The sequence below is a fragment of the Phocoena sinus genome, chromosome 6 (assembly GCF_008692025.1).
Source record: "Phocoena sinus isolate mPhoSin1 chromosome 6, mPhoSin1.pri, whole genome shotgun sequence".
In the NCBI taxonomy this organism is placed as follows: Eukaryota; Metazoa; Chordata; class Mammalia; order Artiodactyla; family Phocoenidae; genus Phocoena; species Phocoena sinus.
The window spans coordinates 112479670-112551758 of NC_045768.1; the positions used below are offsets into that span (position 1 = coordinate 112479670).

Consider the following 72089-nt stretch of genomic DNA (forward strand, 5'->3'; position numbering starts at 1 on the left):
TACTTTGCATTGATAAAGGATCCTTCTAAATAGTTACTATAAACAGCGAAACGGAAATTCCAATGGGGATATTTAAGGCTTTACCTCAGAGACTGAAAATGTTTATAGCTTTAAAATGACATCTTTTCCCAACAACTACCAGTTCTATAGAAATTCACAAAAATATCTGAACTTTTTACATATAAAACCATACATATAAATCCAACGTCTTTAAAGTACCAAACGTACAAATTTTCAGTCTGTAAATCTGTACACGTAAACTACCTATGGAATCCCCTCTGTGACTCACCTTTATGATATCACCTCCTAAATCTTCCAGGAATGTGCAAAGTACTCTTTGTAGCAGAGTTTCAAAGCGACTCCATTCCAAATCCAATTATTCCACTTCTAAAGAAATTATTTACACTTAATAACCTTATGTATTAGAAAATCCCTGCTCTTATTTAGGCATATATGTTTACTGCTGCTCTCTGGATACACAAAAAAAGTCTGATCCTCCAAATACCTAACAACATTTACAATTTTGTCTCTTCATGCTAAATAGGCCCTTTTCATTCAACCATTTCTCATATTATATGATGTGGGATATTTTAAACAGCATTTTCCTTGGTTAGCAAGGAAATATAGATTTTTCCACTCTCTGCTACATCCCTAAGTTTAATTTTTCACATCTTTAATATGGAGCTATGGAGAGACTAGCATCTACTTCCATTGGCAATTCTGAAGTTACATAGAGATTATGCATTTAAATCAAATAGCACACTACTTGGCACATAATATTAGCTCTTGTGCACTTTTGTCTGCATAATACTCAGTTCCTATCTTTATTAAAATAAAGTATTTGAATTTGAGCAAAGCAGCAGGTGATTTGGCAGGCACTCTTTTCCTTATAACACCACTGAAATGCACATGCCTTGTCAATAGTCGCAGATCATGGTCATATTCAGGTGAACGTTTCCTCTCCAGAGAGCGCACTTCGGTCCCTTCTTTAAATCACAATCATTGTGTGGTGTGGACCAGTGATCAACAAGTCCATGTGCAAGGCAGGAAGCACAACCACGAGGAGGTGAAGAGCCAACCCCTGACCTCCGATGCCCACCAGGCAGGAAGGTGTACAGACATGTAGATCAACAGTTGTAAGGATCACACATGGAATATGTGTGAAAAGAGCTATGAAGGAAAGGTGTAAGACGTGTTACCCAAACAGAGATAATTACCAAATAGTTTTCTCAGGAGGATGTCCTATTGAAGAGGCCTTCCACGGGAGTTCCAACATATTCATTCAATCATCTATCCATCTATTCACTTACTCACTAAATCTTTAACGATTTCTGTGTTCTAGGGACTGTGCTTTCTCTAGTACTGGTTGCAGACAATACAGTGATAAAGATACGACCCTTGTCCCCAAAGAGAAAACTATCTAGTAGAAGAGAAAAACATATTAACAACTACTTCAATATATGGTGGTTAGAACCATGAACTCTAGGATGTTAAGAGAACATATGATTTGGTTCTAAGAGAAGGCTTCATTGTGCTCTAAGTAGGATTGCTAGATTTAGCAAATAAAAATACACACGATGCCCATTTATATTTGACTTTCAGATGAACAACAAATATTTTGTAGTATAAACATGTCCCATGAACTATTTGGGACAGACTTATGCAACAAGTTATTTGCTATTTAGATGAAGTTAAAATTTCAGTGGGTGTCCTGGTTTTTTTATCTGACAACTCTAAATCTGAGGGATGAACTGAATAAAAGTTTTCCCACACCTGGGATGTGCGGAGAAAACTGGGAGACCATGTGAAACAGAGGAAACAGCATCTAAGAGGGCTGGAGACTCGGCACATTGTGAGTCAGACGAACAAAGATGAAGAAAATATTACAAACTCTCTCTCAAGGAGATGGAATTCTATTCCTGAGAGTCACTCGCAGCTATTTAAGGGATTTAAGCAGGGAGTTGACATGTTCAATTTCTATTTGCCAAACATCAATCTGGCTGCAGTGGGAAGAATGGATTCAGGAAGCAGGTCTGGAGGCAGAAAGGAGGGGCCAATGTAGAAGAGAAAGAATATAAAGTAGGGTGTTCTTGTCAGAGGGAATAGTTTGAATGAAGCCTTAAGACAAAGACGTGAAAATCATGGTGTGTCCAGAGAACAGTAAACAGCCTGGATTGCAAGGGGCAGAGTAGGAGGAAATGCAACTCCCAAGTGAGGTTAAGGCCAATTTTTTTTAGGAAGCTTAAACGGTAAAGTCTTAGACTTAATCCCTAGAAAGTGGTTGAAAGATTTTAAAGGGATTATCGTTATTATCCTATTTCTCACCTTGAGAAATGGGAGAGGTTAGCGTGACTTCTCAAAAATGCCCGATGCAATAATGTCAGTAATAATTCTCTGGTGAAGTTGATAATGAGATCAAGTTAGGGAAGAAATCATTCAAGTATGCTCCTTCTAATCAAATGCCTTAACTTAGAAAAAATAAACACGGGTTAAAACTGATCTTCTAACGCGTTCAGTAGAAACTTAGATCTTAAAGTACCAAGATTAGCATTCGGAGTGAATGTAAAACCCAAGACAAAGAAACGTAAGGAAAGGGTTATGCTACAACTTGTCCTTGTAAACATTTTCCTCTTCCAGCCCACCTTCCCAGATCCATCTTCATCACCATGACTATCACCAACGTCCTCACCATCATGAACTACATTTATACGGTACTTACTGTGTTCCAGCCAGGAACACTCACAGCAACCTCACGCGGTTGGGGCTGTCTTTATCCCCATGTTACCAATAAGGAACTGAAAGCACAGATAAATCTATAAGTTGTCCAAGGGCACACAGCTAGAAAGTGGCAGGTTGATCCAAAGATAGGAAATACGCTTCCACATTGATATATTCCGATATGTGAGTCTTATTATCTTAAATCTACTAACACTTAAATAATGAAAAGAACTGCCCCAAAAAGAATAGTTAAAATGAAAGATAAAATCGTCACTGGAGAAAAAAAAAAATAAGGTGAGGAAAATAAGTATTCTCAAAGTGTATCACTACCATCAATTTGGATCGGTTGTCAAAGACAATTTTAGATTCTCCATAGCCAGGCTGCTATTCAACAGAGATGTTGGTAAAAGCAATGTCTATTTCACCTATCATACGCTTCATCTATTATACACAGGTCTTGTCAACATTTCAAAAGAAAGAAACAAGCACATCTAGCTCTGTGAATTCATCAGTACCTCAAAAGTAGCTCTGTATTTGAGAGGCAGACCTGTAACCAACTTGACCAAAGTGGTGCGCAGATTAGAATTCCAGCCCACAGTCACTGCTACTACTCCTTTTCTCAACATTATAATCAAGAGTAAACCCCCTAATTAAACTGGTAGATAAAATGCAAATACATCTTTATAAATGTGTCTAGAGTTGTCATAAAAGAAATACTCTGGCTAAGATGTAAGCAAAGGTAGGGTGCAGGTAGGTAAAAAATGTGCTATGGGGCTTCCCTGGTGGCGCAGTGGTTGAGAGTCCGCCTGCCGATGCAGGGGACACGGGTTCGTGCCCCGGTCCGGGAAGATCCCACATGCCTCGGAGCGGCTAGGTCCGTGAGCCATGGCCGCTGAGCCTGCGCGTCCGGAGCCTGTGCTCCGCAACGGGAGAGGCCACAACAGTGAGAGGCCCGCGTACCGCAAAATAAATAAATAAATAAATAAAAAGACAAGAGCTTGAAAGAAGCCAGAGGAAAATAAAAACACCTAACCTACAGAGGAACATTGATATAGAAGTAGTAAATAGAACTTCTCATCAGAAACCAGGCAAGGAAGAGAGAATGGACAGATTTAAAGTGTTAAAGAAAACAAAAAACCTATAATTCTCTATTCAATGAAATTGTCCTTCAAAATGAGGGGAAAATAGACTTGCGCAGAAAACCAAAAATTGCCCAAATTCATTGCCAACTGACTTATCCTTCAAGGAATTTTAAAAGAAAATCTTTAAAGAGAAGAAAAATGATACCGATCAGAAACTAGTATACACATAGAGAAAGGAAGAATGGCAGATAAGAAATAAATGAAGGTTGAATGAAGCCTTTATTTTTCTTATTCTTAATTGATCTAAAAGATAGCTGTTTTTTAGAGTAATAGTAGTAAGAATAAGTGATTATAGCAAATGGATAAGTGATATTAGTGACAGCAACATCATAAAAGACAGGAAACCTACAAACCTCAGTACTGGTTATTTGAAGATGGATTCAGAATAGTTGTAATTTCATACTGCAAACTCCAGGGCAACCACGAAAAAAGTTTAAAAAAATATAACTGCTATGCTAACAGATGAGATAACATGGAATCATACGCAATGCTCAATTAAACCTAGAGAAAGAGAAGAAAGGTGAAAATCGAAAAAAACTTGTTGTACAAGTGCAACATATAGAAAACTGTTACAAACATGGTAGATATTAATCCAATGATATAATTGATTTAAATGTTAATGGTCTAAACACACCAATTAAAAGTCAGAGCTTAGGAAAGTTGATAAAAACAAGAACCAACTATACCTTGTCTATAAAAAAACCCACTTTAAATATGAAGACTCAGCTTAAAAGTAAAGGGATGGAAAAAAATATACCCTGCTAACTCTGATCAGAAGAAAGTAGGGTAGTTGTATTAATTTCAGACTAAGCAGGATGTACAGAACAAGAAAATTATCAGGGATAAAGAGGGATATTATATAGTGATAATGGGGCCAGTTCTCCAGGAAGACATAACAACCCTTAATACACACACACACACACACACACACACACACACACACACACACACACACACGGATAATGGAGCATCGAAACAGGGGTCGCTAAAATTATTATCCCATGGCAAGCAAAGACATCCTTCTGACTGGAGCTAGTTTGTTGAAAGTGCAGTGCACTCAAGATACGGGGGGTAAGGCAGCTTTATTTTTCCCCTTTTGTTCCTACAAGCCTGCTCTGGGCCACTAGATCTCCTTCCCCTGTCCTCTGTCACTTTAGACAGCCCCAACGAGTCAGTAATTGCTATGTCCATCCCAGGGAAATAATTAAAGCTCTGGAATTTAAAGGTGCTTCTCCTCCTCCAGCCCTGACCTTCTGCAGTGGGAAAAGGACTCCTCCGGTTTTCCTCCCTGCTAGCGGTGTGGTTTCTGGCATCTCCACATTTGGAGCAGATGAAGGAACAAGTAATGGGACAGAAAAGCTCTCTCCTGACTGGCGCTGAATATAGTTTGACAGTCGACATTTCTACGGCTGTAAAAAGGGTTTACAGCAAATTGTGGATGTGATGGTTAACTGTATGTGTCAACTTGGCTTGGTCACAGTATCCAGGTATTTGGTCAGACAGCAGTATGGATGTTGCTGTGAAGGTATTTTTTTTACATGAGCTCAACGTTTAAGTCAGTGGACTTTGAGCAAAGCAGATGACCCTCCATGATGTGGGTGGGCCTCGTCCAATCAGTTGAAGGCCTTAAGAGAAAAAAGACTGACCTTCCCTGAGAAAAAGGGAACTGTGCCTCCAGACTGTGTTCAGACTTGAGTTGCAGCATCATCTCTTCCCTGGGTCTCCAGCCTGCCAGCCCACCCTAAAGATTTTGGACTTACCAGTTCCGACAAACACATAAGCCAATTCCTTAAAATACACACACATACACACACACACAGACACACACAGACACACACACACAGCCTATTTGTTCTGTTTCTCCAGAGAACCCTGACTAATACAGTGGGGTTTGCTGAGACAGGCCCTTTATGAGGACCCCCACCTCTGGTTCCCTGGCATGGCTGATAAACTCTTTAGAGCCACTTTAAACCCATCCCATCGGTCCTTGCTTCTCAGCGGTCCATCCAGGCATCATCCCAGCTAAAGTACCTCTTCTAAAAATAACTGCAAGTGTGTCTGACCGTTTGATCTCCCGCCCGACCACATCAGGTCACTAGGAAAAGCACAGGCGGACTTGTTACTACCCTAACCACACCACAGCTTACACTTTGCTGGTACAGGTGCTGCAGCCAGTGTCTCATCTTTGGTCGTTCTCAGCCCTGTATCCCCCAAGCTGTGGGGGACAAATATGACGGCATCCGAAAGAGCCATTGGGAACCCCACCTCCCTCTCAAGGGGAGACGTGACGCATCTCATAGCACAGTGAACTTCCCACATCCAACGTCTCTCCAGTATCACCTCTGTATCTCAGCATCTCCACCCTCTTGTATAGTCTGGAGGCTGATGTCAGTGACATTCATCACATCCCTCATCTGAGACCCCCTTTGCAAATCTTCCTCAGGCCGTCTACCCCTCACAGTGTTCGGCACTTAGAGTCTTGAGGCTTCGCCAAAAACACAGACAGAAAATTACCATTTTAATATCTGCATTTACATAAAGCAATTATGATCATGTTAGTCCCCTGCTCTGAATGTTTTAATAGCTCCCTGTGGGCGCTGGTGTGCAGTTTCCTTTCTTAGGACAACATACCAGGCTCCTTGCCTTTCTCTCCCGCCTCAACGTCACGTCTCCGGTCCTCAAACCTGAGCTCTAGGCATTGATTTCTTCTCAGTCCCTGAACTGGTCTTTGCTCTTTTCTCTCTTTCAAACCTCAATCCCACTGTTGCCTCTTCCATGCTGTTGCCTCCACTGCACCAGATAAGTCCTGCTCGTCCATTAGGACTGAGCTAATCTATTATTATCCCTGAACCTTCACCCGGCCTCCCTAGCAATACCAACTTAGATGCCCCTGCTAAGTGCTCGTAAGCACCCTTCTCCATGGTGGCTAGTAATTGCATGGTTAATTGCTTATCATCTCAATTAACGTGTTGTAAGGGCACGTGCACGGCGTAAGGGCAAGCATCGTGTGTATCTAGCTCGAGGCTGCGCACCCAGAACCTAGCATAGTGACTAATAATGCATAGCACCCAATAAATATGTATTAGATGAATCAACTAACCGTTTGGTTTGGGCTTGGCACTCATTATTGGGAAAAAATAAATCACATCCATTTCAGTCACATGAAAAATAGGATTCTGCCTGTTGTCTAACTTGGCATTTGACTGGATTTCCAAGGTACAGTTACAAAATTATTAAAAAGACCTCTGGTACTTCTGTTACAGAATACAGTATCAGGATTTAAAATAAATGGGGACCCCAGAGATTATTTTAAACATCTTTGGTGTTTCAAAGAGGAAGTCAAAAGAAACTTTCTTTGGGGGACTCTGAGAATACAATTCTTGTATGTTGTAAAGTTACAGCACTGAAATCCTTTTTACAACAAGACCTTGTACCAAATAGGTCAACAGTTAATCATTTCCTTACTTAACATTTTCTGTCCTTTAAGGGTCTTAAAACTTCAATGAGAGAAAGTACTCTTTGCATTCCCAAGTAACATGAACTGGAAATTAAATAAGGATGCCTCTTTTTAGTCTAGTTGAAGATGACAGAAGATATATGTCAACTCCCAGGATTCTGTAATTTAAATGGTAACTGAGTTGATATATCACTGTAAAATACTGACAAAGGAAATCACATTGTTTCTCCTTTAAAAGTAAAATTCTTGTCAAAACACTCTCAGCTATTTCCCCTCATTTATTCTATTTGTCATCCTATCATGAAATCAGATTAGTTAGACTTTACTAAGTCTTCACAAAACCGTGTTGGTCATTACCTTGGCTACTTGTGAGAATTTTATATGGTAGTTAATGATTTGTTTTAGTCACCATCAAAGGAAGGAAGTGAAACTGTCACTCCTGTAGTTCCCAAGGTGCTGTGTTTAAAAGGTAAACATTGCTATGACCCGGTTTGAAATGCACTCAAGTTCACAAGTCACTCATACCTACACATCTGAGGAGAACCTATGCCTTTTTTTCTCTCTTCTCATCTTAGTTGTGTCATCATCCAGCCCATGTCACTTCCACAGATTTTTAGTAACAACTGAATCTGCTTCTATAGACTGAAGTTAAAGAAAATGGAGATAATTAACTCTACATCACTTTAGACCCATTAATTTTGCTTCAGTAGCTCTAACTTTCTATCCCTAGCTACTGAATGGACAGATTTTGTCATAACCACAATACATTTAAATTTCTTTTTATTGCTCTTGCTAGATATATATGTTTCTAGAGAGAGCCAAAGTAAGCTTATACCCAAGACAAATACAATATATATATAGTTTAAATAAAAGAGAAAAAATACCAAGCTATAAAAAAAAATGCTGTTGAGAAAATCTTCTGATCATAATATCCAACTCCAAAACTGCCTCTCATTGCCAAAACACTGCACTTAACATTTAAAATTTAGTAATAGAATGCTTAGTTTTATTTTTATTTGTAATTAATCATCTTATTATTAAGAATAAAGACAAAACTTGTAATAAAACATGGAAGGCAATGCTGGAGTTACTTTTATAGCTTGTGATAGCATCATAGACAAAAAAAGAATCAAGTTTTGTTTCATGACTCAAACAACTGGTCAAATGCATTGCCTTTGGAAATGTCTAAACTGTGTCTTTTCTATCTCTTTGCTGGTTAATCTTTAAACCCATGGGCATTTCATGGTAAACCTAATCAGTATGCTTCTGATTCATTGCCACTAAAGTTATTGAAAAGTTGTTCCTAAAATGTTAGCTCACGACAAATGAGCTTTTTGAACCATTTTAAAATACTCTCAGGACCTTGTAGTTAGAGACAAAAAACCTCATGAGTTTTTCCCAATGTCACTGGACTGAAATCCAAGTGAGGAGAGCTCTAACTATAGAATTCTAAAAGTCAGAATAGATTTTCAACCTGAAAAAGCACATCTTCTGCTGCTATTCTCCAGTGTTGTCCAATCTTCTCTCCCTTTCCATGGATTTGTTATTTAAGAAATTGAACTGTGACTTCAATTTAAAGGCTATCCAAGCGCTTCTCTTTGATTGCATGACTTTTTCACCATTTACCTGTTAAAATGACACCTAAATAACTTTTTAACTCATTGATCAGATTCATCTTTTTTACACTTGTGCATTTCATATTTGCAATTACATTTATATTAACAGTCATAAAAGCATGTTAATTACTTGAAATTAAATATTTTCAACTGTTCTTATATCAACAGTAACAGAAGTATGATGATAAAAAAATAATCCTAGCAAGTCCTTACAGTGTGTGTTAAGGACATTATACACATTATCTAATTTAACATTCTCTACAGTCCTTTGTATTAGATATTATTGGTACTGTTTTAAAGATAAGGAAACTAAAGTTCTGAGAATTTAAGATATTTGACTAATTTTGTATAGTTAGAAAATTTCAGATTGTGAGCCCAGATCTGAGTCCAAAGCTTGTGCTTTTATATACATACATACACACACACACACACACGAACTACAATTTATGAATGTCTTAGATGGAACTATGTCTGTGTTTAAGTAGTTTCAGTTAAAACTGCCGATTTTCAGTTTCTATGTCGGGGTAGATCAACTTTTGATTTTTTAATCTCTAGGCAAAGGGGCTCACACACTGAAAGCTATTTAAGGAATCGAGCTGCTGGAGTGAAGTTGGTACAGTAAGAGACAAAGAATCAAAGAGAAGCTGAGGAGAATGCCCAGTAAAGCCAAGACACTCGTTAAGATTCCTCTCTATTTCTCTCATACACACACTTTTCCCTCCACATACACTTTTAACCTTTGTGCTTTAACCTTTCTTCCCTTGGTCTCTCTCTCTCATATCATAAACTTAAGCCTTTAAAAATGATGTATTATGATATTTGGTTTTATGCTCTTACTTTAAAATCACTAAAGCATTTAATGTTATCAAATTTCTTATTTATCGAAGAAAAATAATTTTAAAAACATGAAGCTGGGGTCTTCCCTGGTGGTGCAGTGGTTGAGAGTCCGCCTGCCGATGCAGGGGACACGGGTTCGTGCCCCGGTCCGAGGGGGATCCCGCATGCCGCAGAGCGGCTGGGCCCGTGAGCCATGGCCGCTGAGCCTGCGCGTCCGGAGCCTGTGCTCCACAACGGGAGAGGCCACAGCAGTGAGAGGCCCGCGTACCGCAAAAAAACAAAAACAAAAACAAAAAACCTGAAGCTGCTCGTTTCTTTACCAGGTCTCCTTACTGTGGTTTCCTGCCATGTGATGGGTCCCCACATTAATACTCCAGGGGATCTTCCATGGGAAAGGACCTGTGAAGGGCAAAACGCTGAGGAGGAGGGTTTGGAGAGCACACAATGCCCCCAGGTCCTCCCTTCTTTCTATTAAAGACTGCCACAGCTCCAGGAATCCCTAGCCCAGATCCCTCCACCTAAGCTAAGCTACGGTTTCCAGAGGCTTCTGTTTAAAGATATACCACACCTAAGGTTGATCATCAGTTAACTTCAATTTAAAAACCAGGTGTATGTGCTGACATGACGACAAAACTGACGTTTAAGTTTTGATGTGGAATTGGAAAAAATATTATTTTAACAGTAATAATCCTGATGATGCTTTGGGTTAAGAATTCTGGGAGGCAGACCTGAGTGAGCCCCTCTGAGGATGCTTCCTCGGTAGGGAAAGAGGAGAGTCATTAACGGGAGAGAAAAACAAAACAAAACAACAAAAACAAAAAGACACTAAAACAAACTTCAACAGCTCACACTTTTATCGAGGTACTCAAGACAAGACCTGAACACAGAATCAGCCCGTTAAACACGAAGTATTTAGTACAGATGTGATGGATCTTGTTCTGTGATAAATTAGCCTACAGAACTCTAATGCCACAGATGGCATGTTGTTACAAATTTCAATAAGCTTAAAACATGTCAAAAAGAATAAACTCACTTATTCAGGAAGTCATTTGAGCAGAGAAAGTAATGCTGCTTTTAAGAGTGACTGGTGTTCATTCAGAGGCACAACAGGCACATGAAAAGAGTCTCCAGATCATTAATTATTAGAGAAATGCAAATGAAAACTACAGTGAGATATCTCCTCACACTGGTCAGAATGGCCGTCATCCAAAAGTCTACACATAGGGCTTCCCTGGTGGCGCAGTAGTTGAGAGTCCGCCTGCTGATGCCGGGGACGTGGGTTCCTGCCCCGGTCCGGGAAGATCCCACATGCCGCGGAGCGGCTGGGCCCGTGAGCCATGGCCGCTGAGCCCGTGAGTCCAGAGCCTGTGCTCCGCACCGGGAGAGGCCACAGCAGTGAAAGGCCCACGTACCGAAAAAAAAAAAAAAAAAAAAAAAAAAAGTCTACAAACAACAAATGCTGGAGAGAGTGTGGAGAAAAGGGAACCCTGTTGCACTGTTGGTGGGAAGGTAAATTGATACAGCCACTATGGAGAACAGTGTGGAGGTTCCTTAAAAAACTCAAAACAGAAATGCCATATGAACCATCAATCAGACTCCTGGGCAAATATTTGGAGAAAACCATAATTCGAAAAGATGCATGCAACCCAATGTTCACTGCAGCATAATTTACGATAGCCAAGACATGGAAGCAACCTAAATGTCCATCGACAGAGGATAAAGAAGATGTGGTACATATATACAATGGAATACTACTCAGCCATAAGAAGGAATGAAGTTGTGCCATTTGCAGAGACGTGATGGACCTAGAGATTATCCTACTAAGTGAGTCAGACAGAGACAGACAATTATCATATGATATCACTTATATGTGGAATCTAAAGGAATGATACAAATGAACTTATTTATAAAACAACTAGACTCACAGACAGAGAAAACAAACTTACGGTTACCAAAGCAGGAGGGGTGGGGAGGGATAAATTAGGAGTTTGGGAATAACATACACACTGCTATACATAAAATAGGTAAACAACAAGGACCTACCGTATAGCACAGGGGACTATACTCAATCTCTTGTAATAACCTACAATGGAAAAGAATCTGAAAATGTATACACATATACGTATACCTGAATCACTTTGCATACGCCTGAAACTAACACAACATTGTAAATCAACGATATCTCAATAAAAATTTTTAAAAAGAGTAACTCATGTACTACAAGTGCTGCTGGTGCCCAACACTGGGTGAGGTCCTCATCTGCCCACTCAGCCAATGTCCCCTGACCACCTGCTATGCGTTAGGTGCCATGTAAACAAGACGGGGAAGCAGTTGGTGCTGTGCTGGTCGTGGCCCACACCAAGGGACAAGAACTGATAGTCAGATTTCAGCAATTTTGAGCTAACTGTTAAATAGAGACCCTTCACTTGATCATATCTGCAAGCTCTCTTTGGCCACAAAAGGTTACATATTCACAGGTTCCAGGAATTAGGACTTAGTCACCTTTGGGAAGACATTACTCTGTCCACCACTCACAGCTCAGATTTGATTCCTGATCGTGGCCCACGCCCACTGAGAAGGCAGAGCCGGTGTAGTCCATCAGCTAACCAAGCCTCAGAGCAGCTGCTACCTTGAGCAATGCCAGCCATGACACAGGGGAAAGGGAGCTCTCAGAAGCAATTAGGTGCTGGGTCTTGAAGTGACACAAATCACTCTTGCTTCCAGTTCATTGGTCAGAAACAATCACACAGTCTCGCTCAATTTCAAAGTGTTATCCTTCCATGAGAAAGGATGGCAGAACCTGAATATTGGGTGCAGGGTATTCCTATCATAGCCCCATCACTCAGGTCACCCCCAATTCCCCACCAAGATGTGGTTGCTGTTAACGCTTTTCACCAAATATTGCCAATTTTTCACCATCCAAATATCATTTAGGTGCCTCTCATGATCAGACTAACTCAGAACCACATGGAGAAGGGAATTTTGGAAACTGTACTTCTAGGCCTATGTTAAATGATACAGAAAACCCCCAAAGGGGTGAGCAGTGGTAGACAATTAACAAAGTAAGACTAAGGTGTTCCAGTAAAACTGCCCTTATCGCATGCTTACATATAAACTGTCTTCTTGCAATTGTGACATTTAATCTCAAAACAATCTTGAAATAGTGTGATGTTATCGCTCTGACGTAGAGTTGAGTAGTCTGCCTAAGTAAGCAGTGAATGTTGGCATTGAGAGCCAACCTTAAGTCTTCTTTTATTCCCAAGTCCATAGATTTTCAGTCCTTTTTTCTTCCACTGTATACTTACAAGCTCGTGAGAGAACCAATCTGCTCTGCTCTGAACCATGACTGCTATGCCAGTAGCACAGTCAGAACTCATGATGAAGAGATGGTATCAAAGTTATAATCCGTGAGGGGTGACCATCAACGCCCACTGGCAAAGCACACCATACGGTAAGAACATGGAGGCATAAAACGTGGACTGTATTCCCAACGTGGCCAAACAATCACTTTGAGGTGAATCACCTTCTGTCTCCAAGACGTCTTTTCATATACAGAAGTGGGCAGTATCACCGTAAGCCTCTGTTGCAATACTGAAAAGATCATTTGCAGTGACAGACAGGAAGCTACAAATTAATGCATTTACACAAACATTAATTCATGTACTCATTTAACAAACAACTATTCCTTAACTATTCCCTAATGGACACTCAAAATATGTGATCACGGAAGTGTTTCAAAGTAGGGAGATTTGCACACTGATGGATCTGATTACTCATTACAAAAGTTTTATTAAGAAAATACTTTCTGCCAAGTTTACGTTAGATTCTCTCCATATTAAAACCAGAAAACATATAATTCCTAGTGTCAGAGAAGGGTCAGGCCCCATTTCATAGGTAAGTGATAACTCGCACAAAGACAGACTTTTAGTACCATTCTGAAACAAATATTTATTCCCCCAGTTTTATTTCTCTTATTAAATTACTACAGTCACGTTTTGTCACATTTTCACAGAATTATATTAATTTATGCACATTAGAATGTTTCTTTCTAAATTCAAACTCACAGACATTGAATAACATCCACAACCATCTCTACAGAGTCACGAGTCCTATGTTGACAGGATTTAAACATTTAAACATTTCAAACAAAAAAGCACATTAATGCATGTAGCAATAGATTCCAATCGAAAAGGATTGTGCCAGCTTCTGTTGTGCCAGCTGACTTTGTGAAATACGCCCATGTGCTTTATTCACTGTATTTTCCCCTTTTCCTCATTCTAAGCAGGTCACCGAGTGCCCTGTCTTCTTAGCTGTGACTTTTTGTTCGCGGAGAACTAAAACTGATTGTATCTTTTTAAAATCCTAAATTCACTGACAACATAATGCCAGGCATCGCAGAGCAAGAAGGGACTGATTGACAAGGAAGCCAGCCCATCATAGAGGAAAGGGGAGTGGGGACTGGGAACCCAAGCCCTGGCCAGAGTTTGTTACCTGAGGGCGTGGCTGGAACTCAGAACCAGTGACCACCTGATACCTCAGGCTTTGGCTGCAATGACTCGCAGCATGGAACACCTGGTGGATGGAACACCAGGGATTATGTATGAAACGCTAACACTTTTTAATGCAATCTCATTAACTTTGTGTTCAAAAGAACCTGATATTTAAATCATTTACGTATCAGTAATGAAATCCGTAATGTAGCTTCTTGATATGTGCAGAAAAGACAAAACAAAGGGCTGTCTATAAGCCCAGGCAAATCTGAACCTACACATTATCTTCTATTTTTTTTTTTTTACTATTCTACTATTTTAAGCATAATTATTGCCAATTACAAAGACCTTTTGAACAAGTGAAATATTAGCATCGTAGTATTAAACTGATACGTTGCATTGATTGTATTGTGGGATGGTGCTGAAAAAATGTCTTCTATGTTATCAATAGAACCTGTGATTATTTAAAGATAAGGGACTCAGGGGAAAATATCTGAAGTTTGTTCATAAAGGTCTACTAAACATTCTCCTGCTGGGGAAGACCCAGCAAGGGCCTTGCCATCAGTTGGAAATCTTTTTACAAAAATACACTCAGCTCAATAATAATCCTGTCAATGCAATTTCTTAGAGGATCTCTTTTACAAAGAAATTGAACTGCATAATATCATTTTAATGATTCATGCATAATTAAGCGTTCAATTTAGGTAGTGCTGGCTTTTGGATGATATTAATTCTTCTAATTTTATCAGTCTATGATAATATAGGTTTAATATTTACATTTTGTTACTGATATTTAATATTTCTAATATATTTATACATTTAATGTATCGCATACTGAATTTTACTGATTTTTTATATTTTATGAAGTCTTAACACATTATTATTAACATTATTACCATTATTAATTAACAAGCAATAAAAATATTAGTATAACTATTACGCTCTCCTATTGGAATCATTTTCCCGGCCTCGCCAATCTCACCTGTGCCTCAAGAACAGCAGAAAAAACATTAGGACTGACTGTAGTGATTACATCCTAAAACAAGGGTGTGTCCGCAGCCGTGACCCCAGCGGTCTTCCTTAGATTTTAATGGGAAGACATGACTGAAGGGAAAAGTCCAGTGAGGACTGAGATTAAAGTCCTTGTTAGCAGAAAGACAGAAGGGGGAATGATAGGTGGATTTTTTCATATCGTAATTCTTGCACACCAGCAACTGAGACTGCAAGTTCATGTCTTTTCTGACTTGGTACCTTTGCTGTCCATACTGTAGCCTGCATTATCCCGTGCCTGTCCTCTGGTGAATTCTGCCAAACTGTCTGCTCAGAATTCAGGTCCACGGAAAACAATACGGCTTCCGCGGATTCTCCCCTCATTGCCCTCCAGGAACCAGATATTCCCCTCAAGATCTCTCTTAAATCTGATCACAAGACTCTTAAGAAACATCAGTTCTTAACACTGTATTTAAATTATGTGTACTCATATTTTGTCTCTCCTATAGATTTTCACGCTCTTCCACGAAGAGCCCTTATTTATTTTATCTTAGTACTCTCATTGGTGCCTACCATGGTGCTCTGTACCTAGCATTCTCCACTGTAGATGTTCCAAACCTTGGCCATCCCACTTCAATTTATAATCTGGCCTCAAACAGTCCTCAGCACTGTTCTTTTGGCTTGTCCTAACTTGTGATATTTTTCCTATGAATTCTGGAAACTTTTTCTGGTTAGGTTCTCCTTATACCTTTTTCAGTTCTCATTTTCTGCTCCTTTAAACAGCTATGACTTCCAACCTATCAATGTCCCCCGGACTTACAGGGTTGGTGCATTTACCTTGTTGTTCACGCGCTTTGTCTGAGCCCCAGCAGAGCCTCTCACAGCTCCATTCACCACAGACAACTCCGAATACTGTTGGTCTCACAGCTTGAATTTAACCTCTCCCTCAGCATGTGCTCCCAGGATTTTTCTCTGGTTTAGTAAATCCCCCCTTCATCTGGGCACCCTACCTCCTAATTCTTTCTCCTCTCAGGGGGGTCAGTGTAAATGTTAAATGGGAGGGAAGAACAATGAGGCTTGGGAAAATAAAACCCAGATACGTATTGAAAGCAGACCTACAGGATTTACTTTGGGTGTACAAAAATGGGAAAATAAAGCAAGACTGAGTTTTGTAACCTGAATAACTGGCTGAATGATGGTGCCTTTTTCTAAGATGGGAGGCACAGGAGGAGTCAGGTTTATGTCAGGGACGTTGGTGATCAGGGTTCATTTAGAGCCACGACACACAGGCAGAACTATCCACTAAGAGGCTGATACTTGTGTGCACAGTGTGTGTGTGGGTATCTGTGTGTCCGTGTGAAAAGACAGAGATTGGTAAGGTCTGAAAATCTAGGACATTAATGTACAGATAGCATCTAAAGCCAATGAACTAAAGAAGATCATTTAAGAAGTGATTAAAGATGGACAAAAGAAGAAATCCAATAAAGGAGAACTGGAGCAGCCCAACATCTACAGGCAGGAAATGCAGGACTGAGCGTTGGAACAAGATAATTAAAAACAATGACTCCTGCCAACCCAGAAAACCTCTCTACAAGAGTAGAAGACAAAGAAAACAGTTTTCGTCTGTTGAATTACCATTGGTACTAAATTAGTACTGTTAATCATACTGTCTTAGTATGGGTTGTACAGCACGGGTGATCCACTAAGAGACTGCAAAGACAGAAAGAAATCTTATCTTTTATAGAGCCAGGTAGATACAGCCCATTATATACATGTAAGATAATCAATAACTAGTCCTCAAATGAGAGGACTGACAGCACTGTTTGTCATACAGAGTTCCTTCTAGATTCACGTGGTGATGGGGTGGCCATCTGTATTACCTAAGTGGCTTTATCCAAAGGAAAAATAAACTTCTCACATCTTTATTACAGGAGGTAGTTTTGTAACTTGGAGCAAAGCATCCACTGAAATTAGGCTTTTACTCTCCCACAGAAACTGGGAGATGGGGCCCTATCTTCCTTGATGATTACATTCAGAAAAATGGTTCTTAAGTCTTTGAGATACTCCTGAGTCTTAAAGGTGGAAAGAGGCTTACTTAGCGATAAAAACATTTTACATACATCTTTTACGTTATAATTACAATGTTTGGTTTTAAGTAAATAATATGCTAAGAAAATGTGGCATGGGGAGTCTCTTTCCTTTTTTCACTGGAGAAAATTGTGGGGTTTTTTTTTTCTTTTTTCAGCTTGTATTTATCCTCAGATGAAGAAAGAGGAAGATTAAGAGCACATGGTACCTTTGAAAGCAAGGGGGGAAACCAACCAACCAACCAGAAATATTTTAAAAAGGATGGTGTAATCAGCTATGTCCAATTTCATGTAGTAGTTGAGCAAGGAAGGATTGAGGAATGATTGTCAGATGTGGTGACATGTAGGACATGTGACCTTGATTATTTTTTTTAGTTATCAGTGGGATGGTAGGAAAAAAAACCTTAAAGTGGAGCAATTCAGGGAAGAGGGGGCAGGAAGGGGAGAAAGTGACTAACAGAAGTTAACAGTTGAAGGGTAAGGCATTTGATGCTTATGGGATAATCCAACAGGCTGGGAAACACTGATGTTTCATGAGAACAAAGATGATTAAAGCAGTGATGTCTTGGGTAAGAGACCAGAGGAGATGGAGACCTAGCAGAAAATAGACGGTTTGTCCTTGGATGAAAGGAGAGGTACAGGCAGACCTACAGATTGGGTAATGGATGATGATGACGTTTCCTTCCGATTACTTGCTCCATGAAGTAAAAAGCAGGACCACTCTCTGAGATGCGAAGAGGAAAGAGGTGTGAGCTAAGCAGCTCAGAGCATGGTAGAGTCACAGAGACCTGACTAACCCAAAGCACTATGAACGTCAGACACCAAGACCCTGCTGGAGTTGGTTTGTGGTCATGAATTTAGGTGAGACTAGTAGGCATGGATGTGTCTGTCCAGTTACATGAATCTGCTCTGACACTACTGTGGAATTCTGGGAGTGCTAGATTTAACCAGGACTGGGTTATAGTGAGGCAAGTGCAAACACAGAGCAAAGGATATAGGAGTTGGGATGCCTGCTTATAAATTACTATATTGACTAGGGGCATTTACTTCTAAGTATTTGAGTTTTCACAGTAAACTGGAAAACAAGATTATCAACTGAGAGTAAATATGGAGGAGAAGGTGGAGTTTGAAGATATGAAGAGAGGAGAAAAGTGAAAAAGCTGTCCAGAAAGAGGGTGAATACAGAGGAATATAGGGTTTCTGAGCAATAATGAGGGGCCATTCAAGGTTAATGATCATGGATTTAAAGGGAGACCAGTCACCATAGTTTTTTGTTTTGTTTCTCTAACCATGTTTAGGTGAGTGCATTCAGGCATGCAGTGGGAGGAAGCTTAAATTTAAGCAGGGTTGTATTTATCCAAGCAATTAAGATGAAGGAAGAGACGGACAAGGGACTATGGCACAAATATCAAGGTGTGATCAGAATGCTTTAATGTGGATAGAAGCTAAGTAAGAAGTCAAGACTTGAGGGGTTTGAGGGAAAGTGAAAAGTTGGGACGGGGATCAGGAGAGATGGCAAGAGATTATCAGATTAGATAGATATTAGAAGTGACCTCAAAAGATGCCAAGAGAGGGATGTTCGCTTTTGATATTGTGGAGGGCTTATACCCAATGATTACGACAAGTGACTTCCTAGAGTGAAAGCAGAGGACCACTGAAAAAGAGGGCACCCAGGACATGGAAGCAACCTAGATGCCCATCAACAGAGGAATGGATAAGGAAGGTGTGGTACATATAGACAATGGAATACTACTCAGCCATAAAAAGGGATGAAATTGGATGGCCCTAGAGACTGTCATACAGAGTGAAGTAAGTCAGAAATAGAAAAACAAATACTGTCTATTAACACATATATGTGGAATCTGAAAAAAATTGGTATAGACGATCTTATTTACAAAGCAGAAATAGAGACACAGATGTAGAGAACAAATGTATGGATACCAAGGGGTAAGGCGGGAGTGGAATGAATTAGAAGAATTCACTTTGCTGTACAGTAGAAACTAACACAGCATTGTAAAGCAACTATACTCCAATAAAAATTAAAAATAAATAAATAAATAAAATTTTAAAAAATAAAAGAAAGAGGGCACCCAGAATGGTAACACTATAGAAGGGGCATCTACATGGATACTGAGATCACTGAAAAATATAGTAGTGTGAAGAGGAACAATGGAATAGGAGGTAAATTTTTGTTTTTTTTCTGTACGCGGGCCTCTCACTGTTGTGGCCTCTCCCATTGTGGAGCACAGGCTCTGGATGCGCAGGCTCAGCGGCCATGGCTCACGGACCCAGCCGCTCACCGGGGCACAAACCCATGTCCCCTGCATCGGCAGGCAGACTCTCAACCACTGCGCCACCAGGGAAGCCCAGGAGGTAAATTCTTAAGGAATGAGTTTTGATCAAGAGGAATGGTAGATGGCTACAATATGGAGGAGTGATACAAAAGGTATTAATAAAATATCACTAAGATACACAAAGCAAAAAAGGTTAGAAACATAAGTAGCTGTATAAAAATACACGAAGTGGGAGATTTAAAACAACTACCTCAACAATTGACAAAACAAGCAGATAGAAAAATCAAGAAGAATACAGAATATGTGAACATGATTAAATTATTGACATAATGGACATATATAGGAGATTATAACAAATTACAGTAGAGTATATATTATTCTCAAACACAGAGGAACATTTACAAAGATTCATCATATAGTAGTCATAAAGAAAGTTAAAACAGCTTTTAAAAGTTTAAATCATACAAAGCATGTTTTCTGACAATGTAACTTTTCAAAAAAGGGTATCAATTACAAAATAAGTATTTCATGTTTGGAAGTTAGAAAATATGTGTAAAAAAACTCATGAATCAAAGCAAGAGTTATAATCAAAATTAAGCATGTAACAAAGTATCACATACAAAGAAGTAAGTGGCAGATAAAGCAAAACTTAGAGGAAAATGTATAGTCTCTCTCTGCCAGTCAGAAACCACTAGGTTTCATATATTAAGAAGTTTGACCTTATCGACAATGGAAGCTGGTGAAGCTGTCTCTGTAAGACTGTTGTCCTCACACCAATGTTACAGCTTGACATCCCCAGGGCGAGAATTGGGAAGGATGAGAGGTGGACAGAGAGAAACCAGCTATAACTCCTGAGCACAAGCCTGGAGACAACACTGAAACCCATGTTAGTTCTTCCACCTTTGGTCTCAGTGGCCTGGGTGTCCTGGAGAAGCCAGGGCTCTTGACTGTGTACCTGAATATACACACGCACCTAGGAGTGAGGAGGCTTCAGGAATAAGCAGGAGAAACTGGGGCAGTCACTGCCCAAACCACAGAGGGGAGTCGGCCCTTCCATGTCAAAGATGAGCTGTGACATGAGCAGTTGCTTCACTTCTGCCTCCAAAAAAATGTGTTGTTCGGTTTTGGTTTTGAGAACTTGATTATTTTTCCAGGTTTACTGAGATATAGTTGACATAAAGCTCTGTATTAGTTTCAGGTGTACAGCATAATGATTTGATATACGTATATATTGCAAAATGATCACCGCCACAAGCCCAGTTAACATTTATCACCTCACACAGTTACAATTTTTTTTCTCATGAAGAGAACTTTCAATATCTACTCTCTCAGCAACTTTCAAATATACGGTTAAGTATCATTAACTGTACATTACATCTCCAGGACTTATGTTATAACTGGAAGTTTGTACCTTTTAAGTACCTTCACCCATTTCCCCACCCGCTAACCCCTGCTTCTGGCAACCACCAATCTGTTCTGTTTCTATGAGTGTTTAGATTCCACATATAAATGACATCCTCCTCCTAATCTTGTGCAAGGACCTCATGTAACCCACTCTAACTGGAAGCATACAGGGGGATTCTGGGCAATGTAAGTTAGCTTAGCCCAACATTATACATACAAAGCCACCACAGCCTCAAATGCGTATTTTAATAACAAACAGATGTCAATTAATAGACCAGGCATCTCTGACAATATATTAAAAGGGCACAATAACACCAAAAGAAGTAGAAAAAAAAAAAAGAGAGAAAAAGAATTATAAGAAAACATAACAAAAGAGTAACCAAGAAGAATTATAAGAAAAGAACATGAAATAGAAAACAAATATAAAACACAAATAGACCCAAGCAGACATAGTGAACAAACTTATGGTTACCAAAGGGGAAAGTTGGGGGAGATAAATTAGGAGTTTGGGATTAACAGACCCAAACTACTATAAATAAAACAGATAACCAACAAGGACCTACTGTATAGCACAGGGAACTACACTCAGTATTTTGTAATAACCTATACGGGAAAAGAATCTAAAAAAGCATATATATATATATATATATATATATATATATATATATATATATATGTATATATTCAGAATCACAACATTGTATATCAAGTATACTTTAATTTTTAAAAAAGCAAATAAATATAAAATATCAATAGAAAGGATTAACAAACCAGAAGCATACCTTTGCAGAGCTTTTTAAAAATTGACAAACCACTCAAGATGAAAAAAAGCAAGAGGACTCAAAAGCTAGTATCACAAATGAAAAAGGGAGGTATTATTGAAGATGCTACATAAGAGAACGTTAAAAGCCAAGTTTATACTAGTGCATTTTAAAATTGAAATAAAAGGATAAATTCTGAGACAAGTATGTGATATACTAAACAAGAAGAGCTAGAAAACCTAAATAGTCCTACAATCACTAAAGTAATTCAATTAGTACTCAAAATCTTCCCAAAGAGACAATTCCAGTCCCAACTGACTTTTTTGCTACATCTCCCAAGATCTATCTGCATCTCCTTGTCCAGTAATTCCACTCCTAAAATTCTGATGCAGTTGAGTACAAGGATGTACATACCACCTGTATGATTACAGCGTGGACAATAATGCTCACAGCAGTATTACAAAAGCCCAAAGCTGGAACAACACATATGTTCATCAACAATAGGCTGGATTAATACTATTCTATCAGTTGAGTACTGCATAGTGACAAACAAACAAAAAAACTACAGCATCATGTAATGACCTAAATGAAATTCACTAAATTACGTTAAGAAGAAAAAAAGCAGATAATGAAAAAGAGAATGCATTATTTTGTTAATGGATCTATTCATACACAGCTCAAAACTAGGGTAATCTATTTTCAGGAATGCAAACAAAGGAAGCAAAGTGCTAAGGAAAGTTGAGCGTGTTGATCACAGAAGGGCTTTAACAGTGAGAGAGGGGGCTCTGATCAGGGTGGGGCTTCTGGGGTGCCGGCAAAGCCTTATTTATTTTCGGCTCTGAATGTTTCTTGGGTTTTCACTTCATAGGTATTAAACTTCATGTATTTTATTCATTTATCTGTATGTCATACCTTACAGTAAATGAAGGAATGTTATTAAGCTCAAAGAAAGCCTACTTGATGTATAATGTGTATTATTTCAATTTAGAGGAATCAGATTGTAACCTTTCCAAAATCAAGCCGTCTTTCAGAAAAGCCATCTTCTACAGTCAACTGCAAAAAGAAGTTAGTAGCATTTTGATGAATGTGTACTGCTGACAACCAAGTCAGATGAGATGTTATTGATTTCCCTTATTTTCAGTAGACCTAGCCAAGGGGAAGGTATTTGATGGTTGTGCTCTCAAGAGGCCAGTGACAGGTGGTCTGGCGGGAGTTTACTGTCGCTGCTACTCACTCTTGAGTTCTCTTCATGCGAAGAGATTTATCATCACTCTTGTCAAACTGTGTGAATACGTCTAAAACAGGGTAAATTTATGAGTTTTCCCGTGCCCTTCAGTAAATCTGCTGATTAAAGCTGAAGATGTGAATTCTACACTTAATCCTCAGGGATCCTATGCTTCAGCTGGAAAAACAACAAAAATACTTGACATATGACCCCTCAAGGTGTAAGAGCAAGTTATACAGGAGCACGAACTGATTTTTGAGTGTGTAAGTTCAGGCTAATTACTAGACTTTTAGTGTTACAAACTGAGGCTCAAAAGGTGTGCTAGAGTCAACTCACACATCCAGTGGACAGAAAAGATGATCTGCATTCTGGTCTCCTGACAACCTAAGTGCTGTTCCCTGTAGAAACCTGTACTCCCTGGACCAAAATTTAGAGCTTCTGAGGCTCATAACTGTCTATATTTTTCCTTCCTGCTTTCAAACTACTGTATATACTTTAGAGTTAACCCCCTGTTATCTCCATTTGAATTATTTACACAGGGTTAGTTCTTTCAAGGGTCAGATTCCTGGGTGGAGGCAAAAAAGAGACTCCTTTTTTTTTTTTAACCATTACCTTCTGAAAATGTTAAGTGTTATCATAAACTACTAGCTAAGAAAGTCCTGCTTAATTGCTTAGTATTGGATTATTACTTTCTAAATGTCCCTGATAATTAAATAATTTGACGATTAAACACAATCAGCCTTATTACAACTCCTGATCGGCTAATTTGAAAAAATATATTAAAATGTAATTGAACCTTCTTAATGGCATTTGTGCTACGTATGCATGCACACACATTGTCACTCCTCTGTTTGCCAATTTTATAGCAAATAAAAATAATAATTTTAGTGATTGCAGTATTTCAAAAGAGCAACCAGTGCAGCCTACCTCTTATTTCTCTACCAAGTGGCAGAGCATGTGTTAGACAGAGTTGGACAAACCAACTAGGCCCCCGAATGCAGACAAAGGTTCTCTTATCTTCCTGTGAATCATGCACTGAGAGTGACAACAGCAACATTATATACCGTGTGCATTTAGAAATTATGTCTGGGTGTAACGGGTTAAATATTGAGTAGAAATGTGAATAAAAGGGTTGGAAATGTGAGATACATTTAACTTGACTGAAAAACTCACACTTAAAGACATTTGCTTCCAGGAGTCACCCCATTCTTGGAATGTGGCCCTCATGAATAAAACGAAAGTTTTATTTTTACCGAATTGTCTCCATCCTCACGTTTTATCCCATTCCATAAAACCATTTTCTCCATACAACCTTATGTTAATAATCTGCAGACCTCACACTTTGGTTTAAGTTCCTTTGGGGTGAACTGAAAAACCATCTGTGATTCACTAGTTCCTGTGTAATTTTAGAGAATTTTACAATGTAGCTGGTGCTCGTCTTATTCAACAAGAGTTAGCATATGGATACAAGACAGTGAGAAAACTAAAATCTATGGTGCATGTTAAAATGAAATGGGTTTTAAAGGCAGCAAGCTTTAAATGTTTTTTTTCCTGATTATAAATATTGCAATGTATAAAATTCACAAATCATGGAAAAGCATTTTTTTTAAAAAGCCCTTCTAATTCCTAATTCTACTCCCTAGAAGCAACAACATTTAGTATTTAGGCATATTTCATCTCAGTCTCGTAATAGTAAAAAGTATAGAAAAAAAAATAACCCCAGCACATGAATTCCTACTCTATTTTAGCCCCAGTGTATCTATTTCAGTAGCACAGGTGAAAGGGAGAAGCAGGGGGAGGGGAGAGGGATAGAGAGGGAGAAACATAAATTAAGCAGGGAGTTGGAGAGTATAAAGTAAGGGGTTGGAGAGAGACTGGGGTGCTATTGCCATTCTAGGTCAGAGCAAACTTTCCTAAAAACTAAACTTGAGAGGCGAGTCCTGAATTCCTGAATGATCTTTGAGACAAACTCCTCTGTGTTCTTGCTAGCAAATTCCTGGGCTCTTTCCCCAAAGATTATGATTCAAAAGTTCTGAGGTGGATTCTAGTAGTCTGCATTTTTAAAACGCCTCATTTGACTTCAAGTAATTGTGATGCAAGTGACCTGCTTTCACACTTTGGAAAACATCATGTTTCATTGTCCTATACTGTAGCCACTAGTCACATGTAAATATTAAAGTTAATTTTTCATTAACTAAAGTTAAAAATTAAGTAATAATACACACTTTTTCTTTTTTTTTTTTTTTTTTGCCTTACGCGGGCCTCTTACTGTTGTGGCCTCTCCTGTTGCGGAGCACAGGCTCCAGACGCGCCGGCTCAGTGGCCATGACTCACGGGCCCAGCCATTCCGCGGCATGTGGGATCTTCCTGGACCGGGACACGAACCCGCGTCCCGTGTATCGGCAGGCAGACTCTCAACCACTGCGCCACACTTATTTTAATTAAATGAAATTTAAAGTTCAGTTCCTCAGTCACACTAGGCACATTTTAAATGCTCAGTTGTCACATGTGGCTAGTGGCTAGTGTATTAGATCCTGTGACACGGGACATGACCATCGCCACAGAAAGTCCCCCTGGACAGTGCTGGTCTGGCAGGATCGGTCTCCCTTTTCCCATGGTCATTAGCCAGGTGACTGCAGTCAGCAATGTCAAGAGAAGGGAAACGGTTATTCCAAACCCAGAGGTTCTCTCTAATACTTGCAGCAGATAAAGTCATCCTGAGAAGATTATCCTTGGGACTTTTCTAGAAATTTCTGAACACCACATACAATTGGCACTGACTGGTCAAACCAAAATATCTTTCTAGTCACTTTATTCAAAACTGATTTTTTATCAATTTTTTAACATGCAACTCTAAAAAAGGAGAGAAACAACAGGGATGGTTTATTCTTCTTCCAATCCTTTCAGTCCTGCCTAAAAGTAATGTGTGTAAAAATCTGTCCCAATAAACACTTTTAAATTCAGAGCGCTCAAATTCTAACATTTTGGTAACAAAGACATTTTTTGTACCTGAGGCCAATTATGCAGTGCCAAATGAAATCACTAGTGAACTAGGACTCTGAGAGACAAATCAAATTATAAAAATCTTAAGTTGAATTTAGGGTCAGCATAACCTGAATTAAATATATAGCTCATCTCTACTAGATTCAGATACATGCGTCCCTAATCTGACCCAATACAGGTGCTTAAAAGCCACGGAGGGCATGCATTCTCGATGACAAGGATGGCTGACTTATTTCTAGCTCCAACAATGCTGCCATGTGGTGAAGCAAACACTCACCCATGAATTCATTATTTTTTTAAAGCCTGAAATCAGAACTATCAGAGTATGAAAGGGAAAATGTTACCCAGTTTAGGCAATGGTAAGGCTGCTGAAAAGACCCTGCTTCATTTTTTCTCATTTCTTTCTTAACTCTTCATAGTTCTATAAAAACCCATAGCCAATCGTAGTAGGTATAATTAATAACATGTAGGTTTGGGGGAAAGAAAAATCAGCCATGACCTATCTCTACCCTCCAAAAAGTAACTTTTAAATTAATTCAGTTCTCAAATCTCCTTCTTTGCAGTAACCCATTGTCTTGACTTCTTTACTCAACTCATAATGCAGTTAATATAGTGATATGACTATGCAAACATACATATCCAGACCTCAAAGTCATTTATTTGTAAATGACAAGTTTGAAAAGTAGATAAGACAATACACAAAAATTAAACACTCTATGCTACCACCTATATGTAGAACCTAAAAAATAAAACAAATGTATACAACAAAACAGAAGCAGACTCACAGATATAGAAAACAAACTAGTTATTACAGTGTGGAGAGGGGAGGGGAGAGGGGCAATTTAGGGTAGGGAATTAAGAGGTACAAACTACCATATAAAATAGATAAGCAACAAGGAAATATTGTACAGCACAGGGAAATACAGCCATTGTTTTCTAAATAACTTTAAATGAAATATATCTATAAAAATATTAAACACTATTTTGTACATCTGAAACACACAATATTGTAAATAAACTACACTTCAATAAAAAACTATGTAGGACTATTTTAAGAATTTTCTTTTAAATAAAAGCCTTATTAAAACTCTAAAAAAAAATCAGTTGCATTTCTATACACTAACAATGAAACGTCTGGGAAAAATAAACTACCCCATTTACAACAGCATCAAAACCAATAATATACCTAGAAATAAATTTAACCAAGGAAGTGAAAGATCTGTACAATGAAAACTATAAGACTTTACTGAAAGACATCAAAGAAGACACAAACAAATGGAAGGACATCCCATATTTATGGATTAGAAGACTTAATATTGTTAAAATGTCCATACAACCCAAAGCCGTCTATAGATTCAACACAATCCCAATCAAAATTCCAATGGCATTTTGGAATAGAATAAACAATTAACACATAGAATAAACAATCCTAAAATTTGTTTGGAACCACAAAAGACCCTGAATAGACAAAGCAATCATGAGAAAAAAAACAAAACTGGGGCTTCCCTGGTGGCGCAGTGGTTGAGAGCCCGCCTGCAGATGCAGGGGACACGGGTTCGTGCCCCGGTCCGGGAAGATCCCACATGCCGTGGAGCAGCTGGGCCCGTGAGCCATGGCCGCTGAGCCTGCGCATCCGGAGCCTGTGCTCTGCAACGGGAGAGGCCACAGCAGTGAGAGGCCCGCATACCGCAAAAAACGAAAACAAAAAACTGGAGGCATCACACTTCCTAATTTAAATATATATATGTATATACTACAAAGCTATAGTAACTAAAAAATATGGTACTGCCATAAAAATAAACATGTAGACCAATGGAAGAGAATAGAGAAACCAGAATTAAACCCCTGTATATATGGTTAACACATATTTGATAAGAGAGCCAAGAACATCCAATGGGGAAAATCTCTTCAACCAATGGTGTTGGGAAAACTGGATAAATACATGTGGAAAAATGAAATTGGACCCCTATCTTACACCACTCACAAAAATTAACCCTACATGGATCAAAAACTTAAACATAAGACCTGAAACTGTAAAACTGCTAGAAAAAACATAGGGAAGAAGAATTCTCAACATTGGTCTTGGCAATGATTTTTTGGATATGACACCAAAAGGACAAACAACAAAAGAAAAAAAATCAATAAGTGGTATTACATCAAACTTAACCTTCTGCATTGTAAAAGAAACAATCAACAAAATGAAAGAGCAACCAATGGAAGAAAATATTTGCAAACCATGTATCAGTTAATGGGTGAACATCCAAAATATATAAAGAACTCATACAACTCAATAACAACAACAGAAAACCCAATTAAAAAATGACAGAGGAACTAAACAGAAATTTTTCCAAAGGAGGCATTCAAATGGTAAATAGGTATATGAAAATGCACTGAACATCACTAATCACCAAGGACAAGCAAATCAAAACCACAGTAAGATATCATCTCACATCTGTAAGAAAGTATATCATCAAGAAGATAAGAGATAATAAGTGTTGGCGAGGATGCAGGAAAAAATGGATCACTTGTGTATTGCTGGTGGGATTGTAAACTGGTGTAACCACTATGGAAAACATTACAGAGGTTCCTCAAAAAATTAAAAATAGAACTACCAGCCATAGATCCAGCAATTTCTTTTCTGGGAATATATCCAAAGGAAATTAAAAAGAGAATATTAAAGAGACATCTACATTCCCATGTTCATTGCATACAAACAACCTAAGTGTCCATCAATGGATGAATGGATAAAGAAGATGTGAGATTACACACACACACACACACACACACACACACACAATACTATTCAGCCATGAGAAAAATAAAATCCTGACATTTGCAACAATAGGGATCAAACTTGAAGTCATTATACTAAATGAGGTAAGTCAGACAAGGAAAGACAAATACTGTATGATAGTCCTTACATGTGGAATCCAAAAAGCACCAAACTCAAATAAACAGAGAGTAGAGCTGAGGAGTGGGGGAACAGGAGAGCTGATTTCGAGGGTAGAAACTTGCAACCAGTAGATAAGTCTTGGCAATCTAACACACAGTAGAATGATTATAGACAATGTAACTGTATCATAAATATTAAACCTGCTTAGAGAATAGATCTCAATTGTTCCCACTACTAGAAGAAATGATAATTATGTGACATGACAGAGGGGTTAGCTAATGCCACAATGGCAATCATACTGCAATATAAACTATCCAATAGATATGCTGTACCTCTTAAACGTACACATTACACGTCAACTGTATCCAAATAAGCACACACACACACACACACACACAATTCTCTTTGTAGCGAGTGGGTACCACTGTTACAAACATCTTTATTACAAGTGTTTATAAATACCTCTCTAAATGCAGTACCACGAAGAGTAGCCCCCGCTCACCACAACTAGAGAAAGCCCGTGCGCAGCAACAAAGACCCAATGCAGCCAAAGATAAATTAAATAAATAAAATTTAAACAATAGATGCATTACAGAAGTAATAGCTAAAAAAAATAGTAAAATAAAGAGTAGATAAGAATAAACAACTGGCCACTTCATTTCTGGAATAATAACTGGGAAAAATGTTCAACTGACAGAACTATTTAGAGGCAGTTGTGCTTCAGTATAACTATTGCATTAGTACTTTTAAATGCCCAAAGAAACTATTCTGAACGAAAGGGTAACTGCTAGTAAAAGTTTACTGTTTAGAATAAATTTCTTTAGTTGGAAGAGTATTTTTTAGATAAATTATGTTTAGTTGGTTGCTTTGTTGCAAATACTAATTTAAACAATTTTTAGAAAGAAATTTTCAGACGAGTTGAGCCACTTTCAATGCCAACTTTCACCCTCATACAATTTAACGTCACAGGATATTAAACCACAGAAAAGAGAATTTATCGTGGAAACTGCAATAGCACTGTCACCCTGCAGAAGTAACTAATTCTGTTATAACTGAGGTCATAGTGCTTCGTTAATTCAACTTTATAAGCAGCTGATGGGCAGGCAACATGAAATAAACTATAACCAAAACCATCAACAAATCCGTTTCAGGAATTTTACTCAACAATGATAATTTAACCATAATGAATCTCTCCTTAATCTCTCATATTATCTAAACATACATTTTATTATTTGGTATATTTTATCTCAAGTTTCTCTCCAGAAAAAAACTGATAAAACCAACCTCAATTAAATAGAGTAGGGAGACCACCAGGGGGAACCTCATGCCCTGTGACAAAGTCCAACAGGAAGAAGACTCCTTTTCTTTCCTAACAAGGACTCAGCCACGAAAAGCCATGGACTCTGTTTACTGTGGCCCTTCCAGATCCCTTTTCCTCCCTATAAAAGTTCTCCTTTCCTTGCTGTGTGGGGATTTGCACGCAGCTCACCATGGTTGCACAGCCCTAATTGAAAATCTCTGCTGATATCCTGAATAAACCCATCCTTGCTGGAGAAATACCTGGCCATCTATTGGTTTCAGGTTAACACCTCTCATGGTTCACATGTTTAACTTATACCTTCCTAATGAAACTACAGGTGCCTTAAGAGGAGGACTTTGGGAGGTTACTCCTGGCAGCCAAGGCAAAGTTGAAAGGCTGGCAGCATAAAATCGAGTGTGCCCTGGAGGCGAGGCCAGCAGCCACTGCGCAGTCCAGCAGCCTGTGTGGTGTAAACATGACGGGTCCTGATGAGTTTCTGGGTTCTCCAGGCTGGCAGGGCATCTGAGAGCTGTGCACCACCCTTAAATTCAGTTCATTTCCTGCTTTGTTAGTGAGAGTTTCTACTATTGGCAGCAAAGAACCCTGTCTGATAAAGTACAAATAATAAAAGAGTAAAGTGCAGCCTTTACAGTTACCAGCCATTTCACAGGGTGATTTAGGAGTTTAACTCCAAGTGATTGCTCCTAAGGTTTGGGCCATGGCGAGCTGGGATAATTATAGGTTTACTCTATTCATGGTGTTCTTTAATACAAACATCCATCAAACATTCTCAGTGGAACAGAAAAAAAATCATGTTTTCGTATTTAAACCACGATTTTTCAGGAGAAGATGCTCAGCTGTTTAATAAAATATCAATTTACTTGAAGAATCACTAAATAGGAAATTTCAATCACTATGTATTTTCTCACACAAGGCACAGCAGAAGAACTACTGTCACTTGGAAGTCTAGTAAACTAACTCATCTTTTCAAAGAAGTGCAGACTCAAAAAAGGAGTAAAACCCTGGCAAAGATTTTTTTCACATGGAAAGAGCCATTATAAGGTTATTTTCAACCCAAAACTTCTAAAATTGCATGAAACCGATAAGAACCTTCTGGATCAGCATGGGAAAACGCATTCCTAAATACCTGCACACAGTTACAGAAGGCTCAGTGTGGGAAGGGAAAGTGACTGTGTGAGGTTTGTTGGAGGGATCTGGGCATAAATCTCCAAGAAGAAGGGTAAACATGTGACAATGAGTTCACTGTCACTGCTATTACAAAGCCCCTCCCTGAAGCAGAGAGTCACCCAGGTTCTTTCTAAATAATACTCCAGTCAATGAAGAACTAAAACAACCAGAATGAAATAAGGCCCACACCAGCCACGGTCGGAGAAGACAGAGAACGGCACAGAACTGGCTTGAAAAGGAAGACAAATACAGGAGAGCAGCATTTACCTGATTACAGGGCTTCTCTAGGACTTGCACAATACTTCGTTGTTGGTTTTTCTTTTTTCCATCCTTTAATTTCAATTTTTAAGTGTGTCTCTTGTAAACAAATTTTTTTTAATTCATATATCCCCATATCCCCTCTCTCTTGCATCTCCCTCCCACCCTCCCTATCCTACCCCTCTAGGTGGTCACAAAGCACTGAGCTGATCTCCCCGTGCTATGCGGCTGCTTCCCACTAGCTATCTATTTTACATTTGGTAGTGTATATATGTCCATGTTGCTCTCTCACTTCGTCCCAGCTTACCCTTCCCCCTCCCCATGTCCTCAAATCCATTCTCTACGTCTGTGCCTTTATTCCTGCCCTGCCACTAGGTTAATCAGCCACGTTTTTTTAGATTCCATATATGTGCGTTAGTATACGGTATTTTTCTCTTTCTGACTTACTTTGCTCTGTATGACAGACTCTAGGTCCATCTACCTCATTACAAATAACTCAATTTCGTTTCTTTTTATGGCTGAGTAATATTCCATTGTATATATGTGCCACATCTCCTTTATCCATTCATCTGTTGATGGACACTTAGGTTGCTTCCATGTCCTGGCTATTGTAAACAGAGCTGCAATGAACATTGTGGTACATGTCTCTTTTTGAATTATGGTTTTCTCAGGGTATATGCCCAGCAGTGGAACTGCTGGGTCATATGGTAGTTCTATTTTTAGTTTTTTAAGGAACCACCATACTGTTCTCCATAGTGGCTGTATCAATTTACATTCCCACCAACAGTGCAAGAGGGGTCCCTTTACTCCACACCCTCTCCAGCATTTACTGTTTCTAGATTTTTTGATGATGGTGTGAAGTGATATAGCTACATGTAAGAGAATGAACTTAGAACACTTCCTAACACTGTACACAAAAATAAACTCAAACTGGATTAAAGACCTAAAGGTAAGGCCAGACACTATAAAACTCTTAGAGGAAAACATAGGCAGAACACTCTAGGACATAAATCACAGCAAGATCTTTTTTGACCCATCTCCTAGAGTAATGGAAATAAAAGAAAAAATAAACAAATGGGACCTAATGAAACTTCAAAGCTTTTGCACAGCAAAGGAAACCACAAACAAAATGAAAAGACAACCCTCAGAATGGGAGAAAATATTTGCAAATGAAGCAACTGACAAAGGATTAATCTCCAAAATATACAAGCAGCTCATGCAGCTCAATATCAAGAGAAACAAACAACCCAGTGCAAAAATGGGCAGAAGACCTAAATAGACATTTCTCCAAAGCAGACAGATTGCCAACAGACACAGGAAAAGATGCCCAACATCATTAATCATTAGAGAAATGCAAATCGAAACCACAATGCACACTTTAGAAGAGACAAAGACCTAAGCTAGTTATAGCTATTTACATGTTATTTATATTCATTGTGTTGTATTTATATACATTGTTTAAATTAACAGATTAGTATCTATTTACTTTTCATTCTATCTGTGGTTTCAGAGTCCAAATAACTTCTAAATAAGGAAACCTCTTTGGATATTAGTAAAGAGAAGTATCTGAAATAGAACCAATTAACAGATCTCTCACCCTATCCTGGGTACACTAATTTGGTGACCATTTCCCCAGAGCTTTGGGTAAGGCCTTCCTGTTTGGACATGCCACTGTTACGTTTTTAAAATTCGTTCTTATTTCCTTTTAAAATTTTACTTGTATGTAATACACCCATCTCATGGATCTGTCCTTTAATTATCCGTAATAGGAAAGTAATTACATGAGTTCTGTTTATTAGAAAAATCACAGAACTTTCGAAAGAAGATGCAACTTCTGATTTATGACTTCATTGAGTTTTCTGGGATTTTTTAAAACTTTCTTTCACTTTTATTATTAATATCAATAAAGGATGATGTCAGGATTTCAGACTCTGGAATTTGGATTTGTAGGGTAAACTCTTTAAATATATTGCCTGTATTGAAGCATCCTAAGTAATGCACAGATCAAAGACAAATATTTAAAATTCGTCACTGAAGAGTTTCATTTCTAGCAACATAAGACTGAATTCCATGAAAATAACAAAATGTGTGGGGTCAAATTATAAAAAGTCTGAAAGTTTGCATGAGATGTTAACACAGTGAGGAAGTCGGGACAGGGAATGAGTACAGAGATCCAGAGAGGAAAGAGGGGTACCTGAAGTGGCCCTAGCCCTTCTGAGCATTTTCCAAAACCCAGTAAACTTTAAACTAAATTTTCTGACAGCCCAGGGCTCAGGGACAGATAAGTAAATACAGCCTCACCACTGCCCTCCAAGAGAGTCAAATGAGAGGGTAACAGTCTTGGTAAAATGGTGAACCATCATTAAATCTGCATCCCCAAAAGTCTCCAATAAACTGTCTCCAAGCTTCATGCTCAGTGGGAGAGGGAAAATTTCTCTAAAGAATGTGAAACCATAGCCAACCAAAAGACGGATTTTCAGCCTAATTCATATTGTCTGAGTTACCTAAAAAAGTTTAACTTATGAATTATGTTCCAAGTGTTTCTGGATTGGTGATGTTAATACTTCCTGGATGAATCCACCTTCGCCTCAGTTTTCAAAGCATTTCCACAGATCAATTTCCAAGGAAACTATGTCCCTTATTTCCAAAAATGGTTAAATAAAAAGGTATGATAACTGTTATGTGTCAACTTAACTGGGCCATAGGGTGCCCAGATATTTGTATATCTGCCCATATATTTGTATAACAGACTGTATTCTGGTGTGTCTGTGAGGGTGTTTGTTGGATGAGACCAACGTCTGAATGGGTGGGCAGTGAAGTAGATTGTCTGCCCCAGTATGGATGGGCCTCGTTCAATCAGCTGAAGAAAAGGCTGACGCTCCCACCAGGAAGGAGCAATTCCTCCTGCCTGAGTGTTTGATCTGCGACACTGGTCTTTTCCTGTGTGCAGACTAAAACTGAAGCTTCAGTCTCCTTGGGTCCCAAGGCTGCCAGCTTTCAGACTGGACCTTACACCATCGGCTCAGACTGAACCACACCATCGGCTCTCCTCCTGAGCCTCCAGCTTGCCAAGTGAAGACTGCTAAAGTCAAGCACAAATGGAGACCAGACTTGAAATTTCCTGAGCAGAAAAACCTGTGTAGTCACACTGGCAAAACTTAATGCAGCTTTTTCTGCAAATCAAGTGAATCTTAACCTGGGTCACTTCTTGTTAATGCCTCCTCCAATGGCCAACTCCAGGCCACTCTAGCCTGAAAATCATAAACAAAACTTAAGCTGTTCTCCAAAACGAATACGATGTTACCACTTTTAACCAATTCCCTACCACTAGGAAAACCCTAACGTTATAACCAAACACTGTGAAGAATCAATAACCACTGCCTTTTCACCATATAAACTATTTTATAACAATATACCTCTGAGCCTCATTCCATGTTCAATTTGAGTGTTCCCATGACCAGATTTTTATGCACACTAAACTTTTACCAATTACTATTTCAGTGATTGGTTTTATTTCTGCTATTTCTGAACTATCGACAAGATCCTGGAACTTGTCAGCCTCCATACTCACATGAAAGCCAACTGAAAGCACAAAGAGAAAATTCAGACCCACCAAAACTTTAGATATGAGCATCATTAGACACACAATATAAATTTTATGTTATGTGTTAGACACACAATATAAATTTTATGTTTCAAATCATTGGTTTTGAAAATGAGTAAACAGCAAGCAAATCTGAAAAAGATGTAACAAAACCATACTTCCAGCAATGCAAACATGCAACTGAAAATAAAATACTGACATGTGTGTGTTAAAGACAAGCCTAGACATGGGTGAAGAAAATTTTGAAATATAGAACTGAAGAAATTAATCTAAACGCAGCACAGAGAGCAAAGAAGTAACATACAAAAATTTAAGGGTCATGAAAGGTAGAATGAAAATATCTAACATATGTTCTTTCAAAATCCCAAATGTGAGGACAGAGAGAATATGGCAGAGGCAACAGTTTTAAAAGGAACGGCTGAGAACTGTTTCAGAATTGGTGGAGGACGCCAAAGAACATAGTTAATAAGCGCAAGAAGTCTGAAGCGGGGTAAATAAAATCTTCACGTAGACATGCCACGGTGAAATCACAGAACAGCTATAACCAACAACAGCTCTTACAAGTAGCCAGAGAGAAAAGCATTGCTTTCAAAAGAGTGCCGACGAAATAACAGCTGACTGCTCTAAAAGACCAACAATTGAGTGCTTATGACCAACATACAAAATTCAAAGCAGAATGAGAAAATAATCCATTGATTCCAAACAATGAAGGAAAGGAACAAAAAATAAACACGGTAAAGAAGGAATAAAAACAAAATATTAACTAAGTAAATAGGAATGAATCAATGTCTCTTAGTAATTAAAATAAAAGTGAAATGGACTGATTTTCAATTCCCAAAACAAGAAGAAATGCTGAACAGAGTATAAAACCAATGATTCTTGAATCCATGAGAAGGGGGTGGCAAAGGGAAAGCCACGGTGCCCAGGACAGGTGAATATGAGGGGTCACAGCTTACCTGAGCAGAAACCCATGAGCAGGAACCAGGGCCACGAGGAAAAGGTGAACGGTCAGTGACAGAGTGCTAGAGGCTCCGTGTGGACGAGCCTGAGGGATAAGGACTCCAGGGCACCCCGTCCTGGGGGCCCTCACAGTATTAGCAGGAGCTCTACCAGCTTCTCACAGTAAACACTGCAGGAAAATTCCCTCCTGCTTCTGGCTGGGGAAGAGGAAAGAAACTATTTTAAAAGACGCCAGAGCACTCCTTAACAAGACCAGCCCTCAGGTGAAATTACTTATCCAGAGCCTCACCAGCTGCAAGCAATATCAGAGCCCAACTAACCTGAGCAAAGGGAAATGGCCAACTCCAGGCTACTCTAGCGTTTGTGAAGTTCACAGTCAGAGGCCCAGGCTCACCGGCAGACTGAGGCCCAGTCACGTGACCATAGCACGCTTCCCTCCACCACAACCACGTCATCAAAGGTATTTACAACAGTTCCTTTTACCCAGTATATTACGTCTGACTATCAAGAAAAAAATCATAGGGCATACCAAAAGGCAAAACACCCACAATTTGAAAATAAAGGGAGCAAGCATCAGAACCAGACTTGGCAGGGATGTAGGAATTATCAGACTGGGAATTTAAAATAACTGTGATTAATATACTAAGGGCTCTAACGGATAAAGTAGGCAGCATGAAAGAACAGATGGGCAATGTAAGCAGAGAGATGGAGTCCTAAGAACCAAAATAAACGCTAGAGATTAAAAACACTGAAACGAAAATGAAGAATGCCTTAGATGGTCTTATTAGATTAGAAACAGCTGAAGAATCTCTGACCTTAAGAATATATTAACAAAAACTTCAAAGAGAGCAAAGTCTTTAAAAAAAATGGAATAGAATATCCAAGGATTGTGGGACAACTACAGTAGTGTAACATATGCATAATAAGAATACCAGAAGAAGAGAGAAAAAGGAACAGAAGAAATATTGGACAAAACACTAGCTGAGAACTTCCCCAAATTAATGTCAGACAACAAACCACAATTCAGGAAGTTCAGAGAATAACAAGTAGGATAAATGCAAAAAAACTGAACCTAGGCATAATCAGTTTCAAATGATTGAAAATCAAAGATAAAGAAAAAATCCTGAAAGAAGCTGGGCCAGGGGTGGAGGGGAGGGAAACACCTTACCTTCAAAGTAACAAAGATAAGAATTACATACAACTTCTCAGAAACCCTGCAGGTGAGAAGAGAGTGGAGTGAAATGTTAAAACCGCTGAGGAAAAAAAAAAAACTAACCCAGAATACTGTATTCTGCAAAATAAACCTTCAAAAGTGAAGAAAAAATAAAGTCTTCCTAGACAAACAAAAATGAATTTGTTGCCAGTATACCTACCTTGCAAGAAATGTTAGAAGTTCTTTAGAGATAAGGAGAACAATATATTTATAGTCAGAATAATACAGGTCAGAAACTCAGATCTGCATAAAGAAAGCGTAAGCTTTAAAGAAGTAATAAATGAAGATAAATTACTTTTATTTTTCTTATTCTTAATTGATCTAACGGGTAACAGCTTGTCCAAAGTAACAATACCAACAGTGTATTTGATTACATATGCTTATATATATATATATATATATATATATATATACACAGACATAAATATATATATACTTCTGTATGCTTATATACAAGTGAAATGAATAACATCAATGATACAAGAAACAGGAAGGAGGAATTAGGATTATTTTGTTATTATAAAGTTCCCATACTACCCATGATGTAATGTAGTGTTATTTGAAAGTAGACTTGGATTACTTGCAAACAATAGGACAACCACTAAAAACTAAAAAACAAAGAAGTATAACTGATATGCTAGGAAAGGAGCGAATATAGAATCGTATAAAATGCTCAAATAAAAGCACAAACAGCAGAAAAAGAGTGGAACCAAAAAAATAGTAGGAAAGAACAAGAGCAACAAATAATAAAACAATAATATTGTAGACATTAACTCAATTATATCAATAATCATTTTGAACGTCAGTTATCTAAATGCACCAATTAAAAGACAGATTGTCAGAATAGGTCGGAAAGCAAGACTCAGCTATATGTTGTCTACAAGGAAAGCACATTAAACACAAAGATACACGTGAAGTAAAAGTAAACAAATGGAGAAAAAACATACCATGATAACACTAATCAAAAGAGAGCAATTTATTAACTTCAGACAGAAAAGACTTCAAAGCAAGGAAATTACCACAGATAAAGAAGGGCATTACATAATGATAAAGGGGTTAATTCTCCAAGAAAACATAACAATTCTCAGTGTCTATGTGCCAACCACAGGTTGCCAATCAAGCTACCAGAGGCAAAACTGATGGAAGTGCAAGGAGAAATCAAAGAATCTTCTATCACAGTTAGAGACCTCAACGCCCCTCTATGAGAAATGGGCAGATCCAGCAGGCAGTCAGTTAAGGACACAGCTGAACTCAACCACACCATCAGTCAACCGCACATAATCAACATCTGTAGACTATCTCACCCAAGAACAACAAGTGATACTGTATTCTCAATTTCACATGGAACATTCACCAAGACAGACCACATTCTGGGCCATAAAACACACCTTCACAACTTAAAAAATAGAACTCATACGATGTCTGCTCTCAGATCACAATGGGACTGAGGTAGAAATCAACAGCAGAAAGAAAGCTAGAGCAACCCAAGTACACGGAGAGTATGCAGTACACTTCTAAATACATTTGGGGCCAATAAAACCACTCTCAAGAGAAATCTAAAAATATTTGGACTGAATGAAAAAGAAAACACAACTTATCAAAATTGGTGGGGTGCAGTGAAATCAGTGCTTAGAAGTAAATTTATAGCAGTGAATGCATATATCAGAAGAGAACAAACTAGTGGTTACCGGTGGGGAGAGGGAAGTGGGGAGAGAAAAGATAGGGGTAGGGGATTAAGAGGTACAAACTATTAGGTGTAAAATAAACAACAAGGATATATTGTACAACACAGGAAGTATAGCCAATATTTTATAATAGCTATAAGTGGAGTATAACCTTTAAAAATTGTGAATCACTATATTGTACACCCATAACTTGTATAATGCTTTCCAGTAACTACACTTCAATTTAAAAAATGAGCCAGACCTGAACAGGTATCTCACCAAAGAAGATATACAAATAGCAAATAAGCATATGGAAAGATGCTCCACAATTGTATATCATCAGGGAAACACAAATTAAACAACAATGGGATACCACTATATACCCATTAGAATGGCCAAAACCTGAACACTGACAACACCAAATGCTGGTGACGATGTGGAGCAACAGGAAGGCTTATTCACTGCTGGAGGGAACGCAAACTGGTGCAGCCACTTTGGAAGACAATTTGGCTGTTCCTTACAAAACTAAACATATTTTTACCACATGATCCAGCAGTTGCAGTTCTTGGTATTTACCCAAAGAAGTTGAAAACTTATGTCCACAACAAAAACCTGGACACTAATGTTTATAGAAGCTTTATTCATAATTGCCAAAACTTGGAAGCAACCAAGATGTCCTTCAGTAGGTGAGTGGTTAAATAACCTGGGGTACATCCAGACAATGGAATACTCTTCAGTGCTAAAAAGAAATGAGTTATCCAGCCATGAAAAGACACAGAGGAACTATAAATGCATATTACTAAGTGAAAGAAGCCAATCTGAAAAAGCTACATAATGTAAATCATTCCAACTATATGAGATTCTGGAAAAGGCAAAGCTGTGTGTACAGTAGAAAGATCAGTGATTGCCAGCGACTGGAGGGAGGGAGAGACAAAGAGGATTTTGAGGGCAGTGAAAGTACTCTGTGTGGCACTAAAGTGATGGATACTTGGAATTATACATTTGTCTAAACCCGTAAAATATCCAACAACGAGTGAACCCTGATGTAAACTATGGACTTTGGGTGATGATGACAGGTCAGTGTAGGTTCATCAATTGTAACAAACGTGCCATCTGGTGGGAATGTTGATAATGGGGGACGTTGTGCGTTTGTGGGAGCAGAAGGTACATGGGAAAATCTCTAATCTTCTCAAAATTTCCCTGAAAATTTATTAAAAATTATTTTAACAAATGTTTTTAAAAGGTAAAGGAACTGAAAGTTTAAAAATAAACACTTTCAGATAAGATGAAAATAATAAATCCAGCTGACTTCTGTTTTAGGGAGATATAAAATCATACATGAATAAAGGTAGAAAGCAAATGTGTATATATATATATTTATATAGAGAGATGTGCTATATACATAGATATACATACATATATATAGGTAGATAGGTATAGATATAGATCTTGCCCTCTCTATATGTAAAAATTTATTTATATTTATATCTTTACTATCAACCTTTATTTGCATGTATATACAAATATTAATCAAAAGAAAACAGGTATAGCTATATTAATGTCAAACAATGAGAATTTAATTCAAAAAACATTCCAAGGAATAAAAATGTATACCACCTAATGTAAAAACATTAGCAGAAGTATTTAAGTTCTCTGTATAATGATAATTCACCAGGAACATAAAATGATACTAAGTGTGTATGCAGCTAATTAGTCTTGAAACATGTAAGACAAAGATTGGTAATCATATTGAAATATATAAGTGTATCAAATCAACATGATGTACACTTTAAACTTATACAATGTTATATGTCAATTATATTTTAATAAAACTGAAAAATATGGTAGAAATACATAAAGAAATATACAGACCCAAAATCAGATAAAAACTGTCAAGACTATAGAAGGTTATAGAATATATTAAAAATGGTTTTACAAAGTAGACAAAAGGCATTAACAGGTACTAACAGGAAGAAGGAATGACTTAGATGCATATGCGAATACATTCACTTTGACAGAAATAAAGGAAATTTCTGTCCTTTATTTCTGAAATAAATGAAAAAACAACAATCAGCTATCATTTTATACTGACTGTAAAAAAAAATCCAGTTGATATTATGTGAAGCACGTACAACTTTCATATGCTGCTGCTGGGTGTGTAAATCAGTCAAACCACTTTGAGAAATATTTGTGTTATAAAGGAGAGTTGGACATGTTCACAGTTCACAACTAGCAACTCATCTCCTAGGTGGAGGTCCCTACAGAAAATGGTGCGCAGTGTACCGCCGGAGACAGGTATTTTTATGACAGCGTCAGTCAGAATGGCAAAGACTGGAAACAACCCAAAAGGCAATCTAAATTAAAGTGGGTGAATAATATGGAATCCATGTATTCAACAGAATACTATGCTGCAGTGAATAAAGTTGATAACAGCCATAAGCATTCACATGGATGACCTAAAAGATTAGTCATCGACAAAGTGAGTTATAAGAATACATACACTATGATTTCTTCTATATAATGTTTTAAATGTACAAAGTTAAATCATACTTTGCTTAGGACTGAATAGGGATTTATAAAGGTGGCAAAGACTAATGTGGAAAGCAAAGAAATGACGACTACAAAATTCAAAAAGAGATTTACTCTGGGGAAAAGCAAGGGAGATTTAATCGGGCTGCTCAGGGAGGTAAAGTCTATTGGGTTGGCTGAAAAGTGCCTTTGGTTTTTAAGTAAAAATAAAAGACACATTTTTCATTTTCACCCAGAACTTTATTGAACAACATATGCACCCTTTTGTTCCCCTACCTTTTGCCATTTTTTCAGGCAACCTCATAATTCCATCTTCCCCAAACGTTTCATCTTTCCAGGTACCTTTTACAGTCTTCCAGGGAATTGAAATTTTTGCCATTAAGAGAATTTTGTCAAGACCGGAATCAATGGAAATCCAAAGGTGCAATGCCTGGTGAATACGGCGGATGAATCAGAACATCCCAGCCAAGCTTTAACAGTTTTTGCCTGGTCATCAAAGAAACATGTGGTCATGCACTGTCCTGACAGAAGATTATGAGTTTTCTATTGACTAATTCTGGACGTTTTTCTTCGAGTGCTGCTTTCAGTTGGTCTAACTGGGAGCAGTACTTGTTGGAATTAATCGTCTGGTTTTCCGGAGGGAGCTCATAATAGAGGACTCCCTTCCAATCACCTTCCTTGGATGAAGACCTGCCTTTGGTGTGGTTGGTGGTGGTTCATTTCCCTTGCCCCACGATCTCTTCCGTTCCACATTGTCGTACAGTATCCACTTTTCATCACCCACCACAATTTGTTTTAAAAATGGAACATTTTTGTTATGTTTAAGTAGAGAATCACATGAGGAAATATGGTCAAGAAGATTTTTTTTCACTTAACTTAAGGTGGAACCCAAACATTGAAGCGATTCATGTAACCAAGCTGGTGCAAATGATTTTCAACGCTTGATTTGGATATTCTGGGTATGTCGGCTCTCTCCCACGTGGTATAATGTCGATTGTTCTCAATTTGATCGCTATCAACTTCAACTGGTCTACCTGACCGTGAAGCATCGTCCAGCGAGAAATCTCCAGCACAAAACTTCACAAACCACTTTTGACACGTTCGACAGTCACAGCACCTTGTCCATGCACTGCACAAATCTTTTTTTTTGCATTTCAGTTGTGTTTTTACCTTCCTTTAAATAATAAAGCATAATATGCTGAAAATGTTGCTTTTTTTCTTCCATCTTTAATATTAAAACGACTACACAAAAATTCACCAATTTTGATGTCTTTTTTTATATGTACGCTGATATGAAAGCTGTCACATACAATCTAACAAAATTGTTTCAAACAATTCAAAACAAAGACAACTAAGTGCTACTAGAGCCATCTTACGGAAAAAACTGAACGAACATTTTGGCCAACCCAACATTTCTTGGCCCGGGTGGTGGGAATGTGGATCCTCATTGTGTTATCTTTCCTTAATTGTAACGTATGTTTTCACATACTCCTGTGCACTTATACTATATTTCATATATTGGAAAAACAATAAACCACTGAAGTAATTGCGACTGAAGATATTTTACAGATCAGACGACATAAAGATCTGTTTTACCCTTTAGAGAAAAATAGCAAAATATATTTAATAGTCTTCACAAGGAACATATGAAGCACAGGAAAGTACGGAATCAAAGGAAAAATAACGATTCCTTTCTCATAACTACTAAATCTAAACTAGACTATTACAACCATGAGTCAGCTGAACCTATAACTAGTTGGGGGAAAAATATCCCAATATTTTCACCCTCAGCAAGGATTCCTCACTGTTGGTGAAATGTTAACACCCTTCCCCTGCAGGGTGCGAGAAACGAGGTCAAACACTTTAGGAATAATTGAATAGTTTAACCTGTGCTAGAGGGGCTTGTTAAACAGAACTTATCTGTGGTGAGAAGGTGACAGATTTTTCTGGAACTCTTCCAAAGCTGTCAACTTATCAACCTAATTGGTCACATAATGAACTTCTTCCTGTTGTCAAATGCTTGAGAAGAAGAATTTCCTTTTCTAGTGAAAAGCAAATAAACCTGTGGCCAAAGAAGTAAATAGCTACAATAATTAAGTTATGAATAGAATGCTGTTTTTAAATTAATATTTTATCTGGTTGTTAAATTCACCTTTGTATCTCATCACCAGCAGATGTGAGGATTTGGGAAGATGAGCTTGTTTTACACAGAAAACTATCATTAGAGGATAAGTCAATTATAACTTGAAAGTAAGAGGCATTTTCCTGAGAGGAGGAAATTTGTAACACATTGAACTAGTCAGATCCTCTGGGGCAGTGACAGTACAATCTTTCAGTAAGTGCTGCAAGGCGATAGTCTGTTCCTTAGCTTGTCTATACACCCAAAGCTACTTGTAAGACAGAGTCACAGAATTAAAGATAATAATGGTAATCAGCTTATTCTCAAAATGATCTAACAGTAATTTGGTACAAAACTTCATTTTTCTTATATACTCCAATACAAAATAAAAAGTTAAAAAAACTTAATTGTTCTTAATTTTAGAGGTAAGAAATCATTTATTTTACATTGAAATTAGTACAGTTATATGTTTAAAGTTAATCCACTGAGCTGAGGGCTATATCATAGTATTTGTGCTCCAAGTCTGGCTTTAGATTTTTAACCTACTGCAATCATAAGCATTTTTTTTCACCTTTGCAAGATAACCTTTCATTTGAGGTCAATAATCAAATCTACAGTTTCCTCTATTTACATAGGGAGCTGAAAAGTAAATGGATTTAAACTACACAAGACTCATATTTGCACTTTATCATTCATAACCTCAAAGGTATGATCTTGACCTACAATCAGACGACTCCAAGGAACAAGGTCAGGAGGTAGACCAGGAGTCTGAATCCAGAGAGAAAAGATTACAACTGGAGGAGACTCAGCTCATCAAAGCCAAATTAGCTATGTTGTCAGAGTTTTAATAATTGATTTTTTCACATCTTTTTCCTCACAAAAGTGTTATTTGATGTTATTTAATTGAATTAAAAATGAACGCATCTGTCTATTCAACAAACACATATGGGCTGCCTACCTTGCACCAGGCCCTCCCCTAGGAACTGACAAAATCCCTGACTTTATGGAGCTTTTATTTTAACCAGAGGAGATTGACCTAGAGGAGGAAACACCGATACTCAACAAATAAAAAGGAGAAAACAGACAATACGTGAAATGATTTTAAGCGCTATAGAAACATTTGGAACCTGGTGTATCAGGGTTGCTGGGGTCCAGGTGGCAAGCTCTTCTATGTGTGGTGGTTAGGAAACGCCTCACTCCTTGGTGACATTTAAACAGAGGTCTGAAGGATAAGAGGGGGTAAGCCTTGCAGACAGAGGAGGAAAGTTTTCCAGGCAAAGGCAAAAGCAAGAGCAAAGATATTCAAGCAGGAAAGTGCTTGGCATGTTTGAGGAAACTACGCTTGGGCCAGAGTGATGGAGAGCAGTGAGTCGGAGATAAGAAGAATATGGACAGCAAAATACTGACAGTCCTTAAAAGACTATGGTAATGACTTTTGTTTCTGCTCTGAGTAAGATGGGAAACCATCTGAGGCACAGAACTATTCATTATTAAAGCAATCTCTCCAGCTATTCTGTTAGGAAGAGCCAGGACTCACTGATGGATTATATGACGGTAAGAAGAAAAAATAAATGAAATAAAAAGGAAGCAAGGATGATTCGAAGATGAGTTCTAAGGAATGAGCTTTGGGACTTATTACTTTGAAATGTCTTTTGGACAACAAAGGGGGAGTGTTAAGCTGGGAGCTGGGTATACAAACGTGAAGTTAGGAAGAGAGGTCTGGCCTGGAGATATAAATCCATCGGTGCAGAGATGAATAATTTAAAGCCTTGAAACTACAAACATCAGCTAGGAAGAGTGGATGGAGAAGATAAGAGATCCAAGGGCTGAAAACTTCAAACTTTCAAATTTCAAAATTCAGAGGTCCAGGTGATCAGTGAGAAGCAGGCAAGGAGACCGAGGTAAGTGGTCCAGAGGAAGATAAAGAGAGTATGGCGGTCCATAAGCCACACTTTGAAAGTGGCTCTTGAAGGAACACTGCTGATATGAGAATTTTTTTTTTCTGTTGGAAACATTAGCAAGTTGATGTCTAGTTATATTTTTAAAGATTGGTTTGATGGAGGGATATGTGTGAAAGCCTGTTTTGATTGATTTACAGAGGTGCCTGAGTGAACACACGGAGAGCCCAAGGCCACTAAAAGGAATTTCATTACACAGTTGCCATGAGACCAGGGGACATGCACCATGCAGGGTCACCTGGGGGAGCCTCAGTCTGTCAGGAGGCAGAAGGAGTGAGAGGAAAACTTAGTCCAGAGTCTTTATTGGTGTTTTCACAGAAAGGAATGGGTGAGGCTGGGCAGGTACCCTGAGCAAGCTTGGGATTGACTAGTTGGAATACTTTTTGTGGGCTCTGGGCTATAAGGATGGTCTCTAGCTGTCCAGTACCTTGCCCAATGGTAATTTAGGGCAAAGGAAATGCTGGCTTGGTGTGTGAGTTTGATAAAGGAAGAGGTTGGGGATATGGGCTCTGGGTTGGGTGGTCTGTATATGAAAGGCACTCATGGGGGAGTGGTTTGCATCTGTAGGAATCAGCAAACCCTGAGAGGGGCAGTTCCTCCCTGGGTCCACAAGGGCCCTGATTGTCAAAGCATCATAAGATACAGAAAGTAGAAAATATAATTAATACAAAGCTTCAGTGGAGTCTCTGAGAAGAGTCATAGGAGGGTGAAAATTGGAGAAACACTTTCAATGAAAATCTCTCTAAAGGTAGAACAGAGAAATGGGAAAAAAGGAAGTGTATTTTTCTTATTATGGGAGAATTTACATTCTGTTTCTATGCTGATGGTAAAGATCAAGTGAAGAAGGAAAAAATGTGATAATGCACTGATCCCAGAAGTGTATATGCTGACTTTGAATCATGGATAATTTATCTGTGATTACAGGAGGTGGGGGGCAGCGTGCATAGGCAAAGGTGCAGGAAGCTGAGTGAGTGTGGGAACAGATGGAGTTTTATTCTGATGGATTCTATATTCTCAGTAAAATTGGAGGTAATCTCATGAGCTGATAGTGCAAATTATAGAGGAACCGTAAGATTGATGAAGACAAAAGATATGACATAACTGTCTAACAGAGTGGGATAGCAATTGAACTTGGAAAATACATTGTTTGCCAGAAGACACTAAGAACCTACTTCTTATTAGTATTTACAAGACTGAAGTGGACCATGTGTGTATTTTTTCTTTACCTATATTTGGTCTTACAGAACCAGGTAAAAAGTTTGTGGATTAGTTGGATTCAACCAGATCTGAAGTTTTTTCCAAGTGAACAGAACAAAAGAATAGTGTTAAGAATATATGCAAGGAAAAGATTATGATAATGGGCCATTAAACCTGTCTGTGTGAAAAGAGCAGTAAAAACATGTGTGGCAAGAGGAACAATGAAAAACTGGATCACAGGTGACGGGTTTTCACGGGCTCAAGGAATCAATATTTATGAAGCACTTACCTACTATTTGTAACACCCTGCTAGTACTCTTGGAGATTAAATAATCAAAGAAAATATGCCCCCCTTCAAGGATTTTAGAATTTAATAGAGGAAAGAAGTATCATAATGTTTTGTTCATGATAAATTTATTGAGCTTCTTTTATACCACATTATTCTATGTATGGTTAGCTATGGAATACAGGAAAACATTCAGGTTTATTCATGTAAAAATAGTAAGATATAAAGCAACTACCAAAATACAAACAGTAAAATCACTTACCTAATTTAAGCATGAGGTTATTTTTTTTTTTGCTTCTGGTTTTTATTTTTCCAGATTATATCAGAAAACACAGAGGGAAACAATATTCTCATAGTATATTAGGCAACAGTGCTAGATAATACACTACTGAAAAGCAGTAAAAACATAGCCCCGGTAAATAAATACAGTATGTTGATTTGGTTGATGTATTCATTCTTTGTGTACTAGAAACACAAAAGGTTATCTATAAAATGTAATAACTGACTTGAACATAGTGTCTGGTTTGATATATTCTCTCAGTCACTAAAACTATAGAGAAATCCAATTCTGAAATAAAGTTCTACTTTTGGAAACCAAATGTTTTTCTTTGTTTCTTTGTTTGTTTTTATTTAACATCTTTATTGGAGTATAATTGCTTTACAATGGTGTGTTCATTTCTGCTTTATAACAAAGTGAATCAGTTATACATATACATATATCCCCATATCCTTTTCCTCTTGTGTCTCCCTCCCACCCTCCCTATCCCATCCCTCTAGGTGGTCACAAAGCACCCAGCTGATCTCCCTGTGCTATGCGGCTGCTTCCCACTAGCTACCTATTTTGCATCTGGTAGTGTATATATAAACATGATGTATTTTAAATCCATTAGACATTTAATAGAAAGCAGTTTCCTGCCACAGATTGAGGTGCTTTTGTGCTCCTCCCCACAGCATCACCAAGGTGAACTGGATATACATCTTCAGTATCTTGGCTTATGTCATTTTTGTACTAGAATCTCTCATGAAACCACACTCATGAGGAAGGAATGAGGACTTAGACTGTGTCTTAATCTAGTTTGAACACTCAGCACCCAGGACAGTGCCCACCGTATAACAGATGATGTTAAATATGGCATTGGGTAAAGGTAGCTAGCTTTCAATTTGGGAGGTAGTAACCTATTAACATCCACATCAGTATCAACACATCAACATCAATTTGGTGGATGGGGTTAGCAGCAATCTTGCAATCCATCCTCTCCCTTTACTAGGGCAATGCCCCTGGGAAAGACAGAAGGAGGGTACCTAGCAAATCTCCTTGTAAGCATGTTTATGATCACACTCCTGAGATATACAGTGATTGGCTACTAAGGGAGTACTTACCTAAGGAATGTTTGATCAGGATATATCTGTTTTATCTGGGATTGCTTAGGGCAAACGAAACCGGAATTTATGGATTTATGGGGAATAGCTTTCTGGCAAATATTCTTTAATTTAGATAAACATCTACATATAAAATGAAGGTGTTTCATAACCAGAACATCTCCTTTTTGCATATATAGCATACGTACATACACTACTTACGTACTTCATATGTTAAACCTGAACCAGGGCATGTCCTACTGCTGCCTTAGATAGCTGTGCTGTAACTCTCTGCTTCCTGCTTTTCCTGTGCCTCACAGTTACATATGTCCTTGAAACTATTACTAAATTTTCATAGTGAGTAAAATATTTGATTCTTTTGAGTCTGATTTTAGAATCTGATCTTTTGAATTATCTTAGTTATTTTTAAAGGCATGAGACTAAATGAAATCCATTGAATTAGATTATATGTAAGCATAAAACACTGAGGCTGGCCAAAAGTTAGAAATTAGAAATAGAAGGAAAATAACACCGAAAATAAATAATGAGATAGGAGGACCTCTGAGAGTTAAGATATCTAAGAAAAGAATAAATGTTTCAAGTAGGAGGGCGCATCATTTGTGTGGGATGCTACTAACAGTTCAGACAAGATAAACGCATAAAATGTTGCCTGGATTTGGTAACAGGAAAGTTATTGACACAAGTAGTTTCAATGCAGTGGTAGAGATTGAAGCCAAAGAGGAATTACTTGAGGAATGAATGGCAACTGTGGAAGTAGAATGTATTAAATTTACCTGTGAAAGCAAGTGGAGATATGCGCTGTAGCTGTTAGGGAATGTAGTGCAATGATTTGTTTTAGGTTTTGTTTCTCTTTCTAGCATGGAAGATACAACAAAATATAACGATAAAAGTGTGAGAAGGGATAACTCCAGGTGTAGGTCCCTGAGAAGATGGGGGGAAATGGGATCCAGACCAAGAACAGAGAGAACAGCTACCAATAGGCACAAAAGCATCGTTTTCACTGAAACTGTACTTGTAGCAGAGAACATCGGTGGGGGTATCTTACAGATTTCTTCCACGGTATTGGTAAAATTAAAATAATACATAGTCCTTGTTCTCAAAGTATTGGGTTGGCCAAAAACTTCGTTCAAGTTTTTCATAACAAATACGGAAAAACCCAAGTGAACTTTTTGGCCAGCCCAATTATTTCTAACTTAATCACCTTGGGCTGCTGTAACAAAATACCATAGACCAGGTGGCTGAAACAACAGACATCCATTTCTCACAGCTCTGGAGGCTAGAGACAAAGACCAAGGCAGCAACAGATTCAGTTCCTGGTGAGAACCTCTTCCTGGCTGGCAGGTGGTCACATTCTCGCGGTGTTCTCACGTGGCGTGGTGGAGAGAGAGCTCTTGTCTCTCTTGCTCTTTTCATAAGGACACTAATCCCATTATAGGGGCCCATCCTCATGTACTCCTAAACCTACTTATCTCATCTAAACCTAATTATTTCCCAAAGGCTCTGCATACCAGGCCACTGGGGGTTAGGGCTTTCACATATGAATTTGGGGGGGTGGGAGGGCAGGCACAAACATTCAGCCATAACAACTTTCATTCTTATAAATTTGGCAGAGAACTGTGTAATTACTGAACTAACCATATAAGTGGTTATATACACCAGGTGTACTAGAGTAAGATTATTTTGCTATTTAGATTACGTTTTAGGTTAAACTGAAAAGTTTAATTTTTTACTTATATTAAGTTATTTAGGTTAGGCTTAAAAAAGTTTTATTTAATTATTTTGAAATTTAATCCAATTACATTAAGTACATTTACAAAAATAAAACCACTCATAATGTTAGTGTTTGTTGCTAATATCAAACACTGTTACCGTGCTCCACACATTATGTCTAGATCTGCAGATATTCAAATTTAAGTGTTGTATGACTTGTTTAATGCTGTGAAATGTCAATGTACAGCTCTTGTAAATGCTGAACTAATTAACGATTACCTCTGGAATCACAAATAGGAGCACAAAAAGAAGCAAGGAAATGGAAGCACAGCACTGGTCTAAAGTGATATTTTATTACAAAGAATCTTGCCCATTTATGCATATGAGACGAAGGAGGTGACAAATTTCTTTTTTCTTGTCTAAGCCCTGCTGCTACTCACATCCTCCCTGACTTCAGAGTAAGGTCCATTCCAAAGTCGGCAGTGGCATGATACACAACACTTCCCCGAACTGGGGTTTACCTGGTCTTTGTTTTGCGTAGAGAGAATAAGAGAAGGATTTCCATTTTCCTGGGCCAGAGGAGTGTCAGTCCTGAGAGCAGAGGGTTAGGATCTGTCCAAGTTCAAGGACAGATCTTCAGTCTGACAGAGGCATTTGTGTTCCTTAATAAGTTATTTTGTGTCTATTTGTGGTATGTGGGGTCCTCTGAGTTGTGGAGCTCCGGGCAGAGGTCCCCATGCCTGAACCTGAGAGCACTACTGATGGGGTAATTCCACAAGCCTACCACCAGCTAAAAGGGAGACAAGGAAATCGGCGTTTCAATGGAGCACATCACTGTCCTCCGACTCTCACCCCCCAAAAAGTCATACTTCTGCTATTAAAGAGAATAAACACTGGGTGAGAAAATAAAGCTGTAAACCACAAAGAAATTACAATCAGAGACTCTCCAGCTGCCCAAATGTGAAATCAACATAGCAAAAGACAAAATCTCTACTTTAAAAACTCAGCTGCATGGGCTTCCCTGGTGGCGCAGTGGTTGAGAGTCCGCCTGCCGATGCAGGGGACACGGGTTCGTGCCCCGGTCCGGGAAGATCCCACATGCCGCGGAGCGGCTGGGCCCGTGAGCCATGGCCGCTGAGCCTGCGCGTCCGGAGCCTGTGCTCCGGAATGGGAGAGGCCGCGGCCGTGAGAGGCCCGCGTACCGCCAAAAAAAAAAAAAAAAAAAAACCTCAGCTGCAATTTGAACTTATAGCTGCTCTGTAGGCAGATTCCTCCTAAGGGGAAAACTTCTTGTATGTTTAAGAGAAGCATAATATGTTTGATTGATTAAAAAAAAAAAAGTTACCTATAAACATAGACTAAATAGGACACCTTCAATCAAAGTCTTTATATGCATATCAAATAAAAGGAATAACTATTCATTTTGAATATTTGGAAGACAGGTTTTAGGATAGAGAAAACTGGATGGAAGGAAGGTCCTCAGCACAGAGAACCTCAAGCCAGCTGCATGCTGAGGAAAAGAAGCCCAGTGATATATTCTCTGTGATGGACACAGGTGAAGAACCTTTAGAAAGGGATGCCTCATTCAACAGTGTTTGTTCTAGAAGGAGATTGGCAATTGGGGTAACAAGAATTTGGTGTCAGTGGGAATTCAAAGCAACATATAACCATGGAAATGCAAACGCTCAGAGTATTTGGGATGTTTGAGAAGAATGTAGCCTCCCCATAATGTAACACATGATATAGGAGTTCAAGCCATTCTATTAAGTTATTAAAGCAAAGTGGAGCCTCAGAGTTCAGGAGGAACTTGGAGGCCTCCAGCTGAGCAATATATGATGTACCTGAAAAGCACCTTTTAGCTTGAACTACACCACCAGCCACATGAATCCAAGCAGCCATTGAACTGTTTTGTGCCTCATTTCTTTTTATATGAAAGGATAATAATCAACTCTCCTTTAGAGGTTTGTTATAGAGAAAATGAGTTTCATTGGCCATACTGAAAGTTACCGAGTTAGATGGTGATTTGAGTAAGAATGGAATTTGTACACAACAATGCAATTACCCCAGAGTAAACAAACCAACATTCTCAGCAAAAGCTCAGCTGTGACATAGGATTATAAATGTTCAATTAATGATCACAAGTGTAAATGTTGACTTTTAAATATAAATAAATGTTGATTTTTAAATATAAAAGATTGAAATATTTTGACAAAATGTTACAAATCCAAAATCAAACAGGTGGGACCAGAGTTGTTCGCCCAGCTATGAACCAACATTAAAGAATATTTCGGTTCTTTGGTCCCATCAAAATTTAAGCTGGAGATGAAAATCACTGAACTGTTTTGTAAGTTCTAATAGTTCACCCATTTGTTTCTGGTGAAAGAGAAGACCACTGGATCATTGTCAGAAGAATTAGGTTAGGATCACATATCCAGTGCACCCCAGATGTCCCTTGACCTCCACTAGCCTCCTGGCCCTTATCTGTAAAATGGGAACATTGGTCTTTCACTGACAGAGTTATTGTCAGGAGTAAATGAGACAGTGTATGTCAGAGTGTCCAGCATAAGGCAGTAATATAGTCAAGGCTCAATGCATGTGTTTTCTAATATACTTTCTATTGGAGTCATGTTATTTTGGTTAAGCAGTTTAGTTTTTACTTGGATATACCCGGGCATTGAATCAGTACTCAATCATCTTTTTGATAGTTTTTAGGAAAATTATGTTATTCAAGAAAAAAAAATTCATGGAGTTTTTAGACCTTTTGCTTTGCAATATCTAATGATAGTGAATATTCAACTGTCACGTTCAATACAGTCTGGAAAATTTCTTGGTAGAAAGTGTATCACCTCATTAAGCAAGCCAATCTATCACCAACATTTGATCCCAACAAAGAGATAAGCAAATACAGAGTGATGGAGTTTCTTACCTGCTTCCCAATATATATTGTTCTCAAGTTCTGGAAACACTGGCAGCCCCTGGTTTTCCTCAGGGAATCACAAAGCTGTCCTCAGGCTCAGGTTGCCTTTCTCAGCTCATCACTAGACCAGAAGAGGTGAAATGAGATATTAAAGACCCCTTTACTTTCTCCCTAGAGCAAGTCTAATAAAGCAGGGAGCTCCCCATACTTTCTGCACCAGTGACAAAGGCATCCCTGAAACAAGGCTTTTCCACATCCACCTCAAAGCCAAGGGAGCCACCAAACATCCAAACGCTCCGAAGAAAACCCTTCCCCAAGCTAAGGTCATGGGCTCTTTGATGTTCCTGGATTCAGACTGTGTACGTTCCTAGTCCGAACTGTTCCCTCCTCTGAACTCTTCCCTCCTCCAAATTTTGAAATCATTCCTTTAGGAGGAAGGAAAAAATGTGCCACTTTTTCCAGGTCTTTTCTGGACAGTAACGAGTTCATCTCTGCCACCACTGTCCAGCGCGTGCCCCTTCCTCAGGTCAGGACCACGGCTCCCTTAGTGACTGATGACTTACATATAGCTTCCCAGAGCAGGTGGAATGTCGGCGATACACACGGCAATGGAGGTCCTGGCCAGGAGGTGGGGAAGTGCGCTCCCAAGGACCGTGCTCTCCCAGATGGGCTACTGGCGTGTCTATGACCTCCAGCTTCAGGGCTGCAAACAAGAAAACAAAGTGGGAGAGGAGGCTGCAAAGGCTTCCACCATGCTCTGTATTCTTGGGTCAAAAATAAAAAAATCAAGATCAGAGACTAATGGCTATTTACGGCTCTTTCAAATCTATACCGTCTTTAGAAGAAGAGACATAATTCTTTGGTAATGGCAGATTACTCGCAGAAATTAAAGAGGTAGAAAAAAACAAAAGCCATCTAATTTCAGCTTCTCATCCCAATTACTCTTCAAAGTTAGCAGGGTTTGACCCATCTCATTTTAGATTATTCCAGCACCTCACCTCATCACTTTTTTTTTTTTTTGAAACTATTTCTCACTTTAACATCCTCGCCTGCAGCACAATTTCTAATCTAGAGCCTAAAAATTTTCTTTTGCTTGGTGTCAGGCCGCTACCTTATTTATACCTCATTGTCTTTTTTCACACCAGGTGATTATAAAGTAGAACTTCAGGAGATGGCCAGCAGGTCACCACCTGATGACTGGAGATGGTGGGGTGGAGACAGAGCTCTGAGCCAGCTGTACACTATTTTCCTTATGAAGTAGATAATAATACTTAAAGCACTGCATCTGTCTCATTCCATTCCTACTCAAAATTTCCAAATGCTCTCGGTCATCCCCAGAATAAAGTTCAATCTGCTCTGCTTGGGATTCAAGGCATATTGCAAACTTGTTCCTAGTTCATGTTTCTAGCTGCGACTTCCACTATCTAATTATAAACAAGTAACAGACCAATCCCTTGAATTGTTTTCAAATAGTCTTTGTGGACTTTTGTTGTTGTTTAAGAATGTGCTTTTTCTGATTATAATGTTTCCTCAGTTTTAAACATACACAGTGAATGGCAAACAAAAAAAAAAGAAAAAAGAAGGAAGGAAGGGAGGGAGGGAGGGAGGAAGGAAGGAAGGAAGGAAGGAAGAAGAAAGGAAGGAAGAAGGAAGGAAGGAAGAAAGGGTGTCAAGGACACAAACTGCCAATTATCAGTGAGACAGAAATGCTTAGCATGGCTGTTAGTGGAAGAGATGTAAATTTTATCTCCAATAACATGCTAATTATTAAACTATCATATTCGTTAAAATTTTTTAAAGAATGTTATTTCATAAGTATATACAATTTCTTAGCTAACACCTTATTAATAAGTAATTTGCTTATTTAAATTTTTTCCCATTGTGCTTTTTCTCTCATCTCCCTGGGATACCTTTCTATACCAGGAAAGTCTGAAAGCAGCAATAGGTATGTGTGATGTGCCAAGCTGCCCTCCAGAATGTGTGAGCATCACCCCCACTCAGGGCTGGCTGCGAGCACAGTGGTGCATTACGTGCACTGCACAAAGTTTCCTGGCCAAAGAGAGTCTTGGGGGAGAGGAGAGTGGGGAGGCCAAAATTTTGGCCATGCTTTACTCGCCAAGACCCATGCCCTATTACAAGTCTGGTCTCTTTTCGTCTTCGTTGTTTTTATTCATAGCAACACTGAAACTCCCATCTTCTCCAAGGTCTCTGTATTAGTACTGGTTTCTGGGGTTGCATCATCACAAGTGGAATCTCAGTTCTCATTGACACAACCTCTTATTCTCTGAATATAGTGAATAATGTTTATATCAGGAAACTAGTAGGAAATGATTTTTGCATTCTAATTCAATTATATATTTTTCTTATACACAGCCCATTGTCCCAACATCATACATTGAATCATGTATTATTTTTAGAAAACTGCCTTTTACCATGCTGGATTTTATCCATATATGGTTTGATTGAATATCACTGTCATAATGTTTTATTATCCATTAATGACAACCCCACATCATTTTTCTTCTTTTAAAGAAGCTTTAGCCATTTTTACACATTATTCACATTACTTTTACTGATACATTTTGGAGTAGTTCAGTTGGAATTTTTATTGCAATTGTATTTATATTTACACTTAATTTTAGAAGAAATAAAAGATTGTATTCTGTTTGCCTTCTGGGAAAAAAGATTTCCTCTCACTAAATTCTATGTTTATGACCCTCGGTGATATCTCATACTTTTTTCATATAAGTCCTGCACATTTCTTGGTAAGATTACTTACGGGCCTTTTAAAATATTTTCTGTTTATTACTAGGATCCATTTTTTAAATTATATTTTCTAAGGGGTTATTGCTGGCATATAGGAAAGTTATTGATTTTTAAATAATTTTCAACCAGGCTACTCACATATATGTTTTTAACTATGTTAATTTTTCTGGTGCTTGCCTTGGATTTTCTGAACATACAGTTATATACTCTACAAGCATTATCCACAGAGTGAAAATGCCTAGCTGCACTGGGGTGGGCAGAGCTATTACACATCCAGAAACTCAAATGCTGATCTTCCCTCACACACCTCACCTCCAGCTTCTCTTCCCAAAGGCTAAATAACACAGCAGTTTTAGTGCAAAAACAAAACAGAACTCATGTCTGATGGCACACCTGTAATTTAGATTCACAGTAAGAACAGGTCTGGCTTAATGTAACTGTTGATAAAAACCACTGACAAATAACTCGAGCTTCCACAGTCTGCTCAGGGCCACTTACACTCTGTGTAAACAAAGGAGTGAGCTTCAGAACAGCAAGTCGATGAGGTGTTCACGTCCTCGGCAGTATTCTGAAAGCACCTTCATCAAGCATAGGGTTATAACAACTGTTACCACAATTCTGTTAATAACATCACGTCCTGCTCACCAGTCATCCTATGGCACCCAGTATAGGAGGAACACAGGAGCAGATGCTCCTGTATAAGGCATGGGCAGAGGGGGGGGGCCTGTCCAGGGTGCTGAACCGCACTCCCCATCACACACTTCAGAACTCACCGGAGAACATGAGCTAGCTGACTGGGAGCTATGTTGATGGATTACTCATCAAATCTTAGTACCAGCTCTTCAGTTGATCTGTTAGGTGATTTTGTGTTTCTCTGTGATTTTCATTGTGTATAAACTATGAATTATATTGATGGCTCCACTGTATTTGTAAACAATATTTTTCAAATAAAAACTTTTACCTTGGCATAGTAAGAAATTCCCACTGCACTCATGTAAATTCTCATATATCACTGCTCATGCCTCTGTTTGCAGACTGGACCACATCCTCATTTGTTTTCTAAGTACCTATTAGATGGAGCTCTTCAAGGGCAAAGATGGGCTCTTTCGATTTTTTGCATAGTATTGGAAACATAATAGGTGATCTAGGATTTTTGAAGAGAAAAGCAAGGCAAGACAACTCAAAGCAAAAGAAAATAAGGAAGCAACTGGCTAAAAACTGGCCAGGTATACAGATTCAACAGAAAAAAGAAAAAAGTTTTTATACCCTCATGCCCTCTTTTTTATCTTAACCATATTTACTTTGGGATATAAGAAATGAAAGCAAAGCATAGTTTCATGTGGTGATATTAAGCAGAGAATGTAGCTAAAGCCTTTGGACAATTTCTCCCACTGATCAGCTTGTGTATTTTCAGTGAGCAGCGTGAGAGGCACGTAAACATCTGAGAGCAGGTGTCACCTGCTCTGTCACCTGTCATTGGTGTCACCTCCAATGACATGTGGAAGTCCTGAAAATGTGTTTAATACAAAGTGTTTTTCAGTGACCTTGAAGGTGAGCATCCCTGTTTCTGAGTCAATCTTTCTCAGATAAATGACTCACTACAGCAGTAGCACCTTATGGGAATTTTAGGCTCCTGAACTGTCTTACCACTGATACCATAAACATCCAAATTTTAGCTGTAGAATTGGAAAAAAAAAAAAAAGGAAGAAACAACTTTGGTGGGTCTGGAAATCATACCACCTGAGCTTAGAAACAAGTTCACTCACAGGCTCATTTTACAGAAAGTACCACAAATGTGTTGCATACCCAAGCCCAGCCTCTGGATCATGCTTGCTCTCACAGATGTACCTAACAGACAACAGCTGAAGCTGCAGACTGTGATTTAGGTGAAAAAAGAAAGAGATTTTATGACTAATCATGAATCCGGGTAAATTTTCTGAGGTAACACTTTAAATCCTTCCTTCTTGTAGTAAAATCTCCACATCCTGGTTCTATTGGTCTGCTAGTTTTCCAGGCTCCTTTGGCATTTATTTTAGTTGTCTGAACACAGTATGTTCAGAGGACAGAACAGTCACTTAAAAGCGCACCAGGGAGACTGAATTTTCATCCAAATTTCTCTAGAGAATTACATTTGGGCTCCTTTCACTAGAGTCCACATTGCCCTTCTTCAGAATCCACCGGCTAGTTTAAATGCCATCAGGTCTGCCACAAAACACTGGGGTTTTATGAAATTTCAATATCTGTCCATGAAATATTTTCGCACTATCTATAAAGAAGTCCTGGTAGAGAGATTTGGGATCTTAAATTAAATCAACTTCCCTTACATCTCTGTCTCCATTCTTGTGTGAATATGTCTCCTCAAGCCAAAAGCAGATGTTGCTTTACGGAAACATTTTGCATAAATATGTTATTTTCATCGAACGGTCGATAAATTCACTTCCTTATAGCAACGTTCCACCTCAGAATGATAAAACCCATCAACTCTCTGCCAACATATTTTTCATAATAAGTACATGAATAGAAACCATCTGAGATTAAATTTAAGTCTCAGGTGATTGCTACATCACTTCCAAAGGCTTGTGATATATGTATGAAGCAAAAGATCTTTCAGCATCGGAGAGCAGTCTTAACAAGGTCAGAATGCTTCATTGGTGAGTAAATCTGTATATTTTTGAGGCATAAATCTCAAGACACGATGTAAGCCTTTTAAGAACATTTCATATCAGTGTCATGTCCCCACTAAGGTAAACTGTCTCCATTTTTTGTTTTCTCTTGTGTTTAGATAAAAACAAATACAGTAAGTCCCTTACATACAAACGAGTTCCATTCCATGAGTGCGTTCGTAAGTCCAATTTGTCAGTAAGACCAACAAAGTTAGCCTAGAAGCCCCACTGACACAGTCGGCTGTATAGTATGTACTGTCATAGCTTTATAATACCCTTCACACAAAGAATACATACAAAACAAACAAACACAAAAAATAAACATTTTTAATGTTACACTACCTTGAAAAGTACAGTAGTCCAGTACAACAGCTGGCATCCAGGGGCTGGCATTGAGGGAACAGGCAAGAAGAGTTACTGACTGGAGTGGGGAGAGGAGGTGGGAGATGGTAGAGCTGAAGGATCGTCAGCAATAGGGGATGGAGGGCGAGCTGCAGTTTCACTCATGCCTGACGTTGATGGCGCAGGCTCTGGTTCCTTGCTGGATTCAATGCTATCTAACCTCTTGAAAAAATGATCCAGTGATGTCTGGGTAGTAGCTCTTTTTTCCTCATCATAGATGACATGGTGGCACTGGATTGCATTCTGAACGTCTGCTGCAACCTTCGTGTACCGTTCTACGTTGGGGTCCTGTACCTCAAAAACTAACAGTGCCTCCTCAGATAAAGAAAATCCCCTTGCCCTTTCCTGCGTCGTGAATCTCTTTGGTTCTTCAGTTACTTCTTCCACTTACTCCTAGACATCCTGGGCTTGAAATAAAGATACTGTACTCCTGTACTCTATACAGTACTGTACAGTAAAGTACATGAAAGCACAACCACTTGTAGAGGATGCACGCATGTGACAGTGTATGCCAGACACGTGAATTAACTTACGTGATTGGACACGTGGACACATGTTCACGTCTTTGAAAGTTCGCGACTTGAAGATTTGTATGTAGGGGACTTACTGTGATCCTAGAAATACCTGCATGAGGTCATCTCCTATAATAGGGGGAGGGTAGGAGACTGGGACTGACTCTCTGGCTAGAAACAAACTGAAATTGCTGGATGAAACATAAAAACATCCTCTTAAAGGCATCAGTCAGCTAACAAGATGGTAAGGAATGACTAGCCACATCTGAGGGGCAAGTTTGAATCCAGAGAAAAGGGGGCCACTGACCTTCCTTTCACCTGAAGTCTTTACCACTTGGAAACTTTGAATTTTGGTTGGAGGGGGCATATGGAAAGAGGGAAACAGAAATCAAATCCAGGGTCTGCTTGAGGTGGAGGGTCTAAGAGACTTTCCCCATATTAAGCTGAGACCACAGTGGCTACACGCCCCCAGGGCAAATCTGACATTCAAGTCAACTATATTTACATCATCTAAGAGGCCCAAAACACTTAAGATGTGAATTTAACTAGATTCCAGAAAGACTAGGTGTGGAACGTAAACAATGAAAATCTTTCTGAAAGCAGTGGTTTTCCAACTTGAGCACGCATCAGAATCACACAGAGGGTTGTTAAAACACATACTGCTGGTCCTCAACTCCAGACCTTCTGATTCAGTGGGTGTGAGATGAGGCCCAAGAATTTGCATTTCTAACAAATTCTCAGGTGATGCTGATGTTGCTGGTCCAGGGGCCACACCTGTAGAACCACTGCTCTAGACGAATATACTTTTATCCTAGGCTTCAAATTATCTCCACAGAAACGTTTGCAAGGATATGGAGGAGCACAGGATAAAAGATAAATAAGCACTCAAAGAAATAAATATGGGCAAAAATCAAAAGCAGAGCTGCAAGACGTCAAATGCTGGAATTATCAGTCACAGACCGTAAAACTACTATGCTTACTTAACATCTACGACTGAAAGAAATAAGAGTCAAGCTTAAAACGTCTTTAGGAGGTAAGAAACTGTAAATACTGATAGCACAGATTTGAGAAAAAAAAATTGCAAATAGATATGCTGGAAGTGAAAAAGAAAGTAAAGAGATGAGATTAACAACAGATTAGATGAAGCTGAAGGGAGAATTAGTGAGCTGGCAGATAGGTCAGAAGGAAGAATCTAGGTCAGAAGTCAGGAAATTATAGTCCACAGGCAAATTCTGGCCCATTGCTTGTTTTTGTAAATAAAGTTTCATTGGAACACAGCCATGGTCATTTATTTACATATCGTCTATGGCTGCCAGGGCCTGAACTAGGATTATGAGGGAGTGAGATACCTAGGAGGCAAAATTTAAGAATGCATTCACTATCAGGCAAATGCCGCTTCTGCACTTGCCAGACTCTGAAAGTAAGTACTTCCTTAATTTAAACCCTTGGCCCTCTCTTGGCCTTGGGAGGAGGCATGAGAGGGTCTTTTGAGTGGTAAACATATGGAGCTGCTCATTTTTGCTGTAATAACTATAATTGTACAGTTTTCTGTATTTATTTCAATTTCAAAAAAAAATTTTTTTGAGAAATGCTCCTCTGAATCAGGTTAAAGAAGAAATAACAATAAAAATTAGACCCATTTTAAACTCTAATTATGAAAAGACTACCTATCAAAGTAAGACTACCTATCAAAGTAAGTTGGCTGAAGTTAAGACAATAAGGCGTATATTGGCAAAGCAGATAAGACAGATATAAGCGTACATGGGCATCTATGTTAAGAAGCAGCACATCCGATGAAGCAGCCGTTCTCCTCCTGAGTATAAGCCTTCAGGAAACCGTGTCCTTGTGCCCAAAGCTACATGTACAGGAATGTCTACAGCAGAATTATTAAACTGTAGAGCTATAAAAATGATTGCATTACAGCTAAAAGCAAAAACTGTGTGACTGAATCTCACAAACATAATGTTGTACAAAATAAGCAAAGGGAAAATAATATACACCATATCATTCCGTCTATATAAAATTCAAAAGCTGGCAAAACTAAGTCTGAGTTAAGAAGTGCCTCAAGGTAAGGGGAAAGGGTTATGATCAAGAAGGTATACAAAGTGATTTTCTGTTCTTACAATAGTTTATTTCTTAACCTGAGTGAAGCTCATACAGTATTTGCTCTTCAATTATTTACTAAACTATACATTTATTTTATGCACTTTTCTGCATATATTTCAAATTTTAAAAAAATGTTTAAAGAAGAAAAGCCATATATGGGGAATAATTCAATAAAAGAGAATTAAGATAGTAGTTTTTCCATTTAACTACAGACTTTCCTAATATTTCTGAAGTTGCACGCTATTATGGCATCAAATCGTCTAACAGTACACTGTTGACTGAGGTTCTTGAAACACCAGCTTCTGTGAACCTAAAGACTGTACACAGTGGTCTGCTGAATGGTTCATTTTAATAAATGCGGAAAAAAAAACACCTGCTACTATGGAAAATACAAAATGTACACAGAAGTAGACAGAATAGTATAATGAAAATTTATGTATTACTCACCCAACTGGAATATTTATCAACAATTTTGCACACGCAGTTTTACCCACTCTCCTCTAATTCTTCTGAATGTTCTAAAGGAAAACCCAGATATCATGTCATTCATCTGCAAATACATCATTATTTGATTTTAAAACATAAAAACAGCTTTTGATATCACCACCAGGGCACCACTATCACACCAAACATTCCAATAATTCTTTAATACCATCAATATATGTTTAATTGTACTTTTTATCTCAACCCTAATTTTATAGTTGTTTTCTCTGACGCAGGATCTATATAAGGTCTACACTTTGCATTGCATCATACTTCTTCACTCTGCTCTGCTCTTCAGCCCACTCCAATTTTTCTTAATGCCACTGATCTATTGTAGAAAATAGATCATTTGCATTGTAGAAGGTCCCATGTTCCGGGGTTGGCTGCTTCCTTGTAGTGTGGATAATCTTTTTCTTTATCTGCCTTTTACTTTCTTTTTAGAAGTATACAAACTTACCTTCCAGTCTCGATACCATGCGCAGAAACCATGGCGGCGGCAGCATCTGCTAGATTACACATGAAAACTCACTTCACACCCTCAGAGAAATAAAGATCACTTTCAAAAACATTCATTCAATTGACAATGGTCAGGTCCAAACCATCTATTTGGTGCAATAATAACTGCATTGCTACAGATCTAAATCTAGTTACAGAAAAGACTTCAGAATTAATGGACTTTTGCACTCATTGTGTTTAAGATAATGAACTCTCTTCCAATTAACTGCTAATCCTAAACCCTAAATCAGTCTCTCCTGTGCACTCGGCAAAGTCCCACTTACAGCGTCAATCTCGTATTTTATAGAGCAGAGTTTCTCGTTTGTGGACCATGTACTGTGTCTTCATCACATTCACAGGATACCAATTCTAGATAAATTGAGAAACAGGATTATTACAAGTTTTTAAATAATAAAATTAATAACCAGATTTCAAGTTAACAATATTAAAAATATTTTGTGTCAGTGAGATGGATGATATTATTTGAAAGTTTTCACCAACTTATTTGTACTAGGCTGAATAATGACTACCTGGGGATGCAAATCAGGTCCTGTATCCAGTGAATTACTTCATTTATTCTTTATTTCTACCAAATCAGAAATTCTTAACTTATATTAAGACAACAAATACAGGTCACCTAAAATGAGTTTGAATGTTTTGTGTTTCTGCCTTATAGTTCTAGATATTTGGATCGAACATGAAATATATCCAAACTATGGGGAGATTTCATATTGAATACGATGCCCTGTGTGCTGAGAGATGCTAAATTGATTACTACATTGTATTCAAAAGCATCTGAATGATGCGGAAGGGGAAGAGTGGTAAATGTATTTATTTTAAACTCTCTTTTTTTGTATTTATTTATGGAACACATTTCTTCGTGTGCTGTGGCACCATTTAAATTTGTTTTTAAAATATATCACAGTGTGTCAATGATTTTCGTATCTGACAAGTGAAGAAGAAAAAGAACCATACTCTTGGCGATTGAGCTCTATGTACCGATTTAGACTTCTTAAGAAATCTGTTGTCTTATCATCAATATTAATCACTAAAGTAATATATTCAGACTATTCAAGTTACTCTATGTATTTCTGAGATATGTCACAAAGCAAAAGTGCCTGAAATCAGAGAAACAGACCTTAATCTTTTATCGATGCCGTGAATCGTTAAAGGAATCTTACCCCTCATTTGAAAAGCTCCCAGGAGCGCCCGCCCCCTTGACAACTAGCATACTTCAGAGGGAAAAAGTGAGTCTTGCTTTCACTTCTAGCCTGTATATTTGAATAGCAACCTGAAAAGTGAGACATTCAATGGCCACGATTACCGACACTCACGAGGTTTTCTCTTTACCTGAACACTAAATTCAGATTGGGCATATTGCCAGTTACTGACTGAATATTTGACACTTAGATGCTTACTATTTTATCTGCATATCAAAAACCTACTTGCGACAAATATAGTGATTACTGCTTGTTACTGATACCAAACACCTTTATCCAATCGTAGTTAAAAAGATTATTGTGTATTTCCCCATATACTAACTGAAAATGGATCCACATCAGGACAGTCCTCCACTCACCAAGCAACATACTGGCCATAAGCACAGGTGACTGCTCTTCCACAATGCATGTCATTGACACCTATCTGACTTTACCTCCCTCCACTCTCCCCTTAACACACGACGTTGCAACCAGACAAGTCTTCTTTCTTTGGCACAGAAAGGTCCCGCTTTTGCTTGCCACGGTACCTTTGCATGAGCTTGTCCCTTGATCCCCGTGGATTCTCTTATTTCATACGGCTGCTTCCTCTCCTCATCTTTATCTCAGTTAAAAGCCTCAGTAAAGTCCATCCTAACTTCTCAATCTGTATTACCACACTCCCAGTCCCTTACCACCACATCCAGAAGGGACAGTAAAACACTATTTAATGATCTCTAAAGCATGAGCACCAATCAGAAGGGATGCAAGCTGCAGACTACAAGCATGGCCAGATGGGTGCATAGTTGCTGAATATACACCCTGACAACATTAAGCGCTCTAGTCTCTTCAGAGCATTTGTCACTTTCTGAAATGAATCTTGACTTGGCTGTTATGTGGTTCCTCCCAATGAGAATATAAGCTCTACAAGAGCAGAGCTTTCCTCACCACTGCGTCCCTAGTACCTAAAAGTTTGTCACACGTCACCAATCAACAGGTGTTAATAACAGGTGTGAAATATCGACCTTGATAAGTGCCTGACTTTGCTCTTTGAACGATACCTCTATAGTTTCCATTTCTTATGTGCCATTAGCAACGGCATTAGATGATCACAGACAGGAAAACCTTATTTTGTTGCCATTCTAGGGAAAACTCAATGAGTTTGCCAAGCAGATTACTGAACTTTGCTTAAAATGAATGGTGCAAAAACACGAGTGGCTCCCTACCTTTGACAGCACCTGGCAGACTTGATTCGTTCTCACCAGTCCATGGACACTGCCCACTCCTACCAAGAACCACCAGGGGCCATGGACCACACGTTGATAAACACTTCTGTGGAGCAAAGTTCGACTTCAAGTCAATAAATGTCCAAATTCCACTGGAGCCAAATTAGGGAATTTTCAACTAAATTTCATACTCTTTGTCTTATATGAAAGTAAAACCCAAGAAAATAGTAAGATTAAGTTTTTTGAAGTGGCATGGAAAAGACCATAAATATAATCAGAAGTTTCAGCAAAATTTCTAACATTTTAATAATGATCATTACATTTCCACTACACATAGGGACAGTAGTCACAGAATTTACCAAATGCTTTTAATGTACCAAACAGTCTTCTGAATTTTCTTCATCTGTGAAATAAGGATAATAGAGCCTATTCTAGGGGCTGTTGTGAGGACTAATAAGATACACAGGAAGAGTTCAGCACACTGTTTGGCAAGGTAGCCGATGCTCAACAAATACTGTTATTAATAATAATTTCAGCAATTTTAAAAGACGGATATGAAGTACAAATCCCAGCATCTGTAAGAGTTTGTGACCTTATTATTCCAGGAATGTCCTAAAAGTCGTCATGCTCAAAAACTGGGTAAGAGAATGTCAACTGAAAAAAAAAAAAAAGCACAGCCTAAAAGTTGAGAATTATGTTTTATTTGGCAGTCAAAACTGAGGACTTTAGCCCAGGACACAGCATCTCAGATAGCTCTGAAGGTCTGCTCCGAAGAGGTAAGGGGGGAGCGAGGATACACAGGAGTTTTTGCAACAAAGACCGAGTACTCTGAACGTCAAAAGATTACTGTTAATTAAAGAAAACCAGACATCTCAAGTTAAGGAATTTAGCGCTTTTCTACGTATGGGAAGACGCAAACGTCTGGGCTCATTGAAATCATTCCTTTGATCTGCACCTCAGCTCTCTGGGGCCTCTGTCCAGTGCTTTCTCATCCTGAGTCCCTGCAGGGTGCACCGTTGCGGGGCTGCAGTGGCTGAGGGCTTGATGGCATCCTGTTTCCATCCTGAGTTCCCTCAGGGCTCACCGTCCGGGCTGCTGTAATGTGATGGCTTGACGGCTGCAACATCCTTTGTTTACTGATATGGCAGCAACACTTTTTTTTCATTGGTAAGAAGGAGATCCAGTGCTGTGTAATAAAGTACCAGTCCTCTCCATCTTTCAGTATCCCTTAAGTGAATAGCTTCAGGAGGAGAAGTCAGTTAAAAAGTTTATAGTGACTGTGAAAACTCCTCTTCCAAGCTCATACCCCAAAATGCCAAAAAACAATGAATATAATTATGAACATATATGACATCGTTACAGAGTTCAAGCTCACTCTGCTCACCGCATGACAGGCCAATGAACTGAAGACGAGGTGCTGAGGGCAGGGAATGCGACTTTATTTGGAAAGCCGGCAGATGGAGAAGATGGCAGACTGGTGTCTCTGAAAAACCATCGTCTCTAGGTCTGGATGCCAGTTTCTTTTATAGAATCAGAGATGGAGAGGAGGTGAGGAAGTAAAGTAAAAGGGCCATCAGTCTTGCAAAACATCTCCTGGAATGACCAGCCTCCGCGAGGGGATGAATTAGTTCCTTTTTTCTTGCAGCCATTCACAGGTGGGCAGGGTTCCCTGCAGCAGGCCATTATGTACGATTATAATAACAAAAGCAATGAAAAGCAAAGGTTAAAGTCAGAGAAACAGATCCAACGTGGAGTCCGATTTAGCACTTCCCTGTTACAACATGAATATAATTATAGAATTATTCTGTTGAGTGTTTACTCTGTACAAGGTAACCTGCCCGCTATTACAAGGAATAAAACATTAAAAAACAAAAAATAAAACATAAGGGATAAATTCTGCCTCCAAGCAGTTCACAGTAATGGGAGAGGTGAAAACACAAGTATCAAAAAAAAATGACAACGGAATACACGATACAGACTCTCACTGGTAGATCAAAAAAGAGATTGCTTCTGCTTTGATGCAAAAGAGAAAAAGGATTATTCCTTTAAATAAGCTTGTAGATGAGCCTTGAATGCTGTCTTGGCTTTCACCATGCTAGGATGAAAGGTGTGATGATCCTTCTAGGTGGAAGGATCAACAGAAGCAAAGGTAGCAGGGGAAAATTAAGGGCAAATTCCGGGGCCATAGAGCTGTCCAATGTGATCGGTGCCTTGGGTGGAAGAACGGTAAAAACAGGCTACAAGTCTGTAAATAAAGGTTTGGACTGCACCGTAGCCAGCCTTAAACATCCAACCAGAGGAGTTTAAACTTAACTCAGAAAGCTGAGAAGACACCACAGGCTCTTTGCCAGGAGAATGGCTTTATATAAACTGTGGTTTAGGAAGACAGATCTGTAAATGCGGTGAGGAATGATTTATTTTATATCAGGGAGAAACTAGAACTGGGGAGATGAGTTTATTTTGCTGTAATATAGATCAGAAATATATCCTTTACTTAGCATACTGATAGAGGCCATGCAGAGAAGAGTAAAGAAACAAGAAAACAGTAGCAGTTGATTGTGTTTGGCAACACATTGCATTTAGGATTATGAGTCAAAGATAAAAGAACAGACTAGATAAGACCAATAGCGAAGACAAAGCTCCTCTGGGGAGAAAAGATGAATTTTGGTTTTTGGCCAAAGGTTTTTGGCCTTAAGGCTGATGTCCTGACAATGCATTCCATTCATTTAGGGAAGATAAACAAAACAGTGCGAGCTGGCAAAAGCAGATTCAGGACTTGGGGAAGAGACTGAAGTGAGAAAGCTAGATTTTGGAGTCATCCACATGGAGGTGATCAAGTTTTTGGAGTAGGTAATATCAGCGAAGGGTCAGCTGAAGGGAGAAGTGGTGACAGCAGAAGATGAAGGTCTGGGGATTGTTTTCTTTAATCCCTTCTTCTAGTAGAAAGAAGAGCTGTCAGATGAGCCATAAAGAGAGTCTGGAGAACAGGAAAGGAGCGACCACCCTGTTTTGCCGCAAGTTTTACCTTCGTTCTAGGTTCAAAGGATTCGTTAACAAAAAGACACCACTTGTCACACAAATAGACAATTTCAACTTAACTTTAATAGAAAATCATTAAAAAGAAAGAAATAGAAATGAAAAGGGAAAGAAAAGTAAAAGCACGTACATCACCAAATTGGACCGACACCTATATCCAGACTGGAACAGCGCTGGGAACTCCCTCAAACAGCAATCTGGAGTCCCAAGTGGGAAAGGTCCCGGGCAGTAGGTCCACTCTGCGGGTGAGACTTCAAATTGCAGTTTAGGGGAGTCCCGCTTATAATACCAGGCTGCAAACTGATATCATCAGTTTGTGTGCAAATATGCATCTCTGGGTTTCTTCAGCAATGCTCTTTATCTCATTTTGTGTATCATAAGAATTTCTAGAACCACCCCCCTCCCACCGGAACTGGCCAGGTCCCCAGGCTCAAGAAATTCTGTGATCCACACCCTTCTTTATCTTAAGTGCCTTGCTGGTGGCAACTCATAAGCAGACACGTAGTCCAGGCAAGGTCACGAATCCGAATATCGCCTCTGAAGTCTCAACAAAACATCCTCTAACACACCCTTCCTTGCTCTCATAGGCAGTAATTGCTGGGGTGGAGGGAGAGTAAGGCAAATATACATATATATATATAATATATACGTATATACATAATATATATGTAATAAATCTCCCCACACAAGTCAGAAGAGAAGCCCATTATTACTCCAAGAAGAATGCATCTCTCCTCACTAATTATAAATCTGAAGATCGCACACTTGCACACCTCTGCTTCCCTTTTTTCCACACGCACTAAAAGCATCTGCTTCCTGAAGGGAAAAAAAAAAAAGCCAGCAGAGAAGGAGAAGATGTAAGCCTAAGAAAGGATAATCTATGACAGCAACATGCTCTAAAATACAGAAAGAGAATCAAGAACGTTAAAAGAGTGGGGGTTTTTTTAGGAAAGGAGGCACTATGTCTTTCTTTTTTCCTCAGACAGTGAAAAATATGTCAATTCTAGTGAACATCTGTTCAGTGCCTATGACCGTGCTGCACGCCTTGTACGCTGGAATTAGAGATGCGTATGGGAAAAGGTGCGCTACAGGGAACCCAGACTTTCGTGGGAGGAGCAGCCCAGTCAATTAAGCAAATAAAAACAATCACTTTACAAAATTCTGCTGCGCCTGCGCCATGAGCTCAGCACTAAGGGAACAGAGGACATGGATCCTGCCTGCAGGAAAGGGGACACGTCTGGAACAACGGACATTTGCTTGTAACTGGAATAAAAACGAAGAGTTTGCCAGATAATTAAGTTATGGAAGGGAAATTCAGGCTGAGAGAACGTGAGCAAAGTCACAGAGAAGTGAAACAAAAAAGAAAGGAAAGGGCCTGGGATACTGATAAAGGACAAACGGACGAGTTAGGGTCCTGGGACCCCATGTCCTCAGTGGAGGGAGGTCTAGACTGGAGAGGGCTTGGGAAGGGGGGTGAGGATGTGAGACCACTGAGGACTGAACTTTGAAGAGGGTTCACAAGAAATACACAAGGGGTGTGATCTGCACTCTGAGTTTAGGCTCCACCGTGAATTTCCAGTGAGCTGGGAAGCGTGCTCATGTGAATTTCTCTCAGCCACAGCAGATAAGAATGAAAATCTGCCTCTCCTGACTCCTAGTGAATGTTTTTCCCCCAAAACACAGTACTGCCTAGTGAGCTGTCCTGGCAGGAGAGGCCAGACTCTTGTTTTGCTGGGTGATGGTACAGGATGTAGATAGAGGTGGTGTGAACAGGCACCTGACTTGTGAATCCTCAGAACTGATCCGGGAAAAGCTGCCCTCTTCAGGCCCTCATTAGAATCAAATGACCACTGAGACATTAAAAATAATGACTTTGAACAATACGTCTTGCTGGATTAAAATTCAGTTACTTTTACAAAACAAAGTTACTTTATTATCCAAAATCACAGAAGCACAGAGCTATGCGAGCTCAAATAAACAGTCACTAACCCTGAATCCAAAAATTCAAGAACCAGCTAGGGCACACGCGTGCACGCACACACACACACACTCACCTTGGCCCTTAGCTAATAGGCACTTTTACTCTATATTTTACTATAGAAAATAGTACAACATACGCAAAAGTAAGGACAGTAAAATGAACATTCTTGTACCTACTATCTTGCTTCTATAACTACAACCTCATGGCCAGTCTAAGCTGATGAACTTTTAAATTCTTTTACATTTTAAGAGGACACTATAAGGACTTAAAGAGTTGTAAAAAAAAAAAAAAGTGATGAAAGTATGCAAGAGAATGGAAGTTATTTCATGCCTACCAATGGTACACATTAGCTTCCCTGGGCTGCAAAACATAAAACAAAAAGTTGCAAAAGCCTCTATTAAATATACATACAATGAACCATAAAGAGAACACAGAACAACTGGATTCCACCCTCACAAAAGACCAATAAAATTATAAGAGCTTAAAATCTCCCGAGAGAGTTTACATAAGCCCTGAATAATTTTTGATGACAGTATAATTTAACACTGGAATGGGGTTCTATAGGAAGCTGTTAATTTCCATCTGCGATGATCATTAAAAATATCATCAACAGCCATGTATCTGTGGGGCGTGGAGCCGTCAAGTAAGTATCTTTCTATATTATTGACTTATTTGTGTACTAAGTCAAATCATACTGTGTGGAACTCAAGTAGTTATACTAAATTCTAAGTGATTTAATCAATTTTCAAATGCTGAAGTGTGTTACTATTTCGAATTTGGTGTAAGTGTAGTTAATTTGCTAAGGATTTGCACACAATGCGGTGTTGTGTTTTTAGGGGGAAAAACCCAGCAATCAATAATCTCATCAATCTTTGTTAATGTAATCATCTTCCAAAACATACAATTTAATCAGTTCCAATTATTAAAAGAGCTCTGGGCCCCAGTGATACCCCTTAATTCTGTACAAGGAAGGGCAAACCAGCCAGGGCTTTTCACCTAACTCTCCACGTGGTCCTTCCAGCTCAGGGAAAAGTAACTGAGTTGTTAACTGGCTCAAGAATCATCTGATTTGTATCACTTTCCTCTCCTTTATGCAACTTTCTTTGATCTGCAACCACTCTCAGATTAGCAAATACTACTTTACACAGATTCTCATGATATACAAATATACATCCTGCTAAATCTACTCTTAGCACTTCTAATTATCATTCAATCACCTGAAGATGTTTTCTTTCTTTCCTTCCCTTTAGACATATTGTGAGTTTTTAAAAAATTATTTCAACTATGGCTAATAAATGTTAATGTGGTGGTAGGTCTGTACCTGCATCAGGAATTTTGAAAACAATTATATATATAGTAAGGAACAAATACCACCCGACATGTTAAAATTCCACTGAAGCTCCCTTTAAAGTTACTATCCTTACCATCCTTTGATAATTTATCTGCTTTTCCTCAAATGCCAGCATGTGAGAAAAAAACTCTTAATTTGTATGTTTATCCAACTCTGGTGTTGACTAAGACCTAGGCACTGCTAGGCTAGGAGTAAACAGTGTTAAGCAAAACCAGATGTGGCCCCTGATTTAATTCAGCCTGAGACACTAATCAAATATTCTCATCTTGGTCCTAACCTTTAAAGCAATGAGAATCCAACGAAGAGTGTTATCTGTGAATGAGTCCGAGCGTGTGTGTACGTGTGTGTGTGTGGTGTGCATGTGTAGAGAAGTGTTACATTCACGTTTGCATTGCCAAAAGATCATACTGGTTTCAAGGTGGTAAAATCTTAAAAATAATTTGTATTAATTTGTACTTTTTTGGTTTATCACCAGCGCTAGAAAATATGTTCTCTTTATTGTGAATATAAAGTTTTTATCTACGTATGCACAAATTTGGTTTATCTGAGCTAGTCTAGAAATCTAACCAAAGCTTTGAGCAGTCTGCAAAGACACAGTGCCATCCAAGTACCAAATATCTTGTAAAAAGACTAGAAAAATAACCAGTCATATATATGCACCTGCTATTTCTT

The 72089-nt window shown here is 38.7% G+C and overlaps 1 long non-coding RNA gene across 1 annotated transcript; it reads right to left on the reverse strand.

The window, feature by feature from the left end:
- Nucleotides 1–12195: 12195 nt before the first annotated feature.
- Nucleotides 12196–57135, reverse strand: LOC116755164. Its single transcript, XR_004350247.1, has 4 exons — nucleotides 56465–57135; nucleotides 53764–53903; nucleotides 53210–53321; nucleotides 12196–13394 (listed from the first exon to the last, which is right to left on the reverse strand). It is a non-coding gene; the product is annotated as an uncharacterized LOC116755164 (long non-coding RNA).
- Between the last annotated feature and the right edge of the window lie 14954 nt (nucleotides 57136–72089).